Source organism: Camelina sativa, chromosome 2, assembly GCF_030686135.1.
Source record: "Camelina sativa cultivar CO46 ecotype springtype chromosome 2, ASM3068613v1".
Lineage (NCBI taxonomy): Eukaryota > Viridiplantae > Streptophyta > Magnoliopsida > Brassicales > Brassicaceae > Camelina > Camelina sativa.
Window position 1 is genome coordinate 10,097,610 of NC_141881.1, and position 72,089 is coordinate 10,169,698.

The following is a 72,089-nucleotide window of genomic DNA, read 5'->3' on the forward strand; positions in this document are numbered from 1 at the left end:
CTCCTTCTCAACAATTCTTCTCTCATCTTCTTCCCCAAATTTTGAAACTTCCATTAACAACATCTGCATCTTGAAGCTTCAGTCTACCAGATCTGCACCTTCGGCCACACCTTTGACCGTTCACCACCACTGTATCTTGAAGCTTCAGTCTACCAGATCTGAAAGCTTTCGTCGTCGTTCATCACCAACAGATCTCGAAGCTTACACCGTTCACCACCACCGCGTCTTGAAGCTTCCGCCGTCGGTTACCACCAACACAACTCGAAGCTTCCACCATTCATCTAGATCTTCAACCGCTGCATCTCTTCTCTGCCGCCACAATCCTCTTCTCACTCGCCTTTTCCTCCACCATCTCCTTCCTCCACAAACTCGCCGGAGACTATGCTTTTCACCGGCCAACCACAACATCATATTTATTTTATTTTATTTAATTAGTTGATTTAATAAAATAGATATTGTAATTTTTTTCTAAATAATTATTTTGTAATTTATAATCTTCAAATATAAAAATAAAATGTTGATATTGTATTTACTGTTTATAATGAATTTAAGAAATAAATAATACTTTTAATTTAATTATTTTTGATTGATTTAGTAAAATTAAATTTTTTTTTTTTGGTAGTTTATCGTTAAAACATCGTTAATATATGACTCCACGATGTAGTCGCTTATATATGACGGTTTTACAAGTCACTTTTTCGTCGCAAATTAGCAACTGTTTTGAGATCACTATAAGTTGAGATAAAAAGTTTACGACTATATATATTAGTCTTAAAAGAGTCGCACATATGTGACAGTATTGCGACCGGTGTTTCAAAATATACGACTATTACTGTGTGTCTCTAAACCGTTGCTTTTATACGACCATATTTATTAGTCTTAAAAGAGTCGCAAAATATGCCACCATATTGTCACTGTTATATTTTGCGACCGTTTTTTAGCGACCAACTTAGATAGTCTCGTAATAGTCGCAAATGGCTGTTTTGCGACCATTTTAAGACTCTTTTGGGGGTCACAAACTGCTTGTTTTCTTGTAGTGTATGGTTCTTTACCTTGCTGAAATACACAGCCGGTTTGAGCAAACAAAGCAATGCTTCATTGAGGAGCGAAGAATGAGATACACCCTAATGATCATGCACCACAAGATTTCATTAGAAAATTTTTTAAAAAAACATTGGGATGTAAACCACGAAGTGGTGAGTTAGTGGTTCTAGCTTGAAGGAAGACTCGCCCTGTTGTTCCAGGCCAGAGATTGATTTTCCCCAAGCGCAGAATTGCTAGCTTTATCCCTTTGACCACATGGATATGGGACCATTGCTTACGGCCCATTTGCAAACTTAAGATCAATTTGTGACAGCTTGTCATGTGGGAAGGTTGTTAAAGGGTGGGGACCAGGATTCGAGGAATGCCTGGCGCACCAATAACCTACTGTGGATTTGGATGAATAGTTCCATTTCCCCAGTGAGGGGTTAGGATCGATGCCCTGCAGGGCCAGCTACGTGCCTATGGGGGCAAGCTAGCAGTGGGCTAGTGGGGTCAACGGGACGGGTTGTCACAAAAACATTGGGATGTATATAAACTAATATAAGAAGCGAGCCTTTAATATTGTTAAAGTGTTTGTAGACATGTTGGAGATGGAGTTTGCTTCTTGTGGTCAAAATCCTAACAACCTCATCCTTTTCTACGACTTCTTCTCCGGGAGAATCTTAGCCTTCGATTTGGCGGAATCATCCTTCACCTTGTTCCCTTCGTATCTATAAGCACTCACAAGCCCTACAAGCAACTGCACCAAAAGCAAAGACAAGTCATGTAAAAGCTGCAGTTTTTTTATGTTGCAGGTTTTTTCACATACTACGGTGTTGCGCGTGGTGTCCAGCTCGGAAGACTTTGGTTCCGAGTGCAGTAGGCGCTTGTCTTGCTCGTCGATGCGTACGGTGACCAGGTCGAAAACCCATGGATGCGACTCGGGTAAGTCTCCAGCTGCTCTCGATGATGCCGGGGTGGTGCGTAGTAACTTCCCAAGTCATCACTGTCGGAATCATCGTAGCGGTTCGACCTTGGCTCGCTATGGCGCACAGCTCGGGACTTTGATGGCCAATAGTAGTCCGATGATCCTCGATCATGTTCCAGTTGGTCAGGCCCTTCTTCATAGTCCTCTGCGTACCATGATGTGTCCTCGGTAATCTCTGGTTCCGGATAGGTTCCATAGTGTTTGTCGTACCACGGCTCGTCCTCGGTGGCCTTTGCTCCGGGTCGCTGCCTTGGTACTCTTCGCACCACAGTTCATCATCGGAGTAAGGATCCGCATACTCCATACTTGATCAATGTCAAATCAAGCATTCAGCTAACGGTCGCGGACTTGTAACTCGGTACAGTCAACGGTACGGACGGCCGATGTTGGTCGGACGACGGTACGGACGGCGGATTCGGACGTTGATACGCAGTATGGTCGGCCGATGCGATGGCTGGTACGGACAGCCATCGATGGTCGGTCACCGGTACGGACGATTGAGACGGACGGCCAGTATGGACGGCCAACGATGGTCGGACGGTGGTACGGACAGCCGGTGTGATCGGCTGATACGGATGGTCGATGATGTACAGACGGTCGACGGGGGTCGGTCGATGATACAGTCGGCTGGTGCGGCAATGGTACGGACGGCCAACGGTTATCGGCCGTCGGTACGGATAGCCGGTGTGATCGGCTGATATGGACAGCTGGGTCGATGACTCGTCCGGTGGCTCGATAGTGATCAGACGATGATACACAATACGCGATAAGAGCTTAGACGATGATACGCGGATGATGATACGTGCTCTGGACAGTGATACACGGATGGTGATACGTGCTCTGGACGGTGATACGCGGATGGCTCGATCGGTGCTCGGTCGTGACGTGGCGATGGTACCTCGTCAAAGCAAAACGAATATTCGTGAGCAAAAACGCGTCAAAAACAGGCGGATAAGATATTTTCTAGGCAACAGTCAATGATTGAGGACAGCAACACAAGATGACAAACTATGACTAAGCAAAAAAGAAACCTACACGCGCCTAAAAGCAAACTCACGCACAAAAGCAAAATTTTTTGGGACCACAACACAAACCCAAAAGCAAACGCGCTACTTTATGGATTTAAGGGGTCCTAGACAAGAACAACGACGAACAAAAGAAGAACAGGAAGAACACGAAACAACCTAAGCACACGCCTAACAACACAACACAAACACCAAATTAAAACTAAAGACTAACTAAGGAAGCGGAAACAAGATTAAGCGATCTAGACTAAGACAAAAGCTAAAGATCGAAACTTTAAACAAAAGAAAGAGTTTCTGGGTTAGAAAGACACAACCTTTGAGTCAGGAGCTTTTAGAGCTCTGATACCAAGCTGATGTGACCGCCGGACGCGGTCGTCTACCGAGTCGCACGGATGGACGGTTGATGCGGACGGACGGAACGAAACTCTCTCGGGCCGAGGAAACTAGATGAGGCTTTCCTCGGACAAGGCTCGGAGATTTGAATCCAGTGAGCAAACAAACGGTGGAAGCGAGAGATGAGCTGAAACGAACGAGCGGATCGAGAGATCCGGCCTTTGGTCTCGGCTTCGGTCGAGCAGTCTCGGTCGCGATACGGACGATGCGGTGATCGGTTCCCAGAGTTTGAAGGTAAACTGCGGGAACGGCTCTCGGCAACGCGGCGGTAAGAATCCTTGGTGATGCGGTAAGGATTCTCGGTGATGCGATAAGGAAGGTGGAGTCGAAGCGGAAGTACAACGAACGGTAGGGTCCGGACGTGATACGGTAGGGATGGACGCGAAGGTGGTTTGATGCGACGACACACGGGAGATGGCTCGGCCCGTGATACGGTCAACTAGTCGATGTCGAACCCGGTTCGAGATCGGCTAGGGTTTCTCGGTAGTCAAGTCCCGGACTTGGACTAAGGAGAGAGGTGAGACAAGAACAAGATTCTCTCTTGTGAAATTTAATTCAATACTTCAAGTCTGATTTTTACAATGAGGGTTGATGCCTTTATATAGTGAGGCTTACATAAGGAGACTCTAAAACCCTAGAGACGTGGCCATGATCTAAACCATACACATGGCCAAAAAGCAAAAGCAAAGATAAAGCAAAGCAAAGAGCAATCTAAAGGTCATAGAGGGATCTAGAAGAAATTCAAAAGAAATGAAGGGAAGGGGATAGGGTGGCCACGTCATCGGCTGGGACGTGGTGAAATAATCTTCACTTCCTTGGCTCCTAAGTCTCTCTTTAAATGTTTCAAGATCACGCGCCAAGTGGGAACGAAGTGGAGATGCACTAGGGTCGCTGCCTCGTTAAAACCTCTTTTGTAAACCCATTGGGACAAACCCAAAGTAGGAAAAAGAGTACAGCTACTTCTAATGGCTTAGGGGTGTCTTCACACTAGTGTGATGGTGAAGACACGCGAATCAAGCTTCCCAAAGCTGGTCAAGACTCAAGGCTCTTCATTGGTGATGCTAGCCATGAGCCATTGGGGGGGGGGGTGAGGTCGGGTTGAAATGTCCATTGGTGACTCGTCTTGCTCCGCCTTGATGATCCTGGGGGGGGGGTGAGTGATGCCTCGTTGGTCGCCTACGCTAGCTCCTGGTCACCAGTGCAGGTTGTCCGAGAGTTTTGAGAGGCGTCCGAGTGGTGGCCGGGTAGCGTCTGAGGGCTGTGAGTGTTCTTGGCCGAAGGACCGATCCCGTGATCACATCACAAAGTGTATAATAGAACTTGATCTAGCAATTGCTGAAATCCTAAACGTAGCAAATTAAATTCAACCAAATGGCAACAACGCCAAATTGATAACAGGATTTTCACCCAAGGTATCAATTCCCTATGCAGTTGTAGTACAAAGGGTTATCAATCGAAATGGTTGTTATGCTAGCAGATAGGATGCAATCAGAAACAAGCAAGTCAAGCCAAGCAATATGGGGTTTTGTCTAACAATCCTAAAATAATAAAAGAAAAGAATATAAACAAGGAACCAAACGACCTAAGCACTCAATACAAGCATTCGAGTACAGGATCAGGTGGGGTGATCGAGTAAACAAGGAAGGTATGCACAACTCGAGGGGTTACTCGAAGCAGGTGATCGTGTACCTGTTTGGGTAATGGATCGACTAAGGTATGAAAATGCAAACAATTAAAATACGAAAGCTTCTAAGGATGGGGTAATCGACTCCTAAGTGTTCCTGACCGATACAAATGTCTTACATGCCTCAAGAAAATATTCCCTAGACAATGAATCTCTAAAACCTTGTTAAAACACTCTCGTGATAGAAACAATCAACCTTGATCACTCCCCTACCCAACTCTCGTTGGAGAAACATGACCAAGTAGGCAATACGAAGCGATTCATTACTCATCTAATCTCTTAGGCTAAGTGAGTAAATCTCTAGCATTGGTTGATTCAAGCATTTCATCTACACCTCTCGATGGTAAAACACCCTAGATCTAATCTCACCCTCTCGGTTTGTTGACAGCATTAAGAACACCAATCTAGAAGGGAATTTATAAAACATAAACAATCAAACTAAGACATCCTAACCGATCAAGAACACAAAATCATCTATCCCATCCCATCCTTAGAAACTTTACTTCACTTCAACAAGTGCTTGTGTGACTTGGGAGCATCTATCACTGTAATGCCTTACTCTATAGCACAAAGCTTGGGCACACTGAATTCAAGTCCACCAACCTTCACATAAGTCTAGCTGATGGATCAAACAAGGAATGGTTGGTAAATTGGAGAGCTTACTAATTAAGATAGCCAAGGCTAGAATTCCTACTGATTTTGTGGTTATAAAGATGGATAAGGAGCTAGAAGACCCTATCATCCTAGGGAGACCATTCCTAGCCACTGCTGGAGCTGTTATTGATGTTAAGGAGGGGCTGATAAGTTTGAACATAGATGAAAGTTTAACCATGAGTTTTGATATCAATAACCCAACTAACTTGCCCTCCATCAAAGGTCAAATTTTTACTATCAAGGATAAAGGTGATTATAAGGTCTCAAGTGAAGTAGAAATTTCAAAAGCCAAGCTCTCATCTCATGAGGAATCAGTTGAAAAGCTCAAGGGTTCAGTTCAAGAGTTAACTGATCTAGTGAAGGATCTTCAAGGGCAACTCAACAAGAGGTCTTTGAAGAAGGCAAGACCAAGGCTCAAGATTAAGAAGAAACAAGGTTCAAGTGTTAAGGAGGTAGTGATCAAGAAAGAACACCAAAGTGATCAAGTTGTACCAAGGAGGATCTCATCACCTCCTTGGTCTCGAAACCAAGCCTGAAAAGGCATCAAAGTCAAGCTTAGTGAATTTAAACAAGCTCACTAGGGAGGAAGTCCCTAAGGTATCATTGTACATATGTTTAATTTTATGAGAGTGTATATGGGTTTGAGAAGAAGTGGATTCGTGAGGCCACTCGACCAGCCCAAAAGAGGTACTTGATCGAGTGGCATAGAAGCCCAAGCCCACTCGGTTCAAGATTGTCTTGCACGATCGAGTGGAGGAGAAAGGAGTTCAAAATTCAAATTTTGGTCAAGCACTCGACCACGTGGGGTCGAGTGGCAGTAAAAGTGAGTCAAAGATTCCCAATTCAAATTTGAATGGTATGGATGCTCGACCCTTGTCTCCTTGTCCCCTTAGCTTCTTTATAAAGAGATAAACTCGATCCTATGCTTCTTACACTCTCTCAGTTGCTTAAAACAATCAAAATCTAGCTTAAAATCTTTCTCAAGTTTATCTTCTTGCTCAAGCTTAGTTCTTTTGGTTTTTCGGTTACTAACCTATTAACTTTGAGCTTTGAGTCTATTCATTTCAGTTCTTTTTTCAAAATATCTTCAAGGTCTACAACACCATCACGATAAGCTGCTATTCGTGAAGCTGAAGGCAAGAAAGCTGCTGATCGCTTCCTGGATCGTCGTGATGCACAGCTTGCATCAAGAAGAAAAGCTGGTGGAAGTACTCGACTACCTACTCGAGCAGGCAAACGACCGAGTGCTAGCTCGAGTACACGGTCGAGTGGCGTGACGAAGAAGAAACATCAGCCAGTTGAGGAGGATCCATAGCGAACTGAAAGTGAAGAGGAGATGGAGTTCACTCTTCAAGAGCACATGAGAAGGAACAAAGCAAAGGGAAAGAGGCCAGCAGCTGAAGTTCAACAAGAAGAGGTTGAAAGTGAGAGTGAAGAAGAAGAAGAAGAAGAAGAAGAAGAAGAAGAGGAGGAAGAAGAAGAATCTGGTGGTTTAACTCCAAAATGGCTCTATGAAGCTTTCATGAGGATGAGCTTCCAAGGAACAAGATATCCACACAAGGAGACCATGGAGAAGCTGGGGATTGCTGAAGATGTAGAGTTTCTATTTGAGAAGTGCAATCTAAGCAAGTTCATGAGATTGTGCATGTAAGGGTATAGAGAAGAGAGCTGTGAGTTCTTAGCCACCATCAAGTTTCACTTCTTCCCAAGGATGGATAAAGAGTTGGGAGCTGGTTGTTGTGACTTCACCACAAGGGAAAGAAATATGAGCTTTCATTCAAGAAGATAGCCAATATCTATGGATTTGAAGTTGGTAGTGAAAAGAATATGGTTATACCAAGGGAAGAGCTCTTTGCTGTTTGGGAAACCATTGGAGATAGCAACATCTACTCATCCTCCAAGTCCAAGAGCTTAAAGATAAGGAGTCCAGTCCTAAGGTTTTTCCACAAGGCCTTAGAAAACACTTTCTTTGCAAGAAAGGAGACTCGAAATTTGAATGAGGGAGAGCTTAAGATGATTGATGTAGCACTCAATGGCATCATCCTTCAAGCAAGAGATGGGACCATTATCCTTGGGAGTAGTGTGGAGACTGATCTTGCTATGGTTCTCATTGACCAATTGACCTATTATAGAAGCTGGGTGAGCAAGCTATACAAGAGGGGCTCAACTGGAGTTCTAACCATTGGAGGCATCATCACTCCAATGCTAGTAGCTGCCAAAGTACCACTTCAAGGAGAGAAGCCTAAGCCAAGATGGATTGACACCAACTACCTCACCTCCACTCTCATTCTAGCAAAGGAGATGCACCATGGGAAGCACCTCTTCAACTTAGACCATCCAAGACTAGGGAAGACTCAACTTGCTCTACCCAACAAGGCACTTACCACCATAAGTGAAGGGCTAAACATTGATTTTTGGCCAGCTGCTGAGTTTTTGTTTGACGGGACAGTCCAAGTAAGAGTAGATCAAGCTGGAGATGTGGAGATGGCTGATGGGGAAGAGCAATTTTATTTTGAAGATTATGAGCCAAGTCCAAGAGATAGTAGAGGAGTGAGGGAGACTAGCAAAAGGTTGACACTTCTACAAAAGTGGAACAAGTGGCATGGGAATAATTTTGACAAGTTGAAGAAGAAGGTGGGAAGGATGACTAGGTCCATCAAGGGTTTAAAGAAGGAGGTTGCTATATTGAAGAGTGGAAATTCATCACCAAGCCCATCTAGCCCTTTGAGGAGGAGTAGCTCAACTAGAGCATTGTCTACAGCTGAAAACCCAGTGGTACCAGCTAGAGCTTCAATGCATGAGCCAATTCAGAGGAGGAGAGGTTCAAGTCGCCCAGAACAGCAGTTTCCGAGGCATCCGACCGGTTCACTCGAGCACACACTCGACCGAGCACCTCCAATGCACTCGGCCGAGTACCAGCCCAGACCTCCTTATGGTTTCCCAGCTCCAACAGGTTATCCAAGCTATCCCTATGGCCAATCTTACCCTCCCATCCCTCCCCAATACTTTATGGATCCAGCCCTCTTGCAGCAATACTACCAGCAGCAAGGACAACAATTTTTCCCACCACCGCCAACTCGACCCAGCACTCCACCAAGTACCAACTGATGGCCATCATCGAGTTGCCTCCTTCTCCATCTCCAAGTCAGCAACAAGACCCCAACTACACATATTAAAGTATGAATGAGGATGTGGACAGCTTCTTCCACAACCCATAAGGTACCAACATCACCTCTCCATTGTAAATACCATTGCATATCTAGTTATATTTTATTTAAGTCTTGAATCCTCTTACAAATTTCTCTTACACAGTGGACTTTGTAATTTAAGTTTGGGGGAGGGTTTGAGATAGTATTTGATGTTGTGTTTTGTTTTCTTATTTCAAATTTTAGCATTATCATGTTAGTATTTGCATTGCATCTAAGGCATAGGAAAAAACAAAAAAATTTGAAATTTTTTGCAAAAATCTTTATAAAAAGAAAGAGTGTTCATGTAGTTTGCATTGCATATTAGGATCTTGTTTAGCATGTTTCATATAGGACTATTTCACATTTTTGAATTAGGGATCTATGATGAGTTTTGCCTTGTTAGCCTCTTTAAATTCATTAAACTAGGATCAATGCCCAAGTTAATAGTACTTTGATGCTAGTTGAGTAGTTAGAAACATAAGATTGAACCAAGCCTTGAATTCCTAAATTGCATTATGATCTAAATTGAAGCATGTTGTGATTTCATGCCATTTCCTACTTATAAGAACCTAATATTGACTTTTAATTATCAATTTGTGGATTGCTTTCAACTCATGGATACCATATAAATATTTGGATTATCTTTCTCCTTTTTACCACTCTTGTTGATCCAAGTAGCTGATTTAATCATTAAAATCAGTTTTCCCTACCTTCAACCTATCCTTCTTTCAAGCCATGTTTATTCTTGTGTGTGTAAGGCCTTTTTGGGATTGAGCTTGGTAGAAAGTGTTAGGTTTGAGATGATAAGAGTAAAGCCTTGTGTAGTTCTAGTTTGCTATTTTCAAACTAGATAGGACTAGGTGGTTTGATTGTTGGGTTTGGGACTTGGTTGTTTTGAAAAAGAAAAGAAAAGAAAAGAAAAGAAAAGAAAAGAGAAAAAGAGAAAGAAAAGGTTAGAGTCTTTAGGAGGGGAATGTGTTTAAGAGAATTTAAGCTCTAGTGAAAGAATGGGAAGTATGAGATTGTTGAAGATGGTTCTAGTCAAAGAAAAGAAAGAAAGAAAAGAAGAGTCTAGCAAAATGCTTTTATGTCTTAAAGATTAAGAAGAAGAGGGAACCATAGCAAATAAGAAAGAAACCTCCATTCCACTAGATGATTCAAATAAGAAACATCTCCTAAGACTTAAAAACAAAAGAGAAAAGGATGTTTGAGAAAATATGAAGATAAAGGGTAGAACTAGGATCATTTTGGATTAGAATGATAGGATAAACACTTTGGGTACCTTTCGGTAGAAAAGGTTTTGTTCTTGTATGTGTCTAAGTGTTCTTACATTTAGCCTTCTTCTAAAGCTCAATCCATTTTTATTGAGAGAACCTTGATATTGATAAGCCCCACTCTAAAGAGAGACCATCATTGTCTCTAAACCTTTAATTACCAAGCCAAATGAGTTTAAGCATTGCATAAATTGATTCATGTTCTTGTTTAATGAATGTTAAAGGAAATGGTTGGTTTGAATGCATGTGGATGTCTAAGGCTTGAATCAGTTAAGGTTGTGATAGGCTTATCTAAAATCTTTAAGTACAGCTCATTCAACTTGTATCATAGTACTAGTAACTTGGACATTGATTCTAGCTAGTTTATTAGCAAGCTTTAGGAGCTGAGATCCAATTTTCAAACCTCACCTACCTTCTTATGTCTTGTTTATTTGCTTGAGGGCAAGCAAAGACTAAGTTTGGGGGTGTTGGTGTTCATATATTTCACCTTGTTTTACCTTAGTATATTCACATCTTTTGCATGATTTACTATCTAGTTTGGCCATTATTGTGTAGCTTTAGGACTGTTTATGCATTAGAGTAGATTTGCATTGCATTTGCATAGTTTCTTGCATAAACAGGTGATTTTGGATCCTAAGGAGCATGGAAGGATGCTGAGGAGGATTGGAGCTATCAAGTGAAGAAGACAAGAGAGTTAGACAGAAGAATCAAGGTCCGAAAGTCCACTCGACCACCACACTCGACCGTGTGCGGAGAAGGACTCGACCGGCTAGAATAAGCAGAAAAAGAGGTCACTCGACCAAGCACTCGACCGAGCACCTGTCGAGTTGACTGAGCCGCCTTCCTATTTTGTCTTCTAGCCATTTTAGGGCTTTCCCTCTCTCCTATATAAGACCCTTGTACCTCATGGCCGCAAAGAGAGCCACTTTTTAGAGAAATAATATCTAGATCTAGTATTTCTACTTTTGGGAATTATCTACTTTTTGCCTTTTTTTTTGCTTAGATCATTAGCCACTTTTGTATTATCTCAAGAAATCTTTGATACTTGTTGGTTCCATAACTTTCTAAGTATTGGGAATTCGAGTTTGATTTCTTCTTCAATATTGTAGATCTTCATCTTATCTATCTAACTTTCTAAGTATTGGGAATTTGAGTTTGATTTCTTCTTCAATATTGTAGATCTTCATCTTATCTATCTAATCATGCAAGTTTCATTGATTTCTGGGATTATGATTTTGTTCATCATGTTTAGTGATTGTGAGTAGTGTATAGAGATCTTAAGGATGGATTAGGCTGGATAAGGGTTATGGTTGTTTAGATTGGTCAAGCTTGCTTGTTTATAGATCTCTTCTAGATTATATTGAGAGGGTAAAGATAGATCTTAAGCTTCTTAGCATCACACTAATGTCTATGTTGTTAGATAAGGCTAATGCTAGAGATTATCATGCTTATCCCAAGAGATTGGTTGTGTAAGGTGATTTTTGACATTAATGATCTGGTTGGTTATTGTCTGCTTTTATATGTTCTTAGCTAGTGAGAACTAGGTCTAGGAGTATCTAAGCTTGATTGTTATTATCATGAGAATGGATTAACAAGTATTAGAAGATCATTGTCTAGAGATAGCTCATTGTTGATTGAGGTTTGTTAACCAGTTTAGATAACCTTAGCTTAAGTCCAGTCCATGAATCCATCCTTAGGACTTTTCTTTGTCTATTGATTTCTCTGTTTAAATCCTGTTAATTGCTTGCTGTTTGATTTGCTTTCGTTTTGCTCTGTTTTAATTGTTGACTCTGTTTCTGTTCTTCGTATTTGTCCATTCGACCTCCCACTCGATCGAGCATCCGATCGAGTGCTTGCTCGAGCATCATCCAGTGTTCTTGTTTATGTTCTGTAAGTTTCTGTTTCATTTCCTGTTTCATTCTAGTTTCATTCCTGTTTCATTGCATTCATTCCTGTTCAATCCTGTTTCATTACTTGTCTTGTATTATTGTAGTTCCTTGTCTTGTTTAGTATACTGCTTTGATCATACTGTTTACTTTGAATTTAGAATCTAGTCTTAGTAGCTTTACATTCTGCATCATCATTGTCATTAGGTTGCTAGTTAAAAACATTCATCATATTTGGCTTAACTTAGATAAGTGTTCACATCCTGATTGCTTGCATCACACTCATTATGGTTTGACATCCTTTATGCTACAACTACATAAGGGTAATTGAAACACCTTGCATTCTACATGTTCATTCATCATCTCTATCATCAATCATCCCTCCTCTTATATGGTTTTTTTTGTTTTTGTTTTTTTAGCTTATCATAACTAAATTGCACTTTTTCTTTGTGTATGATGAAGTAAATCATAAGTCAAATTCCAAAATCAGAAGCATAAATCTAATACTGAATTCAGAAGCAGGAGGTGAGTTTTCATAACATTTTAATATATATTTGTTATTCTTTTGTTAACAATTCAATTGTAAGAGACCATTCATACCAATAATATCATCCTTCAGTTTAGACCAAATTTTGTTTTTTCTCTTTTTTTATTTATGTTCTTTTGTTTTTTTTTAGTTTAACATAGCTAGCACACACAATATATTTGTATAGAATGAAACAAAGCATAAATCTAATACTAAAACCAAATGCACTAAGTGAACTTTCACCTAGATTGATTCTTATAATTTATATATTTTTTCATAGATTTTGAATTTCTAGATTTGTAATTAAATAGTTGTTGATGTTGTGAATAGTTTATGTATTTTAATATTCCTCACTAATATTTTTGACAGCGACCATTTATAGAAATTAGAAGATTAAATCACAAAATATGTTTTTTTTTATTTAATTTATTTCTAACTCAGAAAGATTAATCACCTCTTTAATAATATGTTGTTGTATGTGTGTGAAGGTAACTTGGTAAATGGTAAATGGTAAATGTTGTGATGTTGAGGTCCAACTCATATCATAATATCCAACTAGGTTTTAACCGGCGGTATACCGTAGGATATTTTTGATATATATATATATTAACTAAATTATGCGAAACTTATATGTATATAGATTACATGAATTTATATTTATTTTTTCTTAGTTGTAAGTACCAATTGTTTTAAAAATATATATTTCGGAAATGTATAGTACTTATTTTAATAATAATATTAAGTTATAGTTGTTTTTTTTGTTATAGTTTTCAAATAAATTGTAAATATTGTGTAAATTTGACTTTGTAATATTAAGATTACACATCAGTTGTGTGAATTGAAACAATTTTCTTTTTTGAATTTTTGTTATGAGTAATAAACAATGGCTTATTAATTTATTTAGTAATGAAGTTGTGTGTACACAGTGTTTTGACGGGTTCTAAACAGTGATACAACTCAGAAAATTGGATATTTGTTTTTTTTTCTTTAAAGTACTTTAAGCTGAAATCCATTTGCTATTGATTATATTCCTTTTCTTTTTTTTTGAAATTAATGTTTATCTGCCAAATAGAAAAATTTGATGTTTCATATTTTTAATATGATTGTAAATAAATATTATTATATTGTTAAAATTTTGCATTACTTCATTGTTGTAATATGTTTTTTTTTTCTATTTGAAAAACACTATTATGTATTAATAAAATTTAAATTTTTGAATATTCTAATGTAAGAGAATTTATTATAAACAGCTTTTCCAAATAAAAGAAGATGGGCTACGTATGCACTTAATATAGCTGAGCTTCTTTAGGCCTATTAAGAATACAAATGTTAATGGTTAAACTAAAAAAGTTAATTCAATAATTTTGCTGGAAAAAAAGAAAATTGCAAACAACATCTTCGTTCTTGTTGCTTTCCGTCGCATATGTCATCGAAATTTTTCTCTTTTTAGTCAATAATCAGTTGTTCTGTTAAATTATTGTTTATATTCTTACATACTCTCACTATAACTGCTAAGATCTCGACGAAAACATACCTACTGGCTCCAGAAATTATATTGAGCATAATAGATTTGCTCGATGCTTTTTTAGGCAACATCTAGTTCTAATTGATCGAGTTTGAATCTAGACATTAGGTTTTTCATGCCCACAAGGTGTTTAATGAAATTCCTGAACCAAACTTTTCAAGAGCTTTGCATACCTAGCCAATGGAAATTGAGGATTAGGGTGCTTAGTGGTATTTAGACTTGATATTAATGCATGCTTGCCTTGTGATTACCTTTGGAAATTGTTGATTATCACTTGATTAGCATAGAATCTCTATCATGGAAATGGATTGATTTGCATAAGTGTTCTTAGCCATAGGATTGTTCTTGATTGTTGCTTAGACATCTAGCATTGATTAGCTATCTCCCAATTCAATTACCTTGCCCAAGGTTCACTTGTTTAATCTTGATTATAAAACTGTTCTTAGTTGTGTGTTTGCTTGCTTTTAGTTTGTTTGTTTGATTTTTTTTAAAGTTGCTTCTAGTTAGTTGATACATAAAACAAACCCCTTTCTTATTAGCTTAGATTAAGAATTCATGTGTATTCCTGGTGTGTTGGTCATTGCAAACTGAGGTTTGATAATTTAATTGAGAAAAATACTACATCAATATGGCGCCGTTGCCCGTTTGCATTCTAATTGACCATTAGGATTTTATCTTTGCTTGAGACTATTCATTTACTTTACACTGTTTGTTACTTGGGTTGCATTGGTGGTTTGTCTTTGATTTTCAGGGTGTATGAACTTGAGAAACCACAGCTTAGCAAACTTGTTTCAGCCTGTTGACGACATACCCCAACTTGAAAGAGAGAACCGCCGTTTAGCCCGCCAAGCCATGGAGAACAACCCGCCTCCAGCCGCTGGTCATAATGGACATGATCAGCCCAATGAAAACCAAGTTCCTATACATCCTCCAAGACAAGCCCCTCTCATTGGAGCCTATGATGCACCAAATGTCAATGGACATAGAACTGGAATTAGAGCTCCACCAGTTGAGAACAATCACTTTGAGATCAAGGCCAGTCTTATCAACATGGTTCAAGGATCAAAATTTCATGGTTTGGCAATGGAAGACCCTCTTGATCACTTGGATCAATTTGATAGGTTTTGTGGGACTGTTAAGATCAATGGTATCTCTGAAGATGCCTTCAAGCTGCGCCTTTTCCCCTTCTCTCTTGGTGACAAGGCTCACATTTGGGAAAAGAATCTGCCTCACAACACCATTACCACCTGGGATCAATGTAAGAAGGCTTTCCTCTCCAAATTCTTCTCTACTACAAGAACAGCAAGGCTAAGGAATGAGATATCAAGCTTTACTCAAAAGGGAAATGAGAGTTTTTGTGAAGCATGGGAAAGATTCAAGGGGTATATCTCTCAGTGTCCACATCATGGTTTCTCCAAGGAGTCACAGTTGAGTACACTCTATAGAGGAGTTTTGCCTAAGTATAGAATGCTTCTTGATACAGCAAGAAATGGAAACTTCGTGGGCCAAAATGCAGAACAAGGGATGTTGCTGGTTGAGAATCTTGCTCAAAGTGATGGGAACTATGGAGAAGATTATGATAGAACCTCAAGAGATTATTCTGATATGAATGAGCAGCACAGAAAGGAGATCAAAGCATTAAATGACAAGATGGATAAGATGCTTATGGCCAATCAAAAGCAAGTTCACTTTGTCCATGAATGTGAACTTTATCAAGAAGGCATGGAAGCTTGTGTTGAAGGTCAAGAGGAAGTCAACTATGTAGGAGGCCAAGGGTATAACAAGTTCAATCCAAATTACCGCAACCACCCAAACCTCTCTTACCGCAGCACCAATGTGGAGAACCCACAAGATCAGACTTATCCACCACAAAAACCACCTGGTTTTCCTTCCCAACCCAACTATCAGCCAAAACCTCAAGGAAACTACCAAGCCAAGCCTCAAAATTATTCTCACCCTCAGCAAAAAATGAATGCACCACATCCTCAAGGTCAAGTAGATGACACAACTGCTTTACTTAGACAACTCCTAGAAGGACAAGGGAGAGGTGCCATTGAACTTGCCACACAAATGAAAGCAATGCAACACAAGGTTGAAAATGTCTATGGTGAGTTAAATGCTAAGATAGAGAGGTTGCAAACACAAGTCCAAGGACAAGCTTCCTCATCATCAATAAGACAAATGGGTTCTCTACCAGGAAAACCAGAACCAAACCCAAAGGAGTTTTGCAATGCCATCTTCAAGGAAGAAGTGAACAAAGTTACTAGTATGAGTTTTGAAAAATCAAAAATGGATAGCCATGCTGATGAGAATAAAAGGTCTATTGAAGAGATCTCTTCTCTCCTATATGGTTCTGATGCTGAGAGTTTGGTGGTTGCTAAAGTTGAGAAATCTGAGAAGGGATCAAGGGGTAAGGAGATAGTTGCCAAGGAGGTTGAAAAGAAAGATGAACCAAGTGTTGCTCTTCCTCTTTATATTCCTCCAATTCCATTTCCACAAAGGGTTCTTACAAAGGCCAAAAAGAAAGTGCTCTCAAGTTTCAAAGCTAGTATGAATAGAGTTGGAGCACCTTTGCCTTATGTGGATAGCTTATCTCAAGTTCCTCTCCATATAGAGTTCATCAAAGCTATTCTAGCAAACAGAGAGAAGGTGGAAGAAATCATGGGAATTTTTGATTCACCAAGTGAACAACAACCCAGTCCAAAAACACTTTCCAAGCTTGAGGATCCAGGCAGATTTACTATACCTTGCTCACTTGGTGCTTTACAACTTGATGAAGCCTTATGTGATTTAGGAGCAAGTGTCAATGTAATGTCACTTGAGATGGTAAAGAGTCTTGGGATCAATGACATGAATCAGCCCTCTTCTTCCATCATGTTTGGAGATGCTTCCTCAAATTCTCCACTTGGTTTGCTTGAAAATTATCCACTCAAGGTTGGGGATTGCACAGTTCCAACAGACTTCATGATAGTTAAGATGAAAGAAACCAACAAGCTCCCTCTCATACTAGGAACTCCCTTTCTCAACACTGTGGGGGCAAGCATTGATTTCCCAAATAAGAGAGTAACTCTTCTTCATGTGAATCCCAACACATCCTATCCTATCAAACCTTCTTCCTCTACGATGTTTTGTGGAACAATCACTAGTGAAGAAGTGGCAACTAAGGAAGAGCATAGAGACTTGAATGATCAACATCAAGAGCTCCAAGTTGATAAAGTGGAGATTAAAGAGACCACAAAGCTTGATAAGGACATTTTGGATGGTGAGTATTTAGACTCCTTGTTTGATGACCTCAAAGGAGATTCAAGAGTACAAGATTTGGGTCAAGCAAATAAAGTTGTTGACAAGAAGAAGAGGAAGAAGAAACAAAACCAGCTTCCCACCATTGTTTCTTCTCCTATGACTTTGTGTTTGCATCCCTTGGGGCTTGTTGATGGAGCAATAGAGTACAAAGTGAAGAACAAAGGTCCTTCTTCACCTTTTGCAAGTGTCAAAGCCAAGCTAGATCCCAACTATCATTATGACAAGGATAAGCTTCATGAACTTCTCTCAAGTGTCATTACTATCAACCTCCATTCTCCTTCCACCAATTCAACAAGATCTCAAGGGAGCACTAAAGCTCCTCCTATCACTCCATTCCCTAAAGTTTACAACTAGGGCCAAGGTATGGTCCTCACATCCCATTGTATATATCATTTGAGTCTTGTTTTCTTTATTTTGTTAGTCTTTCTCTTGGACTTTTCTCACACAGGGACTGTGTGAATTAAGTTTGGGGGAGAGACTAGCCATCTAACATTGTGTTCTGTTTTGATTTTCATGTTTTGTGTGATGCATTGTTAATAGCTATGTTTTGAGAAAAAACAAAAAAATTAAAAAATTTTCAAAAAAAAGCAAAAACAAATTCATGTAGCTTTGCATATTCATTCTTGTGTTTAGGATTGAGTCTAGAAGCATTAAGTATGCATTTGCATTTGCTTTTGGGATAATAATGAAACTACCTTGGTATAAGTAGAGACTTAGGATTGAACCCACAGCCCTCATTTATAGTTCATTGGTGCTTGTTTAATCTTTGGGAAAAAATGAAGAATCTAGGCTTAAAAGCATTGTGTTACTTGAAAGCATTTTCTTCTAGTGTAAAGCTTGCTTGATAATTGCTACATCTCTATATTATTTGGACTTTAATTTGATCTTTAAATTATCTTGCATATGGACTATGAATGCTTGCTCATGGAATTTTCATTTGGGTTAACTATCTCTATTTGCCACTCTATTTTGTTTAACCCAATCTCTTGCCACACCTTTGAACCCAGCCTTTTCTTTCAAGCCTTGTATTGATTTGTTGAGTGAGGCCTTTTCTTGATAATACTATAGGTTGTGAAATCTTGAGAGTATTGAGAATGACAAAGAACATGCTCTTGTTTTTAGCTAGGCTTGGAATCTTTATAGCTAGCTAACAGGACTGGTTTTGAAAGAAATAGGTGGTTAGAATGTTGATTTGGGTTCAAGTTTGGGAACAAGAGAGAATAAGAAGGGAAATAAAGGTTTACTTAGTCAAAGAAAAGAAAAGTCTCTAAGGTTAATTTGGTTATAAGCTCTAAGTCTCAAAGAAAAGGGATAGAAAGTATTGTTATAATCTCCTAGATTCAAAATGAAAAGAGTAAAGGAAAATCAAACAAGATTGGGAGTATAGCAAAGAATGAATAAGAAAGAAAATGAGCTAGTGTTTAAAGCAAGAACAGCCTTAGAGATACAATAAAATAAAGGAATAAGACCATAAGTAAAGAAGAAAAAGGGGGTAAGTTGAATAAGGTTGAGTTTTTGGGTTTGAAAGGAAGATAAGTAAGATGACAAAAAGGGTAGAAAAGCTTCTAGGTGGGTAGAACATCAAGAGCTAAGCTTTGAATGCCCAAATTATTCTCAGTCTTAGATAGATTTCATGACTGTTTAGCATTCCTCTTTGTTTGAGAGTTAAGCACCCAAAAATACCATTTCCAACCACTTTATAAACAGCCTTTCCCTTAAACCAATTGAGCTTGATTTATTTTCCATTTGCAAGATCACACCAAACACTTTAATGAATGTGAAAGAGATGTTCAATAGGATTGCAAGTCTTTGCCAATAGATGGAAGATGAACTATAGTGGTGCATTGTGTTAAGCATAGAAGAATATTTGTAAGGACTTTGATTGATCTTAGCACCATTGAACTACATCTAAGGACTTTGGTTTGAATCCTTTGTTGATGCTTTTTGGTTCTGAATCCTTTTTTTCAAACCTCTCTCTCTCACTCTTGCTTGGTTTTTGCTAGAGGACTAGCAAAGTATAAGTTTGGGGGAGTTGATATCTTGTGTTTTTATGTGATTTTAAAGCTTAATTATTCATTGTTTTGTACATATTTATGAGCATTTAGGATGTTTAGGTTGCATTTTGCATCAAGTTTGGTATCTCAGGTGTTGGACTAGAGATGTACAAGAAAAGTGTGCTTTGGAGCTAAATAAGTCAAGAATTAGCAATATAATGGAAGACACACATTTGGATGCGCACAAGATGATTGATGATTCGGAACGTGAGAAGACCTTTACTTCGGATTTAGCTCTGGAGTTCTTCACAAAAGTTATTGGAAATTGAGTAAGCTTTGCAATGGAGGTGATTTCAGGACAATCGGATGTGTGTGTAAGGAGATATACCTGTTTTAGTGAGCGAATATACAGCCAGAACTGGAGATCAGATGGACCAAGGTGCGAAGACACACGCGGCCACACCACTCGGCCAAGCCATGGCCGCTGGAGATTAGATGGACCAAGGTGCGAAGATACACGCGGCCACACCACTCGGCCAAACCAAGGCCGAGGGAAGACACGCAGCCACACCACTCGGCCAAGCCATGGCCGATGGAGTTCACACCAAGCTTGTTTTATTTTTGACCCGGGTTTGACCCAGTTTGTTTTGGGTTTACCTAGGTTCTCTTCTACTCTCCTATAAATACTCTAAACCTATTAAGGAGACATATCTCTTATCTCCTCTTTTGTTTAGTAGCCACTTAGGATTCTTAAGCTTGTCTACTCTTGGTTTATTGAATCCTTGGTTGATTTTTCAGTTTTTAATAGCAATTTCTTCTTTCTAATCTCCTAATCTACAATCTCTTATTATGATTTCACAAAGATAAAACTCTTTCCTTTGTGTGATCATGATGATGAGTGAGTAGATCCTTAGAACTTTGGGCTTGGTAGATTAGGGAGATAGATGATTGATGTTTGATGCCTAGGGCTTTATTTATGTATTTCCTATCTTGATTAGTGTTAATAATGCTAGATTGCTTTGATCAAGTATGAATCTAGACATTAGGTTTTTCATGCCCACAAGGTGTTTGATGAAATTCCTGAACCAAACTTTTCAAGAGCTTTGCATACCTAGCCAATGGAAATTGAGGATTAGGGTGCTTAGTGGTATTTAGACTTGATATTAATGCATGCTTGCCTTGTGATTACCTTTGGAAATTGTTGATTATCACTTGATTAGCATAGAATCTCTATCATGGAAATAGATTGATTTGCATAAGTGTTCTTAGCCATAGGATTGTTCTTGATTGTTGCTTAGACATCTAGCATTGATTAGCTATCTCCCAATTCACTTACCTTGCCCAAAGTTCACTTGTTTAATCTTGATTATAAAACTGTTCTTAGTTGTGTGTTTGCTTGCTTTTAGTTTGTTTGTTTGATTTTTTTTTAAAGTTGCTTCTAGTTAGTTGATACATAAAACAAACCCCTTTCTTATTAGCTTAGATTAAGCATTCATGTGTATTCCTGGTGTGTTGGTCATTGCAAACTGAGGTTCGATAATTTAATTGAGAAAAATACTACATCAGGTATGTTTTCATCTTGGGTGCCATTGTCGAATTCTTGAAAGTAAAAACAGAGATTAAGCGGAGATCAATAGGGTTAGTTCCCGAAAAATAAAAATCAAAGAGTCTTGATTCCCTTGAGAGAAAATAGAAATTAGGAAAACAAAAAGCTTTTAGGGTTGAGAGACTTATCGGTTTGTGCTGCTGAGAGAGAAGGGTTCTAATCCCTTTAAATAGAATAGGGTTAGCAGCTTGGGCTTCACCGAGAGTGGGCTTGGGTTTGTCGAATTCGGACTCCACTTGCCACCAGAGTAGGAACACGATCAGGCGCGTCGGGTACGGATTCGGGTAGAGCATCGGGTTCCCCAAAATTTCATTTTTCACTTTTTTTTTATAAATGTATATATGCAAAAATAGAAAATAAGATTAAATAAATAAATAAGAATTCAAAATAAAATAAATGATACATTTGGGACTTCCTCCAAAGTGAGCTTGTTTTTAATCACTAAGCTTGACTCCTCATGCTCTTTAAGCATGGGTATTAGGAGGGAAAGGTTCTGGAATCCTTTCCACTGTAGCAGACTGATTCAATGGATTTTCCAAGTCTTGTCTAGGTTCCACAGCAAATGTAGTGTTGACTTCTTCAAGATGCTTGACTTTTCTCTGCTTTGTCTTAGTGGAAAAGACTTGACCATCAATGGTTGGCCTTTTAATTCCTTTCTTGACATCAAACTCCATCTTGAAATGCTCCCCATGTTCAATTCTGATCTTACCTTGTTTCACCTCAATCACTACACCTACTGTTGCCAAGAATGGTCTCCCTAGGATCAGTGGATCGTCTGGTTCCTTAACCATATCAAGGATCATAAAATCAGTAGGGACTTCCACCCTTCCAATCCTGAGAGGCAAATTTTCCAGGATCCCAATCGGATGTCTGATTGTTCTATCAGCTAGAAGCAAATACAGACTACTCGGTTTAAAACTGCTGAAACCCATCTTGTTGGAAACTGACAGTGGCAGATGCTGACTGAAGCTCCCAGATCGCACAAGCAATTTTTGAAAATCCGAAGTCCTATCGAGCATGGCAAAGTAAAAGAGCCAGGATCCTCCAATTTCTCCTCGATTCGCAGCTCAGGATCTGAGCACACTCCACTCCTGAGAATTTCATATCCAATCTCCTTGACAGCTTCCTTAACCTTAATCTCCAACCGAGCTGCCTCCTTGGTGATTTCCTCTTGAAGTTCGTGTGGTGACAAAAGCTTAGGAGGTGGAGCTTTTCGCTTGGTCATACGCTCTGCAAGCGCCTCCAATTTGATGTCAAGAGCAGCATTGAACCTTTCCTCTAGTTCCCCTTCTGCTGCTATAGGCAGTTGAGGTTGATCTGTCATCTGAAAATCCACTCGATGTATCATCCGATCATCATCATTGGGTTCTGCCTCGGGTGGTTCTTCGGTTTGTGATTCTCGAACCAGTGCTTGATCATCAGCTCGATCAGACTCCTCGGGTAAAAGCTCGGGTTCATACTCGGATATGTAGTAGTTGGCCTCATTTATCCCATAGTGATCCATATCCTGCCCATCTTGAACATCACTGTCCTCAGTGAGGTTATCCTCATAATCATCATCAAGGAAAATGGCCTGGACAGTGGCATAATCCTTTGGGTTCAGAACAACTTTTTCTGGAAGCTGGTTGATCTTTGGACCTGGTTGGTTGTTGTGGTGGCCCTCTAAGTACCTCAGCTTAGTGTTGAGCGAATCATACTTTGCAGTCAAGTCATTGTATCCAGAATCGATCTTGTTGCTCATCTCCGCAAACCGTTTTGCGGTGTCCATAGCAGCTGATGCCTGATTTTGAATCATCTGCTGAATTAGGCCGCGTAGGTCAGATTCTTGGGATTGGTTCTTTGGGCCTTGTTGTTGTTGGAATCTAGGTGGTGCAATGGGTTGGTGGTAATTGCTAGAGTACTGCTGCTTAGGAGCATAGCCTTGATTGTACTGGACAAAAGGCTTTTGCTGGACCTGGTTCCCTTGAACTGCTGATGGGTAGATTTGGTCTTGAGGATTGGCAACATTTGGGTTACGGTATGACAGATTTGGGTTCGGCTTGTAGTTGTTGTACCCTTTGTTGTAGCCTCCTTGGTTGTTGATGTAGTTCACATCCTCTAGCTGAGCATTCTCCCCATCTTGTTGTAAAAACTGATCTTCCTCTGAGATTGCATGAACATGCTGATGCTGGCTGAGGAGCTTATCAAGCTTGTTATTGAGGGCTTTCATGTTCCTCTTGTACTTGGCATCTTCCTCTCCAGTATATCGCACAGTGAGATCGTATTCTTCATTGTAATGCCCATCAGATTGAGCCAAGTTCTCCACTAGATCCCAACCTTCATCGACATCCTTGTTGAAAAAGTTACCATTGCTTGCGGTGTCCAGCAACATCCGTATCTTGGGGAACACTCCTCTGTATAGTGTACTTAGCAATGAAGCAATGCTAAAGCCATGATGATGACATCTGGTAGTGTATCCCTTAAAACGTTCCCAAGCTTCACTGAACGTCTCATTGTTTTTCTGAACAAAGCTGGAGATGTCATTTTGCAGCCTTGCAGTTATGGAGTTGGAGAAGAATTTGGCTAGAAAAGCCTTCTTGCACGCTTCCCAGGTGGTGATGGACTTCTTGGGGAGTGATTTCTCCCAGATGTGTGTTTTTTCTCCCAAAGAGAATGGGAAAAGCTGGAGTTTTAATCCATCCTCACTAACTCCATTTATCTTGGTGAGGCTACAGAGCCTATCAAATTTATCCAGATGATCCAAAGGGTCCTCCATTGGCAATCCATGAAACTTGTTGCTTTGTATCATCTGGATGAGACTACTCTTGATCTCAAAATTGTTGTTCTAGAAAGCAAGTGGCACAATGCCATTCCTTTGAGTATGAGTAGATGGAGCATCCCCTGCTCCTATGTTGGTCCTCGCTTGAGGAACTGGTGGACCGTTCATTGTCTCCTTAATTGTTATTAGTTGCAGTTGTTGAACTTGTTGTGGATGGAGTAACCTTGGTCTGTCGATGTTGTCGATGAAAGGACTCAAGTTTTGGCTACCCTTGGATTGTGTTTGCATGCACAAGTAGGTGACCGAGTGAGTACACGAAGGTCAACCCGATCCTGGTGATCGAGTGACAGGTCGGGTGGGTGCTCGGGTGGTACCTGAAATGCAAAACAAACAAACAAGAAAGTAAACAAGTCAATACCGAACTAAAGTGATGTGACCGCCAGACGCGGTCGTCTACCGAGTCGCACGGACGGACGGTCGATGCGGACGGACGGAACGAAACTCTCTCGGGCCGAGGAAACTAGATGAGGCTTTCCTCGGACAAGGCTCGGAGATTTGAATCCAGTGAGGAAACAAACGGTGGAAGCAAGAGATGAGCTGAAACGAACGAGCGGATCGAGAGATCCGGCCTTTGGTCTCGGCTTCGGTCGAGCAGTCTCGGTCGCGATACGGATGATGCGGTGATCGGTTCCCGGAGTTTGAAGGTAAACTGCAGGAACGGCTCTCGGCAACGCGGCGGTAAGAATCCTTGGTGATGCGGTAAGGATTCTCGGTGATGCGATAAGGAAGGTGGAGTCGAAGCGGAAGTACAACAAACGGTAGGGTCCGGACGTGATACGGTAGGGATGATCGCGAAGGTGGTTTAATGCGACGACACACGGGAGATGGCTTGGCCCGTGATACGGTCAACTAGTCGATGTCGAACCCGGTTCGAGATCGGCTAGGGTTTCTCGGTAGTCAAGTCCCGGACTTGGACTAAGGAGAGAGGTGAGACAAGAACAAGATTCTCTCTTGTGAAATTTAATTCAATACTTCAAGTCTGATTTTTACAATGAGGGTTGATGCCTTTATATAGTGAGGCTTACATAAGGAGACTCTAAAACCCTAGAGACGTGGCCATGATCTAAACCATACACATGGCCAAAAAGCAAAAGCAAAGATAAAGCAAAGCAAAGACCAATCTAACGGTCATAGAGGGATCTAGAAGAAATTCAAAAGAAAAGAAGGGAAGGGGATAGGGTGGCCACGTCATCGGCTGGGACGTGGTGAAATAATCTTCACTTCCTTGGCTCCTAAGTCTCTCTTTAAATGTTTCAAGATCATGCGCCAAGTGGGAACGAAGTGGAGATGCACTAGGGTCGCTGCCTCGTTAAAACCTCTTTGGTAAACCCATTGGTACCCAAAGTAGGAAAAAGAGTACAGCTACTTCTAATGGCTTAGGGGTGTCTTCACACTAGTGTGATGGTGAAGACACGCGAATCAAGCTTCCCAAAGCTGGTCAAGACTCAAGGCTCTTCATTGGTGATGCTAGCCATGAGCCATTGGGGGGGGGGGTGAGCTTGGGTTGAAATGTCCATTGGTGACTCGTCTTGCTCCGCCTTGATGATCCTGGGGGGGGGGGGTGAGTGATGCCTCGTTGGTCGCCTACGCTAGCTCCTGATCACCAGTGCAGGTTGTCCGAGAGTTTGAGAGGCGTCCGAGTGGTGGCCGGGTAGCGTCCGAGGGCTGTGAGTGTTCTTGGCCGAAGGACCGATCCCGTGATCACATCATTCCCTCCCTCTTGTAGAAGTTTTGTCCTCAAAACTGTGCTCATTACCTGGATCAACCCGGAAAAACCCAAAAATCAGCAGCATCAAAAGTTCAACCGCGGTTAATTTACCGGGATCAAAAGGAAACAGTAAGGCCTTGAGGGAAAAGGATAAGACTTCCCCGGTAAAGCCAGTGGCATTGAGCGATGCGATCCCTTCATGAACCGTGGTTGCTTGCTGAGACTCTCCTGGATGCCAAACAAAGGTTTGATCCGCACCAAAGTTGAATGAACACGTCGCCATAGGACCATGCTCGGTAACGGCCTTGGCGCTAAGAGTGGAGAGGGATGGCTCGGTATAGGCGACTCCCAGCTGGAGCTTACTACTTGAAGTAGTCATGAACAATACCGAGTGAAAATATCCATCAATGGCCATCTCCGGTGGCCTAGTTTGCTTGAAACTCCCCATTACCGAGCAAACTCCGGATAAGAAGTTGGTCGCGTGGGAAGACTCTTCATTGACTTCGCCTAATGCCTTGGTACGCGTATCGGGTGAGGATTTGCGCACAGTGCGATGATCCGAGCATTGCGTCTGAGTGTCGGCTCGGTTTTGATCAGGAACGGTAAGGAATTGATCGTGAACCGCCTGAGATGTCGAACTTGTACCTCCGAGTGTATGAACTTCTTGGTCTGGAGGCTCGGCTGGCTTCTCTATGATCCCTCCCGGGCCAATGACTCCCTTAGAACCGATTTGATGATCGAATTCTAGTCCTGAATTCAGCTCCCGGTGAGCTTGCACCGTTGGTGCAGCGTCCTCGGTCAATTCGGTGTTCAGCCTGCTCCGCGTCAAAGCATCTAGTTCTGGCCGGTATGGAACTCGTGGGTCCGGCGTTGGTGAAGGCACAAGGGCCGAGTGTTGGTGCCGCAATGACTCTCCTTGCGTGTAAGATGACTCGACTTGGTCCAACAATTCTCTAAGGTGTCGGAGTTGAGCTTGAATACCGGTCAACTCGTCCGTGAAACTTGGTGCTCTGGGAGATTCCTTCGGCTTCCTTGAGGCTTGCTACCTCAACTTAGTCCGTGATTCCACATTGCTCGCCTTGGCTTTGTCTTGACCGCGGCTTGACTTGTGGCCAGGTGTTGCGCGTGGTGTCCAGCTCGGAAAACTTTGGTTCCGAGTGCGGTAGGCGCTTGTCTTGCTCGTCGATGCGTACGGTGACCAGGTCGGAAACCCATGGATGCGACTCGGGTATTTCTCCGGCTGCTCTCGATGATGCCGGGGTGGTGCGTAGTAACTTCCCAAGTCATCACTGTCGGAATCATCGTAGCGGTTCGACCTTGGCTCGCTATGGCGCACAGCTCGGGACTTTGATGGCCAATAGTAGTCCGATGATCCTCGATCATGTTCCAGTTGGTCAGGCCCTTCTTCATAGTCCTCTGCGTACCATGATGTGTCCTCGGTAATCTCTAGTTCCGGATCGGTTCCATAGTGTTTGTCGTACCACGGCTCGTCCTCGGTGGCCTTTTGCTCCGGGTCGCTGCCTTGGTACTCTTCGCACCACAGTTCATCATCGGAGTAAGGATCCGCATACTCCATACTTGATCAATGTCAGATCAAGCATTCAGCTAACGGTCGCGGACTTGTAACTCGGTACAGTCGACGGTACGGACGGCCGATGTTGGTCGGACGACGGTACAGACGGCGGATTCGGACGATGATACGCGGTATGGTCGGCCGATGCGATGGCTGGTACGGACGGCCAACGATGGTCGGTCGCCGGTACGGACGATTGAGACGGACGGCTGGTACGGACGGCCAACGATGGTCGGACGTCGGTACGGACGATTGAGAAGGACGGCTGGTATGGACGGCCAACGATGGTCGGACGGTGGTACGGACAGCCGGTGTGATCGGCTGATACGGATGGCCGATGATGTACGGACGGTCGACGGGGGTCGGTCGATGATACAGTCGGCTGGTGCGGCAATGGTACGGACGGCCAACGGTTATCGGCCGTCGGTACGGATAGCCGGTGTGATCAGCTGATATGGACAGCTGGGTCGATGACTCGTCGGGTGGCTCTATAGTGATCAGACGATGATACACAATACGCGATAAGAGCTTAGACGATGATACGCGGATGATGATACTTGCTCTGGACAGTGATACGCGGATGGTGATACGTGCTCTGGACGGTGATACGCGGATGGCTCGATCGGTGCTCGGTCGTGACGTGGCGATGGTACCTCGTCAAAGCAAAACGAATATTCGTGAGCAAAAACGCGTCAAAAACAGGCGGATAAGATATTTTCTAGGCAACAGTCAATGATTGAGGACAGCAACACAAGATGACAAACTATGACTAAGCAAAAAAGAAACCTACACGCGCCTAAAAGCAAACTCACGCACAAAAGCAAAACTTTTTGGGACCACAACACAAACCCAAAAGCAAACGCGCTACTTTATGGATTTAAGGGGTCCTAGACAAGAACAACGACGAACAAAAGAAGAACAGGAAGAACACGAAACAACCTAAGCACACGCCTAACAACACAACACAAACACCAAATTAAAACTAAAGACTAACTAAGCAAGCGGAAACAAGATTAAGCGATCTAGACTAAGACAAAAGCTAAAGATCGAAACTTTAGAAAGACACAACCTTTGAGTCAGGAGGTTTTAGAGCTCTGATACCAAGCTGATGTGACCGCCGGACGCGGTCGTCTACCGAGTCGCACGGACGGACGGTCGATGCGGACGGACGGAACGAAACTCTCTCGGGCCGAGGAAACTAGATGAGGCTTTCCTCGGACAAGGCTCGGAGATTTGAATCCAGTGAGGAAACAAACGGTGGAAGCGAGAGATGAGCTGAAACGAACGAGCGGATCGAGAGATCCGGCCTTTGGTCTCGGCTTCGGTCGAGCAGTCTCGGTCGCGATACGGACGATGCGGTGATCGGTTCCCGGAGTTTGAAGGTAAACTGCGGGAACGGCTCTCGGTAAAGCGGCGGTAAGAATCCTTGGTGATGCGGTAAGGATTCTCGGTGATGCGATAAGGAAGGTGGAGTCGAAGCAGAAGTACAACGAATGGTAGGGTCCGGACGTGATACGGTAGGGATGGACACGAAGGTGGTTTGATGCGACGACACACGGGAGATGGCTCGGCCCGTGATACGGTCAACTAGTCGATGTCGAACCCGGTTCGAGATCGGCTAGGGTTTCTCGGTAGTCAAGTCCCGGACTTGGACTAAGGAGAGAGGTGAGACAAGAACAAGATTCTCTCTTGTGAAATTTAATTCAATACTTCAAGTCTGATTTTTACAATGAGGGTTGATGCCTTTATATAGTGAGGCTTACATAAGGAGACTCTAAAACCCTAGAGACGTGGCCATGATCTAAACCATACACATGGCCAAAAAGCAAAAGCAAAGATAAAGCAAAGCAAAGACCAATCTAACGGTCATAGAGGGATCTAGAAGAAATTCAAAAGAAAAGAAGGGAAGGGGACAGGGTGGCCACGTCATCGGCTGGGACGTGGTGAAATAATCTTCACTTCCTTGGCTCCTAAGTCTCTCTTTAAATGTTTCAAGATCACGCGCCAAGTGGGAACGAAGTGGAGATGCACTAGGGTCGCTGCCTCGTTAAAACCTCTTTGGTAAACCCATTGGGACAAACCCAAAGTAGGAAAAAGAGTACAGCTACTTCTAATGGCTTAGGGGTGTCTTCACACTAGTGTGATGGTGAAGACACGCGAATCAAGCTTCCCAAAGCTGGTCAAGACTCAAGGCTCTTCATTGGTGATGCTAGCCATGAGCCATTGGGGGGGGGGTGAGGTCGGGTTGAAATGTCCATTGGTGACTCGTCTTGCTCCGCCTTGATGATCTTGGGGGGGGGGGGTGAGTGATGCCTCGTTGGTCGCCTACGCTAGCTCCTGGTCACCAGTGCAGGTTGTCCGAGAGTTTGAGAGGCGTCCAAGTGGTGGCCAGGTAGCGTCCGAGGGCTGTGAGTGTTCTTGGCCGAAGGACCGATCCCGTGATCACATCACAAAGTGTATAATAGAACTTGATCTAGCAATTGCTGAAATCCTAAACGTAGCAAATTAAATTCAACCAAATGGCAACAACGCCAAATTGATAACAGGATTTTCACCCAAGGTATCAATTCCCTATGCAGTTGTAGTACAAAGGGTTATCAATCCAAATGGTTGTTATGCTAGCAGATAGGATGCAATCAGAAACAAGCAAGTCAAGCCAAGCAATATGGGGTTTTGTCTAACAATCCTAAAATAATAAAAGAAAAGAATATAAACAAGGAACCAAACGACCTAAGCACTCGATACAAGCATTCGAGTACAGGATCAGGTGGGGTGATCGAGTAAACAAGGAAGGTATGCACAACTCGAGGGGTTACTCGAAGCAGGTGATCGTGTACCTGTTTGGGTAATGGATCGACTAAGGTATGAAAATGCAAACAATTAAAATACGAAAGCTTCTAAGGATGGGGTAATCGACTCCTAAGTGTTCCTGACCGATACAAATGTCTTACATGCCTCAAGAAAATATTCCCTAGACAATGAATCTCTAAAACCTTGTTAAAACACTCTCGTGATAGAAACAATCAACCTTGATCACTCCCCTACCCAACTCTCGTTGGAGAAACATGACCAAGTAGGCAATACGAAGCGATTCATTATTGTCAATAAACCCCTTACTCATCTAATCTCTTAGGCTAAGTGAGTAAATCTCTAGCATTGGTTGATTCAAGCATTTCATCTACACCTCTCGATGGTAAAACACCCTAGATCTAATCTCACCCTCTCGGTTTGTTGACAGCATTAAGAACACCAATCTAGAAGGGAATTTATAAAACATAAACAATCAAACTAAGACATCCTAACCGATCAAGAACACAAAATCATCTATCCCATCCCATCCTTAGAAACTTTACTTCACTTCAACAAGTGCTTGTGTGACTTGGGAGCATCTATCACTGTAATGCCTTACTCTATAGCACAAAGCTTGGGCACACTGAATTCAAGTCCACCAACCTTCACATAAGTCTAGCTGATGGATCAAACAAGGAATGGTTGGTAAATTGGAGAGCTTACTAGTCAAGATAGCCAAGGCTAGAATTCCTACTGATTTTGTGGTTATAGAGATGGATAAGGAGCTAGAAGACCCTATCATCCTAGGGAGACCATTCCTAGCCACTGCTGGAGCTGTTATTGATGTTAAGGAGGGGCTGATAAGTTTGAACATAGATGAGGGTTTAACCATGAGTTTTGATATCAATAACCCAACCAACTTGCCCTCCATCAAAGGTCAAATTTTTACTATCAAGGATAAAGGTGATTATAAGGTCTCAAGTGAAGTAGAAATTTCAAAAGCCAAGCTTTCATCTCATGAGGAATCAGTTGAAAAGCTCAAGGGTTCAGTTCAAGAGTTAACTGATCTAGTGAAGGATCTTCAAGGGCAACTCAACAAGAGGTCTTTGAAGAAGGCAAGACCAAGGCTCAAGATTAAGAAGAAACAAGGTTCAAGTGTTAAGAGGTAGTGATCAAGAAAGAACACCAAAGTGATCAAGTTGTACCAAGGAGGATCTCATCACCTCCTTGGTCTCGAAACCAAGCCTGAAAAGGCATCAAAGTCAAGCTTAGTGAATTTAAACAAGCTCACTAGGGAGGAAGTCCCTAAGGTATCATTGTACATATGTTTAATTTTATGAGAGTGTATATGGGTTTGAGAAGAAGTGGATTCGTGAGGCCACTCGACCAGCCCAAAAGAGGTACTTGATCGAGTGGCATAGAAGCCCAAGCCCACTCGGTTCAAGATTGTCTTGCACGATCGATTGGAGGGAGAAAGGAGTTCAAAATTCAAATTTTGGTCAAGCACTCGACCACGTGGGGTCGAGTGGCAGTAAAAGTGAGTCAAAGATTCCCAATTCAAATTTGAATGGTATGGATGCTCCACCCTTGTCTCCTTGTCCCCTTAGCTTCTTTATAAAGAGATAAACTCGATCCTATGCTTCTTACACTCTCTCAGTTGCTTAAAACAATCAAAATCTAGCTTAAAATCTTTCTCAAGTTTATCTTCTTGCTCAAGCTTAGTTCTTTTAGTTTTTGGGTTACTAACCTATTAACTTTGAGCTTTGAGTATATTCATTTCAGTTCTTTTTTCAAAATATCTTCAAGGTCTACAACAACATCACGATAAGCTGCTATTCGTGAAGCTGAAGGCAAGAAAGCTGCTGATCGCTTCCTGGATCGTCGTGATGCACAGCTTGCATCAAGAAGAAAAGCTGGTGGAAGTACTCGACTACCTACTCGAGCAGGCAAACGACAGAGTGCTAGCTCGAGTACGCGGTCGAGTGGCGTGACGAAGAAGAAACATCAGCCAGTTGAGGAGGATCCATAGCGAACTGAAAGTGAAGAGGAGATGGAGTTCACTCTTCAAGAGCACATGAGAAGGAACAAAGCAAAGGGAAAGAGGCCAGCAGCTGAAGTTCAACAAGAAGAGGTTGAAAGTGAGAGTGAAGAAGAAGAAGAAGAAGAAGAAGAAGAAGAAGAAGAAGAAGAAGAGGAGGAAGAAGAAGAATCTGGTGGTTTAACTCCAAAATGGCTCTATGAAGCTTTCATGAGGATGAGCTTCCAAGGAACAAGATATCCACACAAGGAGACCATGGAGAAGCTGGGGATTGCTGAAGATGTAGAGTTTCTATTTGAGAAGTGCAATCTAAGCAAGTTCATGAGATTGTGCATGTAAGGGTATAGAGAAGAGAGCTGTGAGTTCTTAGCCACCATCAAGTTTCACTTCTTCCCAAGGATGGATAAAGAGTTGGGAGCTGGTTGTTGTGACTTCACCACAAGGGAAAGAAATATGAGCTTTCATTCAAGAAGATAGCCAATATCTATGGATTTGAAGTTGGTAGTGAAAAGAATATGGTTATACCAAGGGAAGAGCTCTTTGCTGTTTGGGAAACCATTGGAGATAGCAACATCTACTCATCCTCCAAGTCCAAGAGCTCAAAGAAAAGGAGTCCAGTCCTAAGGTTTTTCCACAAGGCCTTAGAAAACACTTTCTTTGCAAGAAAGGAGACTCGAAATTTGAATGAGGGAGAGCTTAAGATGATTGATGTAGCACTCAATGGCATCATCCTTCAAGCAAGAGATGGGACCATTATCCTTGGGAGTAGTGTGGAGACTGATCTTGCTATGGTTCTCATTGACCAATTGACCTATTATAGAAGCTGGGTGAGCAAGCTATACAAGAGGGGCTCAACTGGAGTTCTAACCATTGGAGGCATCATCACTCCAATGCTAGTAGCTGCCAAAGTACCACTTCAAGGAGAGAAGCCCAAGCCAAGATGGATTGACACCAACTACCTCACCTCCACTCTCATTCTAGCAAAGGAGATGCACCATGGGAAGCACCTCTTCAACTTAGACCATCCAAGACTAGGGAAGACTCAACTTGCTCTACCCAACAAGGCACTTACCACCATAAGTGAAGGGCTAAACATTGATTTTTGGCCAGCTGCTGAGTTTTTGTTTGACGGGACAGTCCAAGTAAGAGTAGATCAAGCTGGAGATGTGGAGATGGCTGATGGGGAAGAGCAATTTTATTTTGAAGATTATGAGCCAAGTCCAAGAGATAGTAGAGGAGTGAGGGAGACTAGCAAAAGGTTGACACTTCTACAAAAGTGGAACAAGTGGCATGGGAATAATTTTGACAAGTTGAAGAAGAAGGTGGGAAGGATGACTAGGTCCATCAAGGGTTTAAAGAAGGAGGTTGCTATATTGAAGAGTGGAAATTCATCACCAAGCCCATCTAGCCCTTTGAGGAGGAGTAGCTCAACTAGAGCATTGTCTACAGCTGAAAACCCAGTGGTACCAGCTAGAGCTTCAATGCATGAGCCAATTCAGAGGAGGAGAGGTTCAAGTCGCCCAGAACAGCAGTTTCCGAGGCACCCGACCGGTTCACTCGAGCACACACTCGACCGAGCACCTCCAATGCACTCGGCCGAGTACCAGCCCAGACCTCCTTATGGTTTCCCAGCTCCAACAGGTTATCCAAGCTATCCCTATGGCCAATATTACCCTCCCATCCCTCCCCAATACTTTATGGATCCAGCCCTCTTGCAGCAATACTACCAGCAGCAAGGACAACAATTTTTCCCACCACCGCCAACTCGACCCAGCACTCGACCAAGTACCAATTGATGGCCATCATCGAGTTGCCTCCTTCTCTATCTCCAAGTCAGCAACAAGACCCCAACTACACATATTAAAGCATGAATGAGGATGTGGACAGCTTCTTCCACAACCCATAAGGTACCAACATCACCTCTCCATTGTAAATACCATTGCATATCTAGTTATATTTTGTTTTAAGTCTTGAATCCTCTTACAAATTTCTCTTACACAGTGGACTTTGTAATTTAAGTTTGGGGGAGGGTTTGAGATAGTATTTGATGTTGTGTTTTGTTTTCTTATTTCAAATTTTAGCATTATCATGTTAGTATTTGCATTGCATCTAAGGCATAGGAAAAAACAAACAAATTTGAAATTTTTTGCAAAAATCTTTATAAAAAGAAAGAGTGTTCATGTAGTTTGCATTGCATATTAGGATCTTGTTTAGCATGTTTCATATAGGACTATTTCACATTTTTGAATTAGGGATCTATGATGAGTTTTGCCTTGTTAGCCTGTTTAAATTCATTAAACTAGGATCAATGCCCAAGTTAATAGTACTTTGATGCTAGTTGAGTAGTTAGAAACATAAGATTGAACCAAGCCTTGAATTCCTAAATTGCATTATGATCTAAATTGAAGCATGTTGTGATTTCATGCCATTTCCTACTTATAAGAACCTAATATTGACTTTTAATTATCAATTTGTGCATTGCTTTCAACTCATGGATACCATATAAATATTTGGATTATCTTTCTCCTTTTTACCACTCTTGTTGATCCAAGTAGCTGATTTAATCATTAAAATCAGTTTTCCCTACCTTCAACCTATCCTTCTTTCAAGCCATGTTTATTCTTGTGTGTGTAAGGCCTTTTTGGGATTGAGCTTGGTAGAAAGTGTTAGGTTTGAGCTGATAAGAGTAAAGCCTTGTGTAGTTCTAGTTTGCTATTTTCAAACTAGATAGGACTAGGTGGTTTGATTGTTGGGTTTGGGACTTGGTTGTTTTGAAAAAGAAAAGAAAAGAAAAGAAAAGAAAAGAAAAGAGAAAAAGAGAAAGAAAAGGTTAGAGTCTTTAGGAGGGGAATGTGTTTAAGAGAATTTAAGCTCTAGTGAAAGAATGAGAAGTATGAGATTGTTGAAGATGGTTCTAGTCAAAGAAAAGAAAGAAAGAAAAGAAGAGTCTAGCAAAATGCTTTTATGTCTAAAAGATTAAGAAGAAGAGGGAACCATAGCAAATAAGAAAGAAACCTCCATTCCACTAGATGATTCAAATAAGAAACATCTCCTAAGACTTAAAAACAAAAGAGAAAAGGATGTTTGAGAAAATATGAAGATAAAGGGTAGAACTAGGATCATTTTGGATTAGAATGATAGGATAAACACTTTGGGTACCTTTCGGTAGAAAAGGTTTTGTTCTTGTATGTGTCTAAGTGTTCTTACATTTAGCCTTCTTCTAAAGCTCAATCCATTTTTATTGAGAGAACCTTGATATTGATAAGCCCCACTCTAAAGAGAGACCATCACTGTCTCTAAACCTTTAATTACCAAGCCAAATGAGTTTAAGCATTGCATAAATTGATTCATGTTCTTGTTTAAATAATGTTAAAGGAAATGGTTGATTTGAATGCATGTGGATGTCTAAGGCTTGAATCAGTTAAGGTTGTGATAGGCTTATCTAAAATCTTTAAGTACAGCTCATTCAACTTGTATCATAGTACTAGTAACTTGGACATTGATTCTAGCTAGTTTATTAGCAAGCTTTAGGAGCTGAGATCCCATTTTCAAACCTCACCTACCTTCTTATGTCTTGTTTATTTGCTTGAGGGCAAGCAAAGACTAAGTTTGGGGGTGTTGGTGTTCATATATTTCACCTTGTTTTACCTTAGTATATTCACATCTTTTGCATGATTTACTATCTAGTTTGGCCATTATTGTGTAGCTTTAGGACTGTTTATGCATTAGAGTAGATTTGCATTGCATTTGCATAGTTTCTTGCATAAACAGGTGATTTTGGATCCTAAGGAGCATGGAAGGATGCTGAGGAGGATTGGAGCTATCAAGTGAAGAAGACAAGAGAGTTAGAGCAGAAGAATCAAGGTCCGGAAGTCCACTCGACCACCACACTTGACCGTGTGCGGAGAAGGACTCGACCGGCTAGAATAAGCAGAAAAAGAGGTCACTCGACCAAGCACTCGACCGAGCACCTGTCGAGTTGACTGAGCCGCCTTCCTATTTTGTCTTCTAGCCATTTTAGGGCTTCCCCTCTCTCCTATATAAGACCCTTGTACCTCATGGCCGCAAAGAGAGCCACTTTTTAGAGAAATAATATCTAGATCTAGTATTTCTACTTTTGGGAATTATCTACTTTTTGCCTTTTTTTTTGCTTAGATCATTAGCCACTTTTGTATTATCTCAAGAAATCTTTGATACTTGTTGGTTCCATAACTTTCTAAGTATTGGGAATTTGAGTTTGATTTCTTCTTCAATATTGTAGATCTTCATCTTATCTATCTAATCATGCAAGTTTCATTGATTTCTGGGATTATGATTTTGTTCATCATGTTTAGTGATTGTGAGTAGTGTATAGAGATCTTAAGGATGGATTAGGCTGGATAAGGGTTATGGTTGTTTAGATTGGTCAAGCTTGCTTGTTTATAGATCTCTTCTAGATTACACTGAGAGGGTAAAGATAGATCTTAAGCTTCTTAGCATCACACCAATGTCTATGTTGTTAGATAAGGCTAATGCTAGAGATTATCATACTTATCCCAAGAGATTGGTTGTGTAAGGTGATTTTTGACATTAATGATCTGGTTGGTTATTGTCTGCTTTTATATGTTCTTAGCTAGTGAGAACTAGGTCTAGGAGTATCTAAGCTTGATTGTTATTATCATGAGAATGGATTAACAAGTATTAGAAGATCATTGTCTAGAGATAGCTTATTGTTGATTGAGGTTTGTTAACCAGTTTAGATAACCTTAGCTTAAGTCCAGCCCATGAATCCATCCTTAGGACCTTTCTTTGTCTATTGATTTCTCTGTTTAAATCCTGTTAATTGCTTGCTGTTTGATTTGCTTTCGTTTTGCTCTGTTTTAATTGTTGACTCTGTTTCTGTTCTTCGTATTTGTCCATTCGACCTCCCACTCGATCGAGCATCCGATCGAGTGCTTGCTCGAGCATCATCCAGTGTTCTTGTTTATGTTCTGTAAGTTTCTGTTTCATTTCCTGTTTCATTCTAGTTTCATTCCTGTTTCATTGCATTCATTCCTGTTCAATCCTGTTTCATTACTTGTCTTATATTATTGTAGTTCCTTGTCTTGTTTAGTATACTGCTTTGATCATACTGTTTACTTTGAATTTAGAATCTAGTCTTAGTAGCTTTACATTCTGCATCATCATTGTCATTAGGTTGCTAGTTAAAAACATTCATCATATTTGGCTTAACTTAGATAAGTGTTCACATCCTGATTGCTTGCATCACACTCATTATGGTTTGACATCCTTTATGCTACAACTACATAAGGGTAATTGAAACACCTTGCATTCTACATGTTCATTCATCATCTCTATCATCAATCATCCCTCCTCTTATATGGTTTTTTTTGTTTTTGTTTTTTTAGCTTATCATAACTAAATTGCACTTTTTCTTTGTGTATGATGAAGTAAATCATAAGTCAAATTCCAAAATCAGAAGCATAAATCTAATACTGAATTCAGAAGCAGGAGGTGAGTTTTCATAACATTTTAATATATATTTGTTATTCTTTTGTTAACAATTCAATTGTAAGAGACCATTCGTACCAATAATATCATCCTTCAGTTTAGACCAAATTTGTTTTTTCTCTTTTTTTATTTATGTTCTTTTGTTTTTTTTAGTTTAACATAGCTAGCACACACAATATATTTGTATAGAATGAAACAAAGCATAAATCTAATACTAAAACCAAATGCACTAAGTGAACTTTCACCTAGATTGATTCTTATAATTTATATATTTTTTCATAGATTTTGAATTTCTAGATTTGTAATTAAATAGTTGTTGATGTTGTGAATAGTTTATGTATTTTAATATTCCTCACTAATATTTTTGACAGCGACCATTTATAGAAATTAGAAGATTAAATCACAAAATATGTTTTTTTTTATTTAATTTATTTCTAACTCAGAAAGATTAATCACCTCTTTAATAATATGTTGTTGTATGTGTGTGCAGGTAACTTGGTAAATGGTAAATGGTAAATGTTGTGATGTTGAGGTCCAACTCATATCATAATATCCAACTAGGTTTTAACCGGCGGTATACCGTAGGATATTTTTGATATATATATATATATATATATATATATTAACTAAATTATGCGAAACTTATATGTATATAGATTACATGAATTTATATTTATTTTTTCTTAGTTGTAAGTACCAATTGTTTTAAAAATATATATATTTCGGAAATGTATAGTACTTATTTTAATAATAATATTAAGTTATAGTTGTTTTTTTTGTTATAGTTTTCAAATAAATTGTAAATATTGTGTAAATTTGACTTTGTAATATTAAGATTACACATCAGTTGTGTGAATTGAAACAATTTTCTTTTTTGAATTTTTGTTATGAGTAATAAACAATGGCTTATTAATATATTTAGTAATGAAGTTGTGTGTACACAGTGTTTTGACGGGTTCTAAACAGTGATACAACTCTGAAAATTGGATATTTGTTTTTTTTCCTTAAAGTACTTTAAGCTGAAATCCATTTGCTATTGATTATATTCCTTTTCTTTTTTTTGAAATTAATGTTTATCTGCCAAATAGAAAAATTTGATGTTTCATATTTTTAATATGATTGTAAATAAATATTATTATATTGTTAAAATTTTGCATTACTTCATTGTTGTAATATGTTTTTTTTATCTATTTGAAAAACACTATTATGTATTAATAAAATTTAAATTTTTGAATATTCTAATGTAAGAGAATTTATTATAAACAGCTTTTCCAAATAAAAGAAGATGGGCTACATATGCACTTAATATAGCTGAGCTTCTTTAGGCCTATTAAGAATACAAATGTTAATGGTTAAACTAAAAAGGTTAATTCAATAATTTTGCTGGAAAAAAAGAAAATTGCAAACAACATCTTCGTTCTTGTTGCTTTCCGTCGCATATGTCATCGAAATTTTTCTCTTTTTAGTCAATAATCAGTTGTTCTGTTAAATTATTGTTTATATTCTTACATACTCTCACTATAACTGCTAAGATCTCGACGAAAACATACCTACTGGCTCCAGAAATTATATTGAGCATAATTGATTTGCTCGATGCTTTTTTAGGCAACATCTAGTTCTAATTAATCTATTTAACACTACAGGAAATCGGGGTTTTAATAGCACCGAGATATAGCGTTTTGTTCACTTATGCTATAGGTATATTATTTCTTAATATTTAACAGCGTTTCTTTTCAATAAACGATATCTTATTTTGAGCGACAAAAATAATTTGGTCTCGCTCTTAGTTGCATCGATTAGTAATAGCATTTTCAGGTTATGTAACATCCGCGAAACGAAATATTGGTTTAGGGTTAGGAAAACTCTTAACTCGAGTATTTGTCTCATTAGTCGTGTTTAGCCGCTTTTGAGAGAAAACAAAAGAGAGAAAATGTTCCCTAAGTGTTCTTGAATGTTCTTGGTGATTTCTAGTGATTGGAGGTGTTTCCTGTAGAGATCTGTAGCTGAGATCGTTGTAGGAGCTTCCTAGGAGCGTGTTCTTGCTTGTTTAAGGTTCAGAAACTTCTTGTCAAAAGTAAGTGCATGACCATGGCTTATCTAAGGTAGAGATTTCTCTAATCTGCTTGTTATGTGTTGTGTGGCTTGTTAGATTGTTATTTGGGACGTTAGGAAGCTTTCTTGTGGCTTGGGATCGAGTTTTGTGGTTGTAGGAACAAAGATCAGGTGAGAAGCTTCGGGGGAAAACGATGCTTGGCATGTGCATCGGTCGATGCAAATGCGAGGACGGCGCGTAACCTAGAGTTTTTGTGCTATGTCGAGCATGCGTCGGTCGATGCAGTGGGAGTGTCGGTCGATCCAAGTGTAGCTTGTATCGGTCGATGCAATCGTGCGTCGGTCGATGCAACCCCTTTTGGTGTCGGTCGATGCTTGCTTGGTGTCGGTCGATGCTTGCTTGGTGTCGGTCGATGCTTGCTTGTGTCGGTCGATGCTTGCTTGGTGTCGGTCGATGCAGAGTCCTGGTTTGTTATTGTTGATTGTTGGTTGATGGTAAGAGATGTCTCTATTGCTTGTGTGTATAGCCCAGTAGATGGGAGGATTGTTTTACTGAGTGTTTATAAAATACTCATGCATTGCAATTTGTGTTTGTGGTGCAGGTAAAGGCAAAGTGTGATCGTGGAATCAAGGCAATGAAGAGGAGGATATTCTAGGGACTCGATTGGATGTTGTCTGGCTTGCTAGGCTGCTAGATTTGAGTCATTAGAATGTGGTTTAGGTTGCTGGTTCTATGATTCATGTTGTTTGGAATATTAGTTTATGGTTTTGGAATTAATATTGTTATATGATATTTGTTATTGGTTATTTATTGATATTATTATTTCCGCTATTGGTTGTGTGTGTGGTTAGGGCTAGTGGATATGGGACCACTAGCTTAGATTATTATTATTTTTACTATTATTATATTATTATCTATTTTTTTTAAAAAGGGTCGGGTCTTTTCAGTTTGGTATCAGAGCCCTTACGGTTCTAGGTTTGGGTTCACTAGGCTTTGTGCTGTAGATGTTTGGGATTTTCATGCTTTGATTGATTATGTGAGTTAGTCAATTGTGTGTGGCATGGAGTCCTAGAACATACTCTTCGAGCCTACTGTGTGATTCCACGGTGAGTTTATGTTTCTGTGTTATAATATAACTTGTTTGCTTAGTCTTCTGTTCATGGTAGTGCAGATGGCTAGAGACTGTGATGTTGCTGGTCGTGGACGCGGACGTGGTTGTGGTGGGGGCAGAGGCCCAGCAGTGAGTGAGACTGCGGACCAGAGTTTGACAGCTGAGGGTGTTGGGGAGTCGCAGGGTGTCCAGGAGGATTCCATGAGTGTGGTAGGAGGGGGCGGTGTTGATGCTCCAGTGGCCGGTGATGCTAGGGTTCCGGGTGTGGGAGTCCAAACTAGTGGAGTCCCTGGTGTTGATTTTCTGGCTTTGCAAGCATAGTTGTTGGAGTGGTTGCCAGCAGTGGTACTGGCTCAGGCTCAGGTAGTGCCACCAGTGGTGGCGGAGGAGCGGCAGCCAGTGGCTGCGGATGCAGGAGCACATGGACGTTATTTGTCCATGCTCAAGGAGATGAAGGGCATCGAGATTGCGCGGTTTTCGGGTGGTACAGATCCTACTGCTGCAGATGCGTGGAGGACGAGTGTGGAACGTAACTTCCAGACTCTTGAGATGTCCTGAGGAGTTTTGGGTGGACATAGGGGTCCACCACTTGATTGGTGATGCTCAGGTGTGGTGGAGATCAGTGGCTGCTAGGAGAGTGCAGAGGAAGATGATTTGGGCTGACTTCATGGGGGAGTTCAACCGCAAGTACTCTTCGAGAGAGGCGTTGGACCGGTTGGAGGTGCAGTTTCTTCAGTTATCTCAGGGGACGCGGTCAGTGCGGGAGCTGGACTTTGAGTTCAGTCGACTTCTATCTTATGAGGGTCAGACTATGGAGTCTGAGGAGGCTTAGATCAGGAGGTTTTTGAGGGCCCTACGTGACGATTTGAGTGTTCACTGTAGATGGCGGACCTATGCTACGCGTGCAGAGCTGGTTGAGACTGCAGCAGAGATCGAGGAGGACATCCAGGCACAGACAGTGGCGGCTAGTCCAGCAGTTCCGCCTAGTAAGTCTCATCATCATGGAGGTTCTAGCAGGGACGGCAAGCCTGCGCAGGGAAGCAATAAGAGTTGGGAGGCTATGCAAAGGCCGAGTGGTACAAGTTGCTTCGAGTGTGGGAGCAAGGATCACAAGGTTGCTAGCTGTCCCAAGAGGAGTGCCCCGACGGCAGGGGCTCGTGTATCCTATCATTGCAGGGAGCCAGGGCACATCAGGCCCTTGAGTCCCAAGTTGCAGCCGGTAGCAGTGGCTGCGTTGCAGCAGGTGCAGCCGGAAGGGTAGAAGGTGCCACGAATTGAGCAGGCGTCACGGGTGTACACGACTGCAAATACTGGTGGAACCAGTGCCGGAGCGATCACAGGTATAATTTCTGGTACTTAAGCTTTGTGAATTTTAGTAGGTTCAGATTTTATGTTTTTCCTGTGATAAAGTGTTAGGTTCTCAACACATGAGGTTTGTGTAGGGACCTTGTTGGTGGGCTGGTTTAAGTCCCACGTTATGTTTGAATCTGGAACTTTTCATAGCTTCATTACTCCGGAGTGTGCAGAGAGCGCGTGAATCAGAGGGGATCCCGGGGAGCGTACAAGAGTTGTCAGAGTTGCGGGAGGAAAGTTCCTGAGACTTATTGGACGAGCTAGAGGAGTTGCTTATCAGATCGCAGGAGAGTCGTGGGCAGCGGATTTGCTTATCAGTCCAGTGGAGTGGTATGATGTTATTGTAACGCCCGCGTCCCGCGCTCCTAAAGGGGGCCAAGTTAGCTCAGCTACGGACAGCTCTCGGCCAGCTGCGGACAGCTATCGGGCAGCTAACGTCAGCTCGACCAGCTGCCAGTCAGCTGCCAGTAGCTCAACAAGCTGCCAGGAAGCTCGACCAGCTGGACAGTAGTGGACAGTGAACGAGTCAGCTGGGTGCTGGGAGCTCGGTCATGGGACGCGGTGACGAACGGGTATGGACGAACAGTCGTGACCAAACAGGCACGACCGAATAGGCATGACCGGACAGGCGTGACCAAACAGGTGTCGTGACCGATCGGTCATGGCCGAACAGGCACGGCCGGACAGGCACGGCCAAACGTGTGCGATCGAACAGGAACGATCGAAGGGTCTCGTCGAACAGGTACCTTTTGGGACCAAGATTTCGGCCAGAACCCTATAAATAGAGGGCATTGCCTTCATTTCCAGGACACTATCATCCTTCCATCGTCCATCAAAGCCTAAGTAGAAAAGGGGGTGCGGCTCGGCGAGTATTCTCGTCCGAACTGATGCGCACGCTACCTCTCTATCGAAGGTACGAAGAGACGAGCGATGGGTCGGTAATCGGGCCGATCTGATCATAGGATAAGCGGTGGTTCGTCCGGAGAGTCGAACTGACCGCAGGATGATCGACGGTTCGATCATAGTGTTGGACCGATCGAATGGTCATTGACGATCTGCGTCCTCTGACGGATCGATCAAGGGTTGACCGGTGATTCGATCGCTAGTCGGATCGGGCGATCTAAGGATCGACGATACGAGCCGTAGGTCGGATGGATCGGTCGGATGGTCGACGAGTCAGTCGGAAGTATCGGCCCGGTCTGTGGATTGGCGATTCAATTATGGGGTCAGATCATTGGATCGGACTAGGCTCTGATACCAAGACCGGCAAGTCGACGGAGGTAATATGGTATGACCGATAGGTCAATGGACGGTACGTCCGGTACAAGCTTCGGAAAGACGAGTGGTTCGGGAAGCCGATAAAGCAATCGTTCACCGTGAACCGAAGGGACTATAGGTCCCCATCCCTAATATGTGCAAAGCCAGTGGGGTTGGTTGGTTGTATGGCTAAGCACCAAGGGATGGGTTAAGGTTAATATGATATTCCGCTGCGTATAAAGGTCCAAAGGCAAGGCCGAGAGCCAAAGCTAAGTGGACGGGTTAAAGGATATTCAGCCGGGAATAGGGACAAGGGGAAGCCGTGACCGCGGACGCTGGGACGTCCGGGTCGGGGTCTTTCAGTTATTCTCGGGATGGATTGGTTGCATCGGCATATGGTGCATTTGGATTGCCATCGGGGTAGAGTGGAGTTTGAGCCTCCAGGAGGGAAGTTGGTTTTTCAGGGTATTAGACCGACTTCAGGGAGTCTCGTGATCTCTGCCATTCAGGCTGGGAAGATGATCGAGAAGGGCCGTGAGGCTTATTTGGTTACTATATCAATGCCAGAGTCAGTGGGGAAGTCTACGGTTAGCGGTATTCAGGTTGTTGAGGAATTTGAGGATGTGTTTCAGTCATTGCAGGGATTACCACCATCTTGGTCTGATCCTTCACTATTGAACTGGAACCGGGGAAGACGCCGTTATCCAAGGCTCCTTACAGAATGACTCCAGCAGAGATGGCAAAGATGGGCAATTAGAGCATTTGTTGAGTAAGGGATTCATCCATCCTAGTGTATCACCGTGGGGAGTGCCAGTGTTATTTGTGAAGAAGAAGGATGGGAGTTTTCCTTTGTGTATTGATTATCGGGGTTTGAACCGGGTCACTGTGAAGAACAAGTACCCTCTTCCCAGGATCGATGAGTTATTGGATAAGTTGAGGGGTGCTACTTGGTTCTCAAAGGTAGATCTGGCGTCGGGTTATCATCAGATACCGATAGATGAGGCAGATGTGAGGAAGACGACATTCAGGATGAGGTATGGGCATTATGAGTTTGTGGTGATGCCATTCGGGTTGACTAACGCACCAGCAACGTTTATGAGGTTGATGCACAGCGTGTTTCAGGAGTTTCTGGACGTGTCTGTCATCATTTTCATCGATGATATCCTGGTATATTCTAAGAGTCTTGAAGAGCATTAAGTACATTTGAGGGCAGTTCTAGAGAAGCTGCGGGAGCATAAGTTGTTTGCTAAGTTGAGCAAGTGAAATTTTTGCCAGCGTGAGATGGGTTTTCTGGGTCACATTGTTTCTGCAGTGGGGGTTTCTGTATATCCGGAGAAGATTCAGGCTATCAAGGTGATACTATGATTTTTGTGTGTCTATCCTAGCAGGTTCAATTAACCTTACGTAGTTGTAATACTTACGGTGTCAATCCAATTGGGAATCTTTACTATCACTAAAGATACAATCAAGAAGTCACAAGTTAAGCCAATTCAAAAATAGTGTTTTTTCTAGCAATCCTAGAATGGTCAAAATACAAAACGAAAATGAGTCACAGATTCAGAAACAAAAATGTATGACAAGAAGCGAACAAGAATAAGTGAAACCGAAAACGATTCTAAGCATGAACAAACGAAACAGTCTCAAGAATGTAATATCAATCAAAAAGATAAAAGTCCTAAGGATGGTAGTAATTGATGTCGGTGGAGTATCCTAGTCTACAGAGTATTTAACATACCACAAGCAAACTATACCTAAACAATAAACATCACAACTTAGCTAATTCAATCTCTTGACAGAAGCTACTCAGACTCAACCACTTCCATACCTAGCTCTCGCTAGAGAAACATGGTTGAGCAGGCATGACAAACAAGTTCATTCACGTCAACAAACATCCTAGACAACTAATCTCTTAGGCTAGAAACGTATGTCTCTGGCACTAGTTGGTCAGACATTTCATCGAACACCTTTTGGGTGTGGAAATGTCTCGAACCTAGTTCCAGTTGATCAGAGAGAAACTAGTAATTCTAACACTAGTCCAAAAGGGAATCATACAGATCAAGCTTAAACACCTTACATCCTAAGATCCTCCACCTAGTCTATCCCATCCCCAAGAACTTTAACACTACTCAGATCCGGAAATCATCACCAAAGATACAAATCCAGAAATCATTGAACAAGGTATAGTAGATAGATAGAAATGAGAAGAACAACTTTGTAGAAGAAATCCAATGCAAAAACTCAATGAAATCAAAACTATCTGGATTACAAGATTGGAATACATTTTTGGTGGCTAGATAAACCTTACAAAAGAAAACGAGATAAAAACTAAGATGTTCCAACCAAGACTTAACAAAAATGTATATATATTAAACACATGTGAATCCCTAAAACTTAAAACGACAAGGTGAAGCGTCGGTTTGGGAATCTCCTAAAGCGTGTAAGATAGAACGTCTTCCTGACATGTGCATTGAATCGGAGTGTCGTCTCTCCCTGGAGTGCGGTCGAGTGGAACAGATTGATTCGAGGTCATATGACTCGAGGTGGGTCGAGTGGAGGTGATACGACTCGAGCTGGGTCGAGTGGAGGTGATGCAACTCGAGCTGGGTGTATATGTATCCACTAAAACGGTGATAACTTTTGAACCACGCGTCAGATTGACTTGAAATAAACGGCATTTGAAAGAAGACTCCATTCTCTACAACTTTGATGAAGATATCAAAAGCTGAATCCCCCGACCCTTGGCTCGAGTGATGGCTCGATTGGTGCAGATGAGAGTGGCTCGATTGTGGAGGTTGAGAGTGGCTCGATTACGGAGGTTGAGAGTGGCTTGATTGGTGCAGCTGAGAGTGGCTCGATTGGTTCAGCTGAGAGTGTCTCGATTGGTTCAGCTGAGAGTGGCTCGATTGGTGCCGCTGAGAGTGGCTCGATTGGTACAGCTGAGAGTGGCTCGATTGGTGCAGCTGAGAGTGGCTCGATTGGTGCCGCTGAGAATGGCTCGATTGGTGCAGATGAGAGTGGCTCGATTGGTGCAGCTGAGAGTGGCTCGATTGTGTGGCTCGATCGTCTGCGTTTCTGACGTCTGCTAGACACCTGAAATACTCCAAAATGCACAATGTATGCAAAGATGATGCAAAAACTTTCTAAAAATGCAAAGTGTATAAAAGAGGTTCTAAAATGATGCACAACGACTAGTTGTCCTCCCTAAATGCATGACAAATACAGGCTAAGGAGATGCAAAATATAGACATATCAACTCCCCCAAACTTATTCAAGAATCACAACAGAAACAATGCAGGAATGAAATGGTATGTACAAAGGAAAGGTCAGAGTACCTCAGTAGTAGAAGAAGGAGTCTGTGCTCGCCCAAGGAGGAGCGTGAAACTGACTCTGTCCTTGTCCTTGTTCGGGATCCGCGGGGGTGACCTTAGTTGGTTGGTCGACTTGCTGCTCTACCGTTTGCGTGTTCTGGTACATTTTTGGCTGCTCGTCACACTGCATGTCATCGACTCTGGACTTGCCATGGTCCGATACCAACACAACAACCTCGGTAGGCTGATAATCACCCTGATGTTCAACTCGCTGCTCAACCTTGTGCTCATCTTGAGCTGCAGAACGACGAGCTGATCGCCGACTAGAGGAGGTCTCTAGAACATCGCGAACCGAGTCTCCTTCTCTCCCTGGACTCATGTGACGAGTGGCGTGAAGGAGCGGGTGAAGGTTGACGCTCCCGTGACACATATGAAGATTGGCGTGCTGGGGAGGGAACCGGAGAGAGTGTTCTCTGACGAGTTGGCTCGATGGAGACTTCGTGTGTGGCTCGAGAGAGGGACTAGATCAGATGTTGGCTTGAGTGGCTCGAGCATGGTAGTTGGAGCGTGTGTGGAGTGAGATTGGCTCGAGTGTGACAGCGGAGGCGTGGCTCGAACGAGTGCAGAGTGATGAACCTCTCAGGATGGGACGAGTCTGATTCCACGCCGTCGGTTGAACCTTGCTCGAGTCGATGATATTTGAGAATGCATGGTGGTGGTTGAACTCTGCAACACCTCTTCTTCATTATCCCAAACCTCTTCCTTAATTTCCTTGGAGGAAAACTTCTCATTGTACCTTGGAGCTTCTTGATTTGCCCACTCATCTCCTTCACCATAGTTGTTAACTCTTTCACTGAATCCCTTAGAATTTGAGTATTTTGGATTTCATACAAACTGTCAAGCGCGGGAGGACTTGACTCTTGCGGTTGGTGAGGTTTAGGAAGTAGGTCTTGACGCTTAGGGAGGATAATGACTGCACTCGAGTTGGAGAATGGACGAGTGACACTTTGAGTTTTCTCTTTAGTTACCAAAACCTCTGTTTCTGCCTCATTCACATCCTAAAGATGTCAAACCCAGATTTCTGATCTTTCTCTTCAATCACGAAGGTCTGTCCATCAATAGTTGGTTTCTTCCTAGAATCCTTGATATCAAACTTCATCTTGAAGTTCTTACCCAGATTGAGATCAATCATCCCCTTCTTGACATCAATGACTGCTCCATCTGTAGCTAAGAAAGGTCTTCCCAGGATTAGTGGATCTTTAGGCTCTTCATCCATTCCCAGCACCACGAAATCAGTAGGAATCTTAGCTTGTCCAATTTTGATGGGCAAGTTCTCTAGTAGACCATGAGGCAATCTAGTAGTCCTATCAGCCAATATAAAGCGGAGGTTGCATGACTTGTATTCGTTGAATCCTAGCCTCTGAGCTACAGAGAGTGGCATGAGGCTTACTGGAGCACCAAGGTCACATAGGCACTTTTTGAAGGTCAATGGACCTAGAGAACAAGGCAAGGTGAAAGAACCATGGTCCTCTAGCTTCTTTGGGATAATCATCTTCTGAATAACAGCATTGCAGTCATGAATAACCCCACCTATGTCAAGCACTACCCTCTCATCTTCCAAAACCTTAGCTTGAGCTCCTTTAGCTATCTCCTCCTTCTCTTTGGTCCTTTCTGTTACCAAATCAGTTAAAAACTTTTAATATTGAGGCACAAGTGCAAATGCATCAAGCAAAGGCATCCTAAGTTCAATCTCCTTGACTTGGTTTTCGAACAGAGTTTTATACTTCTCAGTAAGCTGCTTCTTAAACCTCACTGGAAATGGTAGAGGTGGCTTGTATGGTGGAGGAATGAATCTCACATGTTTATCCTTGGGAGCAGTGGGTTCTTTAGTAGCTTCAAGATTAGATTGCTTGGCTGACTTAATTGGATCCTTGAGCACCTCGACATGATCCTTTATCTGAACTTCATATTGAAGAAATTCCTCCCCATCTAAACTCTCAGTGTCCTCAGTGAGCCGTACATCTACAGCTTGGGTGGTGATGGCATGCATAGTAGCATAGTCCTTGGGGTTTTGAACTGCTTTTCCAGGTAGTTGGCCAGTTGTTGGGGTAGAAGTAGAAACAGTCTTGCCTTCCATATACTTCATCTTGGAGTGAAGAGCTTCAAACTTGACATTCAGATCATTGTAAGAATATTCCATCCGCTGACTGAGTTCAGCAAACTTCTTAGCAGTATCCAGAGAACCACTAGCTTGACCTTGAAGAAGTTGTTGCAGCATGTTCTTTATTTCTTGATCTGGGGCTGGGGTAGGCTGAACTGGTGGAGGGCGGAATCCTGGCGGTGGTCCTGAGGGAGCTTAGTAACCCTGCTGGAATTGTTGTTTTGGTGCGAATCCTGGATTGTAAGGCACAAAAGGTTTTTGTTGACCTTGTTGTTGTTGTGGAGGCGGGTACACCTGATCTTGTGGATTAGCAACGTTGTTACTTTGGTAAGACAAATTGGGGTTCGTCTTGTAGGGGTTGTAACCTTTGTTGTATCCACCCTGATTATGGACATAGCTGATCTCCTCAGTCTGCTCACCCTCCCCATCTGGAACTTGGAAAGGGTCATCCTCAGATACAAAGTGGACGCTCCTCTGCTGGCTTAGCAAGATACGGTCAATCTTCTCATTGACATTCTTGAGGTTTCTCTTGTACTTCTCCTCAGACCCAGCGTCGCCGCGAACTGTGCGGTCATAGTCCTCATTGTAGTTGCCGTCAGACTGAGCGAGATTCTCAACCAGTTGCCATCCTTCCTCAACGTCTTTGTTCAAGAAATTACCGTTAGAAGCAGTGTCAAGTAGCATACGTATCTTTGGTAGTACACCACGGTAGAGAGTGCTCAGCAGTGACTCGTTGCTGAAACCATGGTGTGGACACTGGCTATGGTAACCCTTGAAACGCTCCCATGCTTCACAGAATGATTCTGAGCTCTTCTGAGTGAAGCTGGAAATCTCATTCCTGAGACGTGCTGTTCTGGAGTTGGAGAAAAACTTGGCCAAGAATGCTTTCTTGCAACCATCCCAGGTGGTGATTGATCCCTTGGGAAGGTTTTTCTCCCATTGAAGAGCCTTGTCTCCCAGGGAGAATGGGAAGAGGCGCAACTTGTAACCATCCTCACTCACGCCGTTGATCTTGGTGAGACTGCACAGACGGTCGAACTCGTCCAAGTGGTCGAGTGGATCCTCCATAGGCAACCCGTGAAACTTGTTTCCTTGGATCATGGTGATCAGACCACTTTTGATCTCGAAGTTGTTGTTCTGCACGGCGGGAGGGACGATTCCAGTACTCTGAGTATGAGTGTTCGGTGCATCCCCAGCACCAATGTTTCGCGGTCCCTTATGTGGTTCATTCTATTGTTCCATAATGACTTGTGCGGGATGATCAGTGGGTTGACGAGCTTGTCGTGGGCGTTGCAACTGATTAATTTCGTCGATCATAGGAAGGAGATTCTGATGCCCTCTTGATCTGGTGTGCATGCAAGGTTGCAATCAACAGGTACCTGAGATGCAAAACAAACAAGCAGAAAACCAAAACAAGTCAGTACTCAGAATGATAAGTGTAACGGAATTTAATCTTGCAAAACTTGAAATCTTAAATGTAGCAAAAGGAATCCCAAATGGCAACGGCGCCAAATTGATACTAAGATTTTTGTGTGTCTATCCTAGCAGGTTAATTTAACCTTATGTAGTTGTAATACTTAAGGTGTCAATCCAATTGGGAATCTTTACTATCACTCAAGATGCAATCAAGAAGTCACAAGTTAAGCCAATTAAAAAAGAGTGTTTTTTCTAGCAATCCTAGAATGGTCAAAATACAAAATAGAAATGAGTCATAGGTTCAGAAATGAAAATGTATGACAAGAAGCGAACAAGAATAAGTGAAACCGAAAACGATTCTAGGCATGAACAAACGAAACAGTCTCAAGAATGTAATATCAATCAAAAAGATAAAAGTCCTAAGGATGGGAGTAATTGATGTCGGTGGAGTATCCTAGTCTACAGAGTGTTTAACATACCACAAGCAAATTATACCTAAACAATGAAAATCACAACTTAGCTAATCCAATCTCTTGACAGAAGCTACTCAGACTCAACCAATTCCATAACTAGCTCGCGCTAGAGAAACATGGTGGAGCAGGCATGACAAACAAGTTCATTCACGTCAACAAACATCCTAGACAGCTAATCTCTTAGGCTAGGAACGTAAGTCTCTGGCACTAGTTGGTCAGACATTTCATCGAACACCTTTTGAGTGTGGAAATTTCTCAAACCTAGTTCCAATTGATCAGAGAGAAACTAGTAATTCTAACACTAGTCCAGAAGGGAATCATACAGATCAAGCTTAAACACCCTACATCCTAAGATCCTCCACCTAGTCTATCCCATCCCCCAAGAACTTTAACACTACTCAGATCCGGAAATCATCACCAAAAATACAAATCCAGAAATCATTGACACAAGGCATAGTAGATAGATAGAAATGAGAAGAACAACTTTGTAGAAGAAATCCAATGCAAAAACTCAATGAAATCAAAACTATTTGGATTGAAAGATTGGAATACGTTTTTGGTGGCTAGGTAAACCGTACAAAAGGAAACGAGATAAAAACTAAGATGTTCCAACCAAGACTTAACAAAAATGTATATATAGTAAAAACATGTGAATCCCTAAAACTTAAAACGACAAGGTGAAGTGTCAGTTTGGGAATCTCCTGAAGCGTGTAAGACAGAACATCTTCTTGACATGTGCATTGAATCGGAGTGTCGTCTCTCCCTGGAGTGCGGTCGAGTGGAACAGATCGAGTCGAGGTCATATGACTCGAGGTGGGTCGAGTGGAGGTGATACGACTCGAGCTGGGTAGAGTGGAGGTGATGCGACTCGAGCTGGGTGTATATGTATCCACTAAAACGATGATAACTTTTGAACCACGCCTCAGATTGACTTCAAATAAATGGAATTTGAAAGATGACTAAATTCTCTACAACTTTGATGAAGATGTCAAAGGCTGAATCCCCCGACCGTTGGCTCGAGTGATGGTTCGATTGCGGAGGTTGACAGTGGCTCGATTACGGAGGTTGAGAGTAGCTCGATTGCGGAGGTTGAGAGTGGCTCGATTGTTGCAGCTGAGAGTGGCTCGATTAGTGCAGCTGAGAGTGTCTCGATTGGTGCAGCTGAGAGTGGCACAATTGATGCCGCTGAGAGTGGCTCGATTGGTACAGCTGAGAGTGGCTCGATTGGTGCAGCTGAGAGTGGCTCGATTGGTGCCGCTGAGAATGGCTCGATTGGTGCAGCTGAGAGTGGCTCGATTGGTGCAGCTGAGAGTGGCTCGATTGGTGCAGCTGAGAGTGGCTCGATTGCATGGCTCGATCGTCTGCGTTTCCGACGTCTCCTAGACACCTGAAATACTCCAAAATGCACAATGTATGCAAAGATGATGCAAAAACTTCCTAAAAATGTAAAGTGTATAAAGGAGGTTCTAAAATGATGCAAAGCGACTAGGCTAAATGCATGACAAATACATGCTAAGGAGATGCAAAATATAGACATATCTCAGTGATTGGCCTATATCGCAGAATGCCACAAAGATCAAAGATTTCCTCTGTTTGGCAGGTTACTACAGGAGGTTTTTGCAGGGCTTTGCGAGTAGGGCACGCCCGATAACTAAGTTGACAGGGAAGGATGTTCCTTTTGTTTGGTCACAGGAGTGTGAGGAGGGCTTTGCAAGCCTTAAGGAGATGTTGACTACTACGCCAGTGTTGGCTTTGCCTGAGCAGGGAGAGTCCTATGTGATTTATACTGATGCATCTAGAGTTGGTTTGGGGTGTGTGCTGATGCAGCATGGGAAGGTAATTGCCTACGCTTCGTGGCAGTTCCGGAAGCATGAGGGAAACTATCCTACTCATGATTTGGAGATGGCTGTTGTAGTTTTTGCCTTGATCTTATCTTTATGGTGGAAAGGTGCAGGTGTTTACAGCTCATAAGAGCCTGAAGTATATATTCACTCAGCCTGAGCTGAATTTGAGACAGAGGCGGTGGATGGAGCTTGTGGCAGACTATGATTTAGAAATAGCTTATCACCCTGGTAAGGCTAACTTGGTTGCAGATGCTCTGAGTCGGAAGAGGGTAGCTTCGGCTCAGAAGCAGGAGATGGAGTCTCTGGTAGGAGAGATCAGTGCTTTGAGGTTGTGTGTTGTTTCTCAGGAACCGTTGGCTTTGGAGGCAGTTGATAGAGCAGATCTTCTGAGTAGGGCGCAGTTGGCTCAGGAGAAGGATTTGGGGCTGGTGAATGCCTCTAAGGATGTTGATTCAGAGTATCAGGTCTCAGAAAATGGTACTATCTTGGTGCACGGACGGTTTTGTGTGCCCAAGGATGAGGAGTTGAGGCAGCAGATCCTGATAGAGGCTCATGCGAGCAAGTTTTCTATTCATCAAGGAGCGACTAAGATGTATCGTGACCTCAAGAGGTACTATCACTGGGTAGGGATGAAGAAAGATGTAGCTAATTGGGTCACGAGGTGCGATGTGTGTCAGCTAGTGAAGGCTGAGATCAGGTCCCAGGCGGGTTACTGAAGAATCTACCCATTCCTGAGTGGAAGTGGGATATGATCACGATGGATTTTGTGGTAGGACTGCTAGTGTCTCGGACTTTTGATGCTATATGGGTCATTGTAGACCGGTTGACTAAGTCAGCACATTTTCTGGCCATTAAGAAGACTGACGGATCAGCGGTCTTGGCTAAGAAGTATGTGAAGGAGATAGTCAGATTGCATGGGGCGCCAGCGAGCATTGTGTCTGACAGGGATTCTAAGTTCACTTCGGTGTTCTGGAAGGCATTTCAGGCAGAGATGGGCACTAAGGTGCATATGAGTACAGCTTATCATCTCCAGACAGATGGACAGTCAGAGAGGATGATCCAGACGCTGGAGGATTTGCTGAGGATGTGTGTGTTGGATTGGGGTGGCCATTGGGCAGATCACCTGAACCTGGTAGAGTTTTCTTACAACAACAACTATCAGTCGAGTATTAAGATGGCTCCTTATGAGGTTTTGTATGGGAGGCCATGTCGTACACCGTTATGCTGAACTCAGGTCGGGGAGAGGAGCATGTTTGGTGCTAGTTTTGTTCAGGAGATCTCAGAGAAAATTCGGGTTCTCAAGCTAAACATGAAGGAGGCTCAGGATAGGCAGAGGAGCTATGCTGATAGGAGGAGGAGAGATCTTGAGTTTCAGGTAGGAGACAAAGTGCACCTCAAGATGGCCATTTTGCGGGATCCGAACAGGTCATTGACAGAGACTAAGTTGAGTCCGAGGTTTATGGGTCCATTCAGAGTGATTGAGCGGGTGGGACCGGTAGCATATAGGCTGGAGTTGCCTGAGGTTATGCGTGCGTTCCACAAGGTTTTCCATATTTCTATGTTGTGGAAGTGTGTCCGTGAGGATGATCAGTTGTTGGCTAAGATTCCTGAAGATCTTCAGCCTAACATGACTTTGGAGGCGAGACCAGTGAGGGTTCTCGGGAAGAGGATCAAGGAACTTCGGAAGAAGAAGATTCCTTTGATGAAAGTCCTTTGGGACTGTGATGGTGTTGAGGAGCAGACTTGGGATCCTGAGGCAAGGATGAAGGCAAGGTTTAACAACTGGTCCCATCTGTAATTCGTGGCTGGAGCGGGAATGGAGTATTCCAGCTCATCTCTCTTGTTTACTTCTTCACTTAGGGGTGGTTGGTTGTGCGACTAAGTAACAAGATGAGGTTGTGCTCGGAGTACAAAGTTTCGGTGAGGTGGGTTTTGAGGAAAAGTTTCCTGAAATAGAAGTTTCTAAAAGTGGAAAGTTTCCAAAACTTGAAAGTGCTAAAATGGAAAGTTTTATGTGAGTTAGAATTTGTCCATTTTAGTGGTTGAGAGTCTTGGAGGGGCTTGTGTGGCTTTAGTGGCGGATTTTTGAGTTATTGTGCCTGTGTGTGGCAGTCTTTTGAGACATTGTGTGGCCTTTGTGGCGGGCTGTTTAGCCAATTGTGTGGCCTTTGTGACGGGCTGTTTAGCCAATGTTTGCCTGTTTAGGCGGTCCTTCAGGATGTATGGTCTTTGTGATGGTCTTTCGAGACGAGTGGTCTTTGTGAGGTCCTTCGGGACGACTAGCCTTGGTGGCGGTCCTGTTAGGGACATTTGTTTGGCCTTGGTGGCAGTCCTGTTCAGGACATTTGTTTGGCCTTGGTGGCGGTCCTGTTGAGGATGTTTGTTTGGCCTTTTGAAAGGACCGACCTTTTTTTTTTAATAATAAATATATAAATATTATTAAAAAAACTACAACTAATGGTCCCATATCCACTAACCACCTAACCACAATCACAACTAACAGCGGAATAACAATACCAATAAATATCCAATAATAACCAATATCATAACCAATAATTATAACATCAACAATATCCAATACTCAAATAACAGAAAACATGAAACCAACAACCTAGCAATGTTTCTAATGACTCAACTCTAGCAACGTAGCAATGCCAGACAACATCCAATCAAGTCCTTAGAACATCCTCCACTTCATTGCCTTGATTCCACGATCACGCTTTGCCTTTACCTGCACCACAAACACATATTGCAATGCATGAGTATTTCATAAACACTCAGTAAGGCAATCCTCCCATCTACTGGGCTATACACACAAGCAATAGAGTCATCTCTAACCATCAACAACAATCAGCAACAAGAATAAACAAACCAGGACTCTGCATCGACCGACACCAACATGCATCGACCGACACCAAATGGAGGTTGCGTTGACCGACGCAAGATATGCGTCGACCGATGCAAGGTTAACTTGCATCGACCGATGCTCCCATTGCATCAACCGACGCATGCTCGACATAACACGAAAACCCTAGAGTTTACGCGCCGTCCTCGCATCTGCATTGAGCGACGCACAAGGTGCATCGACCGATGCAATGCCGAGCATCGTTTTCCTCCGAAGCTTCTCGCCGGATCTCCGTTCCTACAACCACAAAACTCGATCCAAAGCCACAACAAAGCTTCCTAACGTCCAGAACAACAATCTAACAAGTCTAACAACACACAACAAGCAAATTAGAGAGTTCTCTAGCTTAGATAAGCCATGGTCCTGCACTTACCTTTGCCAAGACAAATCTGAACCTAACACAAGAAGAAAACGCTTCTAGGAAGCTCCCACAACGATCCCAGCTACAAATCTCACCAAGAAACGTCACCAACCTCCAAGAATCTCCCAAAAACGCTCAAGAACTCTCACAAAGCTTTTTCTCTCTTTTTATTTCGCAAAAATGGCCACCACCCACGAATGAGACAAAAAAAATCGTTTAAAGGTTTTTCCTTCACCCAAAACGCAGCGTTTGACTTAAGTCAAAACGCAGGAACTTGACCTTGCATCGACCGATGCACAACTGCATCGACCGATGCAACTCCCAAACCGGGATTCTGGTTCACAGATGTTACACCTTTGTGGCAGTCCTGTTTAGGACAATTTGTTTGGCCTTGGTGGGGTCCTGTTTAGGACATTTGTTTGGCCTTTGTGGTGGCCATTGTTGGTTGATGGTTAGAGATGTCTCTATTGCTTGTGTGTATAGCCCAGTAGATGGGAGGATTGCCTTACTGAGTGTTTATAAAATACACATGCATTGCAGTTTGTGTTTGTGGTGCAGGTAAATGCAAAGTGTGATAGTGGAATCAAGGCAATGAAGAGGAGGATGTTCTAGGGACCCGATTGGATGTTGTCTGGCTTGCTAGATTGCTAGAGTTGAGTCATTAGAATGTGGTTTAGGTTGATGGTTCTATGATTCATGTTGTTTGGAATATTAGTTTATGGTTTTGGAATTAATACTTTTATATAATATTGGTTATTGGTTATTTATTGATATTCTTATTTCCACTGTTGATTGTGTGTGTGGTTAGGGCTAGTGGGTATGGGACCACCAGCTTAGATTATTATTATTATTATTATATTATTATTATTATCTATTTTTTTTAAAAGGGTCGGGTCTTTTAAGGTTATAAACGCTATAATAATAATAACTGGAGAATTTTGACCCAAATAAAATAATAATAATAACCGGGAAATAAATTTTTTAATGCCTGCGACTTGAAAATTGATTTGGGGAAAAATATTGAAAGCTAGGGATTGTAAAATTAAAAAGTGTTCTCCTTCCTTTCAATTTTTTTTTTTACGCTCTGAATGTCATCTCCTTCGGTCTCTTAAGCTTTGTCTCACTTTATCATTCCTCCTTCTTCTTCGTTTTTGTCTCTGTCTCGATCTCCTACTCTCATTAGAATACTCGCAGCCACTCTGATTTGGTCGCAACAGAGTGAGTATAACTTCTTCCTCTCTATCACTCTCAATCTCTATGATTTATATCTGTGTCGATATCTCACACTCAGATCTTTCTGTATATGCATGTGTCGATCTCTCTCTCAGATCTGTCTGTATATCCATTTGTCGATATCTCATTCTCAGATCTATCTGTTTATGCATGTGTCGATCTTTCACACTTAGATCTCGTAACTTTAAATTACAGTATTTTTTTAGCATTTTATTTCTACACTAATCCAGTTTTTTTATGCTCGCAGGTCAGTGAAACTTGAGAATTGTTTTGTATTTTGTTTGATAAAAGTAAAATTAGAAATTAGTAAACTTGAGAATTGTTTTGTGTTTTTATGCTAAGACTTTAGAATTGTTTGGGTTTTGTCTGGATCTTTACTTATCGGTTTTTTTTACTAGGTAAAAGCATCATGGTTTTGGGTCCGATTGAATTTCATTGTAAGCTGTTCTTTTTAAACTTTTTCTATTTCTGTACTTTCGTTCTAGATTTGAGTGTCTTATCGTTTTAACCGTGGTGGAGTTTTGGTGATCGTATTGGGGATATATGGACAAGACATGGGTTTGGCTTCCATGGATCGCAATAGGCGCTATTAAAAAAAAACAAACGCTGCGCATAAAATTAGTTCAATAACATATTTGTACAACGCTGTTAATAAAATTGCTATATCTAAGTATTTTAATAGCATATATATAACGCAATTAAATAAAAAACAATGACAAAAGTAAAAACGCTATATTTACTAAATTAACAATAGCGTGCAAATAAACGCTATCTAAAGGGTCTGACCTACCGTCGCAGGCGATGTCATAGCGTTTGTTATAACGCTGTCGAATTTTTGAATAGCGTTTTTTACATGCTGTTGAAATCCCGATTTCCTGTAGTGTATAATCAAGCATGAACTGGAATTGGCTACTTCGATATTGAATTAAACTAGATTTTAACCCGCGGTACACCGCGTGTATATAATTTTATTATTATTTATATTTTATGTTGTATTTGTTTGTTAAATATTAGATGTTTTGTAAATAGAGAAATAATTAAATTTTCCGACTGTTTGTACGGCTAAATATTTATATTAGTTTTTTAATCCGCAATATACTTCATGACCATTTGTTTGTTATATTTAGTTTGTTTTGTTTAGTGTTTGAGATTCTATTTTGATTTTTAATTATTATAACAAAAAATTAGGGATCTAAATACATAATAAGTTATTTATACGCTATGATTAAGTCACATTGTTCCTAATGATTTAATTATTTTACATAATCTTAGATTAATCAACTTGATTTTATATGTCAAATATTCTAATAATATTAATAGGGTTAAAAATGATAAAATGAGGATTTAATCCGTGTTAGCACAAATTTAATGATATTTTATTAATTCCAGCATGTCTTCTTTATAACTCATCTACTATATAACCATATTATAGAGTATTTTTAAACTTTTTTAATTTTACATATTCATAATATTTTTAAATTTTATTAAGTTTATCTATATTAATTAATATATTAAGTTTATATATATTAATTATATATTTAAATAAATATGAATCGAAGTTCTTCTTGTTAAAAGTCAAAGCTCACAGGTATTGAAAAATAAAATGGAATCAAATTATTGTTTTCTTTGTTTGCAAATGATTCATATATATAATATTTTACAAACGTAATAGAAGGTGTTGTTAAATATATCATAGCTTCTGTTTCCATATTGTTTTTGTTGTATTTTTTAGTTGGAATGAATGTAAAATATTTAGGAAACAAAATCTGAACTAATCTATTTTTGAAAATGTTTTAGGGATTAACTTTGTAAATAAATACAAATAAAAGGGTAGAACCCAAAATGTACTTAAAAAATGTATATATAGATGGTTTCGGTAAGTGGGTTCTAATTTCTTTTTAGTTTTATGTCGAGCTATATATTTTTTGTTTGTAACGACTTCTTTTTCCATTTTCGCAATCGCTTTTGAGAGCAGATGAAGAACTGATTCTGAAGAAGTTTTATTAGGCAGCAATAAGGTTTGTTTCGAAACTCTTATCTGACAAATAATTAATTTGGCCATTAATTTTTAGTATTTTTGGCTGAGAATTAGATAGGAAACCTCTAGATTAAGTTTGATAGAAATGAAAAGAAAATGAAAGTTTTATTATTGATGAAATTAAGCCAGAAAGAGAGCAAAAACTTAAAACTATAACTTGGTAAAAAAACCAATAGGTAGATGGATTGTGATCCATAACTTTTTATTCTTCTAATAAACCTCTACCAAAACATGCTTCCATTCATTCCTTTATTAGCCTCTCGGATCAATTCTGCTTTGGTTAATTTCTCCTTCTTAATCTTGAAAACATCCATGGTATCAAGACAAAGCCTTTTTGTAGTGGATGAATTATCCAAATGAGAGGAGAGAGCTTCATTAAGTGATCTCTAAGAGGATGGAGTAGAAGTTCCTGTTGGATATGGACTATAGGTAAGCATTAGGGATCTTTGATACAATCTTAGTTTATTCGAGTTAATCAAATTGATAATGAAGATGAAAGAATAATGGAGGATCTAGTTGAACGCATTGTGCTATTTTACCTGGTCATTTGAATCATCTGGAATCTCCACTTCTTTTTCATTTGTATCATTTGACAACAACCTAGACACCTTATAGGTATCCAATCCGTTAAAGTGATTTTCATGACCAACACATATCAAGTACTGGTATGTTTTGCCGACCAAGTTCTTAATTGAATCAAGCAGAGCTTTAGGTTAATCAATCTGTGAATTTAAGTAGTCATTTTAATAGTTGACCTTCAGGCAAAGCTTCTGGATCACCACAAAATTCATATTGTGGTGATCACTTGTTGGTCTAAATTGACCTGCTGCATAAACCAAACCAAAATGTGAATATTAGACAGGTTGATGAGGAAAAGATTATAGTTTAACTTACATGTACATCTGCGAGGACCATGTCAAAGGTCTCTCCAAAAGCAGTGGTGTAAGTTTTCCAAGCATAAAGGACTCGGACTTGCACTCTCCAGGATGTCTTGTAGGGTTTGACATCATTGATGTAAGCAATTGCTTGCGCCATTAATAAAGACAAAAAAGGCTTTAAGTTTTGCTATTGAGTGTACGTAATTGATTGCCGTGATGAGATTAGAATGACTATAAAATAGATCTATTTATACTGAAGTTGGTAACATAGGGTTTCGTAGAGATTGAGTTGTCTAATCTTGAATGGAAAGTATGAAATCTTTTTATTCAAATTTGTTTTGATTTTCTGATATCAAATTAGGTGTGTTTGATGTTTATTTAAGTTTTTTTTAGTAATTATGCTATTATGAAATTTTTTAAATGAGATGCTGATTATAAGTTGATTGGAGGATTAATTTTTCAAATTTCAATGATTTGCGTAATTTGATATGAACAGATTTTTACATTTATTCTTATGCCATGAAAATCATCTATTTTGGATAATTAGACATGTGTTGGTCGACTTACTAGAATATTGGTATTTTTGCATACTTTAAACATATAAGTAATGCAGAATAAGCTGACTCCTCCTACTCCTCCTTTCCGAAAAGATCTCATTGTCTATCTCGTAATCATTTGATTCCGTATGGATACAAATATTTTCAAAAGATAGTTAAGCCCAACATAAAAATCAATACCCAAGTCGTTGGATAGGAAGAGAATATCGGGTGGGTATTCAGATAAAGACGCGTACCCTATAAATGAAATCGATTTTTTTTTGTTTTTTTAAGTTAATTTTGTCCTTCCTAATTTTAATAAAGTGTCTCCTTTATTAAAAATTTAATGGCAATTTGAGCAAATAGATCAGAAATTTTGGACATTCTCCAATTTGTATTTCTCGTTTAATTATAAGAAGACTAGATTAAGACTCGTGATAGAGCACGGGTTGAAATTCATTTTATTTATATTATAATTTAGAATAAAATATAATATCTATTATGACAACCCGTCCCGCGGACCCTACTAGCCCACGGCTAACCGCCCCAATGGACCATCCGTAGACCCCACTAGCCCACCGCTAGCCGGCCCAACAGACTCCAAGTTGGCCCTGCAGGGCATCGATCCTAACCCATCGACATAAGTGATAAGCTAATAGACCTATGGGCCTAAGAAGCCGAGACACAATACATGGACCGTAGACGGGCCGGTCGATGGAGTCCACAAAGTGTTTTACAACACTCCCCCTTGGACGATATGACCGTGCCTATGTTGGATGGGATCGATGCAATGTGCTTAGGGGATGCTGCCTCATTAAAACCTTACCAGAAAAACCCATTGGGACAAAACCTTGGTGAAGGAAAAAGAGTACATCACACATTGCTCCCCCTGTTCCAAACATCAGTCTAAGTCCTTAAGCTTCCGCATTCCAATCTGGTGCGTGAGCTTCCTGAATGTTGTTGTCGGTAGTGCCTTGGTGAAGAGATCGGCTGAGTTGTCGGATGACTGAACTTGCACCACTTGAACTTCTCCGGCCTTTTGTAGTTCATGTGTGAAGAAGAACTTTGGCAGTATGTGCTTTGTCCGATCTCCCTTGAACAAGTAGAATATTTAAAGAAAGAATTTGAAATGAAAGACCTAGGCAAGAGAAAGAAAGAATTCTGTTTGGGGTTAAGACTTGAGTACATAAATGATAGAATCCTTTTGCATCAAATGGCATATACAGAAGAGTACTCAAGAGGTTTAATAAGGACTAAGCTCACCCATTGACTAGCCCAATGGTTGTAAGGAGCATTGATTTGGATAAAGATCTATTGGTCCAAAGAAGGACAATGAGGAAGTTCTCAGTTCTGAAATGTCATGCCTCAGTGCTATAGGAGAGTTAATGTTCTTGGCTAGCCACACTAGACCAAACATAAGTTTTGCCGTGAACCTCCTTGCAAGAATTAGTTCTTGTCAAACCCAAAGGCACTAGAGTGAAATTAAGTATTTGTTACGTTACCTACAAGGAACTTTAAATTTGGCTTTATATTATACTAACTATAACAAAGAAGGTTTTAGTTGGTTTTGCTGATGCAGGTTATAACAAAGAAAGTTTAAGTACGTATGGTTGAGGTTGAAGACTCCACATATCAGGACGGATTGCGGTATGGTCGAAGACAAGGAAGCAACGGTCATACATGAAGACAATACCGCCTGCATCGCACAGCTTAAAGAAGGTTACATCAAGGGAGATCGGACGAAGCACATTCTCCCAAAGTTCTTCTTCACACATGAACTACAAAAGGCCGGAAAAGTTCAAGTGGTGCAAGTTCAATCATGCGACAACTCAGCCAATCTCTTCACCAAGGCACTACCGACTACAACATTCAGGAAGCTCACGCACCAGATTGAAATGCGGAGGCTTAAGGACTTGGAGTGATGCTTGGAACAGGGGTAGCAATGTGTGCTGTACTATTTTTCCTTCACCAAGGTTTTGTCCCAATGGGTTTTCCTTGTAAGGTTTTAATGAGGCAGCATCCCCAAGCACATTGCATAGATCCCTTCCAGCATAGGCACGGTCATATCGTCCAAGGGGGAGTGTTGTAAAACACTTAGTGGACTCCATCGACCGGCCCGTCTACCGTCCATGTATTGTGTCTCGGCCTCTTAGGCCCATCGGTCCATTAGCTTAAGTCTTATGTCGGTCTAATGTAAACTCTATATATATGTAACCTCGATCATTCATTCATTAATAAGAACAAGAGATTTCGTTTCCTAAATCCTCTAGTTTACAGCACGCTATCAGCACGATAGCCTCTAAGGCCAACTGAGAAAATCCTAACCCTAAATCCTCTATGAGGACTATGGGCCGGCTAGGAGTCTGTTGATAAGCTAATAATTCTGTTTGGGGTTCCTAGTACATAAATTGTATTGAGCTGCAGATCAATTGGTGACAGCTTGTTCTGTGGGAAGGTTGTTAAAGGGTGGGGACCAGGGTTCGAGGAACGCATGGCGCACCAATAACCTACTGGTAGATTTGGATATCCACAGTGATGGGTTAGGATCGATGCCCTGCAGGGCCAGCTTGAGGTCCGTGGGGACGCTAGAGGAGGGCTAGGAGGGTCCACAGACGGTCCGTTGGAGCAGCTAGCGGTGGGCTAGTGGGGTCCGCAGGACGGGTTGTCACATATATGATTGTTTTAAAAGTTTTTTTGGATAAAAAAATATGCAATAAAATCATATTCTAAATATGATTGGCTTGAAAAAACAATCTATTTTGTAAGTTTTATAGTGTTAATTTTGTGATTTTATGTATGAGAAATGGTTATGTTTGTTATTTGTTTTTATTTTAATTTTTGAACATATTTGGTGAATGTTTTTTCATATGGCATGTGTTTATTGATATGCAAACAATAAGCACAAAGAAGATAACTAGTTCAATAAACACTAATTATCATCTCTTGGGTATTAATAATATTGTTTGTAGTAACAAATTAAGTTATCAAATTTTACATTACTTTATATTTGGCTCATGTATCTAATGTAAGCAAGTAAATAATTATCGGTATCCTAAATTTTCGATTTTAGATTTTAGATTTTAGATTGATAAATCTTCTTTACCTAATATAAATTGATATATTAGAAAACAAATATGTCTACTACAGTACTACTGAATAATATTCAATTTTTAATTTTATCAACTTAATAATAAATTTGCATTTATTGAGGAGAGAATTACAATTCATGTAACCAAAAAAGATATGACGGAGAAATTTAAAGAGAAAAAATTTGATTACAATCGTAATAAATGAAAGAATCACGCAAAAAAATCTTGTGAATTTAATATTTAGAGTTATTTGTTTCTACTAATAAATGTTCAAATTTATTGCGAAACTTTTTGAACAAGCCAAATAATATTGAAACAAGTATAATAAATTAAAAAGTATATTCTTTTCTAAAATTTTAGAATCGACACCCTTTCATCACTATCATATCATTTCGTTGAGCAAGACATCGTGTTCTTATGTATTATTTTTGATCTTTGTAGACATCCATTTCTTAAAATTCAATTACAAAAAGTTGATCTCGCAGGCAAGCTCATGTGAGTTGCGGGTTTTAGCAGTTTATGTCCGCATGTTGGCAGCTCACTTTGCCGGCTACTATTATTTGATTAAAAGCAATATATATTATATATAGAAATAAATATTTTTACACAGATATGTGACACCTCGGTTTTGGAGACTTGCGCAGAGGTTTAAAAGAATTGATTTAATCATCTATGTCACCAAAGTGCACTTATCTTTTCTGTCAAGGATCCTGAAAGAACTCTATAGTTAAGCGTGTTTGAGCTGGAGTAGTCTAAGGATAGGTGACTTTCCGGGAATTGACTGTCGGAACTATGCGAGTGAGGACAAAACACAGGGAAATATCATATGGTGAGTTGTAGGGATGGTAACAAGTCTTTAAAACCTCCCGGACGTAGCAAACTGGCCGTCGGATATGGATGGGCTCACAGACTTAGTGAGAAGACGTGAGACCCGTTAAGGAAAGTGGACCTATGGACTGGGATATGACATGGGACCTACTAAGAGATGGCGGTCGGGGCATTACAAGATGTAATAACAATATGTAATAGACGTGATAATATAAGGAATCTTGATGTAAAAAAAACTAAATTACTTACAAAAATATAAAATATATTAAAAGTTATTTAAAAGTATGAAAATTGTTAATTTATATTTAAAATAATTTGATTTTTAATTATTTTAAAATTTACTTTATATATCTTCCCACTAACATGTTGGACTTAGCGAGACGGGCTTGGACATAACATTGAAAAAATAGTTTTAATAACTTTTATGTTCAAAACAGTTGAAAAGGGGTCTCACATCACAGACAAGTTTACACAGGTTGCGGGTTTTAAAAAAAAAAGTCCATGCGGGTCACAAATTTAGCGGGCAAGCCTATGCGAGTAGTAGCAAGGCCCTACGAGTTACAAATTCCGCAGACAAGTCCAGATGGATGCGGACTAGTCCGTTTAACACATATAGTTTACACAAACAGAATGTACACACAAAAAACAGACAAAACAATATATAAATTTAAGAAAATGTGATTATGCGTCAAGTATACCTTGTATCAAACCCAAACAAAAAAATAAACTATATTTGATTTTCATTCAATAAAACACAAAATATATGAAACACTTTTTTTACAATTTAATCTAAACAAGAAAGATAAAACATTAACGAATATCACATCTCCAACAAAATAAAATAAAAAATATACTTGCGGTGTAGGTTACAATTTTTAGAACCCGATTACTACCCGAACTACGGAGTACCTGAAAAAAATATTTAAATAATTTTAGCTAAATTTTGGCATATCACTTATTTAACAAATATTTTTTGGATATTTTGATTATTTTTGGTATTTAGGTATAAAACTAATTGATATATTCAAAATTATTATTATAATTTTGGATAATGGTATTATAGCAATGCTAAATATTATTAATATTATAGATATTAGTTATTACTATATTTTTAGGTTTTATAGATATCCGTTTGGGTAGCAGGTATTACCCTAACCCGAATCCAAACCCACAGGTTGGTAATATAAAATCCAATAGAGTTATTTAGGTATACCCGTACTGACCCAAATCTGTCTTTCAGAATGGATTCTGGGTTGGATATGTAAGCAACACAGTGGGCTCAAATGTGGAAAGAGTAATAGACTCAACAAGCCCAACAACAACCAAAGCTGGTCTAGATAAGAAGAACACAATGCCAGCTCAAAAGCAGAGTGTCGAGTTTACGGAGAAGACGACAAAGACAACGGTCCTCCATGAGAATAGGTTTAACGCTCTACAATCTCTATCTAATTACTCACCATGACAGCTGTACCATTATTGTCCTGTTGTAGATTGTTCCATAAGATCTATATAAGGCAAATGTAAATCAATATTGTAATTATCCAAGAAAGTAAAGTTTTCTCAAATATCACTAAAGTCTTTCATGGTATCACAGCCTCTGTAAACCTTAACAGGTGAAACAATGGCGAATACTTTTCCGTTTCCAGACAACGTTCATCTCACCAGCTCTGTTACTCTTAAGCTGAATGACACCAACTACCTTCTGTGGAAGACACAATTTGAGCCTCTCTTGTCCAGTCAAACGCTTATCGGCTTTGTCAATGGAGCCGTCAATGCTCTAGCTCAGACTCGCCTCATCGTCAATGGTGAAGTCTCCAACGAGGTCCCAAACCCTCAGTATGAGTCGTGGTTCTGCACAGATCAACTTTTGCAGTCTTGGTTGTTTGGTACTCTGTCTGAAGAAGTCCTTGGTCATGTTCATAATCTGCAAACCTCTCGTGAGATCTGGTTGTCTCTTGCAAAGAACTTCAACAAAAGCAGTGTTGCTCGAGAGTTCTCTCTCTGTCGAAGTCTTTAACTTCTCATCAAGAAAGACAAGTCTCTTTCTTCCTAATATCTGGAGTTCAAGAACATCTATGACTCTCTAAGCTCCATTGGAAAGCTTGTTGATGAGTCTATGAAGATATTTGGCTTTCTTAATGGTTTGGGGAGCGAATATGATCCGATAGCCACGGTCATACAAAGTTCTCCGACAATGCTCCCTGCTCCAACGTTCAACGATGTCGTCACTGAAGTTCAGAGCTTCGATTGCAAACTCCAATCCTATGAGGATGTCACTTCAGTCACTCCTCATCTTGCTTTCAACACGGAGAAGATGAATCCGTGTGATCCTCAGTTTGCTTCAAGAGGTCGTGGTCATGGTTTTGGACAAAACAGAGGAATGGGAGGCTACTCTACAAGAGGACGTGGGTTCACTCACCACCAGTCTTCCTCACCATCCTCTGGCCAGCGTCCATTGTGTCATATATGCGGTCATACCGGTCACACTACACTCAAGTGCTACAACCGCTTCGACAACAATTACCAAGCTGAGGTTCAAGCCTTCTGATGTTCATATATTTTACCCTGTTTTCCCTTAGTATATTCACATCTTTTGCATCTTTTGCTATCCATTTTGACCATTATTGCATAGCTTTAGGACTAATCATGCATTAGAGTTTAGTTGCATTGCATTTGCATCTTTTCATGCATAATCAGGTGATTTTGGAGCTTAAGGAGCATGGAAGCAATGCTGAGGAGAAGTGAAGCAATCATGAAGGAAAAGCAAGAGAGTTAAGGCTGAAGAACTAAGGTCCAGAGTCCCACTCGACCGCCCACTCGACCAGACACTCGACTGTGTGCAGAGAGGGACTCGACAAAGTGGAAGCTGCACGAGAGAAGCCAACTCGACCGGTTACTCGACCGAGCACCGGGTCGAGTTGGCCGAGCCGCCTAGCTATTTTGTCTTTTAGCATTTTTAGGGCTTCCACTACTTTTTCTATTTAAGGACCTTGTACCCAGCAGCCACCAAGAGTCCAGCTTTTTAGAATAGTCAAAAAACTTAGTTTTTACCCTTTTGGGAATTATTCCTTTTGCACTATTATTTTATTAGATCTTGTACTTCTTTTAAGAGAGAAAACACTAGATTCTTCAATATTGTTGGTTTCATAACTTTCAGAATATTGAAAATTCGAGTTTGATTCTTTCTCCAATATTATAGATCTTTGCTTTATCTTTCATTTGATGCAAGTTTCAGTATTTTCTGGGTTTATGACTTTGATGTTCATCATGTGTTCTTGTGAGTAGTTGCTTAGGATCTTGAGGATGGGTTAGGCTGGGCTGTGTTTGAGGTTTGTTTGATTTGGTCAAGCTTGATTGTGGTAGAATCTCTTCTAGGCTAGATGTTCTTAATGCTGATCCTATAACTGAGAGAGTAGGGTTTGATTTCAAGCATCTTAGCATCACACCAATGTTTAAGAAGCATATATAAGGTTAGATCTAGAGCTTACCATTAGGCTTGCTAAGAGATTAGAGGTCTTGTTTGGTATGAGATATATTGCTTAATGCCTGCTTGTGTAGATTCTTTACTTTGTGAGAACAAGTCTAGAGATGCATAGGTTTGATTGTTTCTTGCCATGAGAGTGGATTAAACATGTCTTTGAATTATATGTCAAGAGATTAGCTCAAGTTGTTTGAGATCTGTTGACCAAGTTAGATGACCTCAATCATTAGTCAAGCCCATGAATCCCTCCTCAAGGCCTTCCTTGTTTATTGATTTCTAAGTCTTAATCCTGATGTTTGATTCGCTTGTGTATTGCTCTGTTTTTCTTGCATTGCTCTGTTTCACGGATTTGCCCAGCTCGACCCTGCACTCGATCTACACTCGATCGAGTGCTTGCTCGAGTTCATCAACTACAAATCATAAACAAGAGTTCATCCCCAGAACTCTTGTTTATGATTTGTAGTTGTCCTTTCTTATCTCTTGTTTCATTCTAGTTGCATTTCTGTTGCATTCTCTTAGTGTCTTGTTCATTACTTGTCTTGCATTAGTTCATTAGCATGGTTTCTATTTCTGTTCTAGCTTCATATTAGTCATAATCATTCTGTTCCATTTATATTTAGCATCTAGTTCTAGTAGCTTTACTTTCTGCTGTTTACATTTCATCAGTAGGATTGTTAGTGACAAACATCCTTTGCATACTTGGCTTAACTTAGGCTCATATACACATCTTGATTGTTCACAAACTCTCAGATTGGATTGACACCTCTTATACTGCAACTGCATAAGGGACATTGAAACACCCTGCCATCCATTCATTTCATATCTCACCATCACTTACATTCATCATCCATACCACAAATATATCGTGTTTCAATTTGGCGTCGTTGCCCATTTGAGAGGGTTTTTGTGACATTTAGGATCATCATTAGTCTAAGATTAAGTTCGTTTATCCACTTGTAAAGTTGCTGAACTCGAATCTTCTTTTGCTTGGCTGTCTTGAGTTTCAGGTACCACTCGACCACCCACTCGACCACCACTCGACCGAGTAGTGATCAAGCACTTGATCGAGTCAGACAGTGTATCTAAATAGACACCATTTCCCAGTTAACTCGACCACCCACTCGAGCCTGTGCTCGACCGTGCACCTGGTCGAGTCAGTACATCAGTTTGTTGATGCACACAAGGTCAAAGGGGAAAGACAATCTTCAAAGGCCTATTGACAACATCCACAGACTGCAAAAGGGTTTGAGACATAAGCAAAGAATAGTAGTTCAAGAACAGCAAGGAGATCAAGTGATAATGGAGCAAAAAGATCAAGTTCCAAGACCAAGGAACATTGGTGCTGGAGATGCACCCAACACACACAACCAGAGAGCTGGTATTGTGCCTCCCACAGTAGCAAACAACAATAATGAGATCAAAAGTGGACTGATCTCAATGATTCAAGCCAACAAATTCCATGGACTGCCAATGGAGAATCCCCTAGACCACCTTGATGAATTTGATAGAATATGTGGTCTCACAAAGATTAATGGAGTGAGTGAGGATGGATTCAAGTTGAGGCTCTTCCCATTTTCACTTGGAGACAAGGCTCACCTTTGGGAGAAGACTCTTCCTACTGGAGCAATAACCACATGGGATGCTTGCAAAAAGGCTTTTTTGGCGAAATTCTTCTCGAATGCAAGGACTGCTAGATGGAGGAATGAAATTTCTGGGTTTGCTCAAAGAAACAATGAGAGCTTTTGTGAAGCTTGGGAGAGGTTTAAAGGATTTCTGACTCAGTGTCCTCACCATGGCTTCAGCAATGAGTCCCTCCTAAGTAAATTGTATAGAGGAGTGTTTCCCAAAATCAGAATGCTTCTTGACACAGCTTCAAATGGCAACTTCCTCAACAAGAATGTGGAAGAAGGTTGGGAATTGGTTGAAAATCTTGCTCAGTCAGATGGCAATTATAGTGAGAACTATGACAGAACCATAAGGACCACCTCCCCTGACCAAGAGGACAAATACAAGAAGGATTTGAAGATGGTCAATGAGAAGCTTGATAAAATCCTCCTTAGCCAACAAAAGTCTATTCACTTCATTAGTGAGGAAGAGGTTCAAGTTCAAGAGGGGGAGAGGGAATTTGCTGAGCTCTGTTATATGCAAAACCAAGGTGGATTCAAAGGCTACAACCAAGGAGGGTTCAAGAACAACAACCTCTCCTATAGAAGCATCAATGTGGCCAATCCACAAGACCAAGTATATCCACATCAACAGCCTCAACAACAACAAAACTATGTCTCCAAACAACAGCAACAAACGTTCCAGCCCCAATTGTCTCCCCCACCAGGGTTTCAGACTAACCAAGGCCAGGAACAAGACTTAAGAGCTATGATGCAACAGTTGTTGATTGGGCAAACACAAGGAAAGATTGAGGAAGCCAAACAGTTTGCTGAGTTGAATCAAAGGCTCACATCCCAGTATAATGACCTGAACATGAAGTTTGAAGGTCTCAACTCTAGAGTGAAGTATATGGAGAGCAACATTGCCTCTACTTCAGCTCCTAAACCCAACCAACTCCCTGGAAAAGCTGTTCAAAATCCAAGGGAGTTCACTGCAAAAGCCATCCATATCTCTGATGAGGAAGTCACTGAGGACAGTGAAGTCCAAGTTTGGGGGAATTCATCAGTTACTGAAGCCCCAAATGACGTTTGTGCAAAGCAAATGGAGTCCGACATTGCACTCGACCGAGTGCAAGCTCGAGTGGTCGATCGAGCTGAAGACTCCAAAGCTGTCAAGCCTGCTAAGTACATTCCTCCTGCTTACAAACCGCCTCTACCATTCCCAGGACGTTTCAAAGCACAGAAGCTTAAGGAGCTTAGGGAAATCATTGAGAGAAAGGAAATGATGGCTAAGCAACAAGAGGATGAGAGGGTTTTGAAAGAATAAGCTGTGGTTGAGAATCAAGAGGAAGTGATGGCCATACAAGAGATCATCATTGCTTACCAAGAAGAGGAGAGAGGACCTGCCTTGGAACAGTATGAACCATATCCTCTTTATAGAGATTTTTTGCTTGATTTGTCAAAGAAGAAGGCTCAAGCTCAAGATGAGAAGGATCTTGAGGACCTTGGAGGAGTGATCATCCCAATTAAGCTTAAGTATCCAGGTCCATTCTATCTGCCTTGCACACTTAGCTATCTCCACTACAACCAGTGCCTATGTGACTTGGGAGCATCAATCAGTGTGATGCCTTATTCTATAGCACAAAAGCTTGGGCACACTGACTTCAAATCCACCAATCTTCATGTATGCCTAGCTGATGGGTCAAATAGAGATGTGGTTGGCAAGTTGGAGAACATCCCAGTGAAGATAGGGAGAGCAAGGGTTCACACTGATTTTGTGGTCCTAGAGATGGATAAGGAGCCTGAAGATCCTATCATTCTTGGGAGACCATTCTTAGCCACTGTTGGAGCCGTCATTGATGTCAAAGAGGGTCTTGTGACCTTGAACATTGCCGAGGGTATAGCTATGAAGTTCAACATCTATAACCCAACCAACCTTCCTACCATTGATGATCAACCATTTACTATAGAGGACAAAGGTGGTCATGAAGGTTTAAGTGATAAGGCAACTCCAAAGGCTGACTTTGATTTCCTCACTTCAAGAAGATTCTGTGGAAAAGCTTAAGAGGTCAGTTCAAGAGTTGACTGGTATGGTTGAGGATCTCTAAGTCAAGCTAAACAAGAGGTCTTTGAGGAAAGCAAGACCAAGGCTCAAAATCAAGAAGAAGTATGGTTTGTGTGTTAAGGGTGAGGTGATCAAGGATCAACTTCACAGTGATCAACAGGTTCCAGGGAGGATTTCATCACCTCATTGGTATCTAGACCAAGTCTAAAAAGGAAATCAAAGTCAAGCTTAGTGACTTTAAACAAGCTCACTAGGGAGGAAGTCCCTAAGGTATCCTTTGTAAATATGTTTTATTTTCTTAGTAGTTTTGATGTGTTTTCTTTTATGTTTGTGTTGGGCAGGCCTTTTAATGAAAGTGTAGATGGGTATGGAGAAATTTGGAGTTGGGGAAGGAGAAACGCAAGCCCACTTGACCAGCCCACGAGAGGTACTCGACCGAGTTGGAAATGAAGTAAAGCCCATTCGATTCTTATTTCTCTAGAATCATCGAGTGGAGGGAAGACAAAGAAGAAAAATTTTGAAATTCAAAATTTGGTCAAGGTACTCGACCATGTACAGTCGACTGTGGGGTCGAGTGGCAGCAAAAAGCAGGTCAAAGATTCCCATTTC

The 72,089-nt window shown here is 41.1% G+C and overlaps 1 protein-coding gene and 4 non-coding genes across 5 annotated transcripts; 3 read left to right on the plus strand and 2 right to left on the minus strand.

The window, feature by feature from the left end:
- The first annotated feature begins 15,018 nt into the window (after nt 1-15,018).
- LOC147948402 (uncharacterized) lies at nt 15,019-17,823 on the plus strand. The gene has a single exon (XM_087466660.1). It carries the CDS (start codon nt 15,019-15,021, stop codon nt 17,821-17,823), a length of 2,805 nt encoding a protein of 934 aa, XP_087322786.1.
- LOC147948403 (small nucleolar RNA R71) lies at nt 15,472-15,578 on the minus strand. Its single transcript, XR_015585920.1, has one exon. It is a non-coding gene; the product is annotated as a small nucleolar RNA R71 (small nucleolar RNA).
- A 5,672-nt stretch (nt 17,824-23,495) lies between the features above and the next one.
- Nucleotides 23,496-23,602, plus strand: LOC147948404 (small nucleolar RNA R71). Its single transcript, XR_015586113.1, has one exon. It is a non-coding gene; the product is annotated as a small nucleolar RNA R71 (small nucleolar RNA).
- Nucleotides 23,603-49,468: 25,866 nt separating this feature from the next.
- LOC147948405 (small nucleolar RNA R71) lies at nt 49,469-49,575 on the plus strand. Its single transcript, XR_015585966.1, has one exon. It is a non-coding gene; the product is annotated as a small nucleolar RNA R71 (small nucleolar RNA).
- A 19,928-nt stretch (nt 49,576-69,503) lies between these two features.
- LOC147948406 (small nucleolar RNA R71) lies at nt 69,504-69,610 on the minus strand. The gene has a single exon (XR_015586135.1). It is a non-coding gene; the product is annotated as a small nucleolar RNA R71 (small nucleolar RNA).
- Between the last annotated feature and the right edge of the window lie 2,479 nt (nt 69,611-72,089).

What these genes read in the sequence shown, in the direction of transcription:
- LOC147948402 (XM_087466660.1), top strand. Translation starts at nt 15,019, where the DNA reads ATGGAGAACAACCCGCCTCCAGCCGCTGGTCATAATGGACATGATCAG.